Source organism: Coregonus clupeaformis, unplaced genomic scaffold (genome assembly GCF_020615455.1).
Source record: "Coregonus clupeaformis isolate EN_2021a unplaced genomic scaffold, ASM2061545v1 scaf0480, whole genome shotgun sequence".
NCBI lineage: Eukaryota > Metazoa > Chordata > Actinopteri > Salmoniformes > Salmonidae > Coregonus > Coregonus clupeaformis.
In genome coordinates, this window is record NW_025533935.1 from 238,303 (window position 1) to 304,748 (window position 66,446).

A 66,446-nucleotide genomic window follows, 5' to 3' on the forward strand; every position below is an offset into this window, starting at 1 on the left:
CTAAATTTGGCATCTTTTATTCTCCCATACTGCTCAGTCAAGCAATATTAAACTTGTCCAGCTGGTGGTGCTATTAACCAAACAATAAAAACAGCAGATATCTTGACTTGCCACTCAGTATATCAGTAATGTTCAGAATAGTACATTAATATCATTGGAGATTGATGGTCTTTTTAATCCACTATCCAGAGTCAGGAACAGATGAAGTTAGGTCTGCTACTGTTCAGTTATTAAATATGATTCATGGTGATGGGAAATAAAAAATACATCTAGTAGTAGTTTTCCTTTGCTATTTATTCCAAGGTGCCTTTAACTTGTAAATGGATTGTGTTGAAGCTGGCATGTGGTGTGGATGATAGAATAGAGTGAATAGAGGAGAGAAGAGAGGAGGAGAGGAGAACATAATATAGAAGACAGATAAGATAGAGAGAGAATTCATACCCAGGGGAGTTACTGACTCTGTCCCAAATGACACCCTGTTCCCTACGTAGTGCACTAGGCTACTTCTGACCAGATCAAAAGTAGTGCACTGCATAGGGAATAGGGTGGAGATTGGAGATTTGATCACTGGCATTAGAATATTAGAATATCATACTGTAATGTTAGTGGTTGCCTCATTAGAATGTTAGAATATCATACTGTAATGTCAGTGGTTGCTTCATTAGAATATCATACTGTAATGTTAGTGGTTGCCTCATTAGAATATCATATTGTAATGTTAGTGGTTGCCTCATTAGAATATCATACTGTAATGTTAGTGGTTGCCTCATTAGAATATCATAGTGTAATGTTAGTTGTTGCCTCATTAGAATATCATACTGTAATGTTAGTGGTTGCCTCATTCGAATATTAGAATATCAAACTGTAATGTTAGTGGTTGCCTCATTCAACAATTAGAATATCATACTGTAATGTTAGTGGTTGCCTCATTCGAATATTCGAATATCAAACTGTAATGTTAGTGGTTGCCTCATTCGAAAATTAGAATATCATACTGTAATGTTAGTGGTTGCCTAATTAGAATATCATACTTTAATGTAAGTGGTTGGCTCATTAGAATATGTAACTGTAATATTAGCGGTTGCTTCATTAGACTATCATACTGTAATGTTAGTGGTTTCCTCATTAGAATATCATACTGTAACGTTAGTGGTTGCCTCATTCGAATATTCGATATCAAATTGCAATGTTAGTAGTTGCCTCATTCGAATATTCTAATATCATAATGTTATGTTAGTGCAGTGCTTCTCAATTATTTTCTGTTACCCCCCAGGAAGAAGTAAACATTTTCGCGCCCCAACTCTCTGCCGCGACTGTAAATAGTATAATTTGTCTATAAAATTGTTATAAGTACACCTCTGCATAACATTGTATCCTTATTAACATTAAAGAAAACAAAGAAAGAAAAAAGAAAGAAATATAGATCAACTTACAACAAAGAATAACTTTATTAACATTGTTTTTTAGTCTGTAACAGAAAAGACTTAAAGTGCATCAATTTGCCTGAAATATAAAATAAATAATTCAAGCCTTATTTAAACTGTAATTTTTCTTGGACCATTTGATACTGAAAAATAAAACAAAATATGATCAATAAATAATAATAAATTCAAATTGATCAGCAACATTAACTCAGGAGTACAATATATGAAACACTTTGACCTATAAAACAAAAATGAATAAAACAATTTGTGCTGATTTTTTTAATCAAAATGAGGAAGTCAGGATTAATGGCTACAATGAGCACGTTTTGCAGTGTACAGCTTTTCGAAGCGGGCTTTGAAGCATGATACTGCAACTCTCAGCTCCTGCTCAATGTTTAGCTGGGACCTGTACTTGGTCTTCAGTGCAGCAACAGCAGAGAAGCCAGTCTCACAAAGATAAGATGTTGCAAAAGGAAGAAGAATGCCCATGGCCCTCTGCCCTAAGAGTGGATACTGCCTCTCTACACTCTGTCTGTGATGTGAACCTCAGTCTCAATGTGGAGTCAGACGTCATATCAATGAACTGGTCCTCCTCTGCAGAGCTGAAACCAGTTGGAGCTGGTGCATTGAAAGGATCTCTCACCCAGTCATATTGGGAACTGTTTTCAGGGAAGTACTTTTTAAAGAATCCCATCAGTGATTAAATATGCTCCTTAATATATGGAATCACTGAGGTGGCATCATAGTCAGTAGTGTCAACAAATTCATGCAGGTTCTCGAATGAATCAGTATTTCCTTCATCAAGTCGTCTGCCCCACATTGCAAGCTTTCGAGTGAAAGAGCTGATCTTGTCTGTGACCTGAGGGAGGTGTTTATCTTTCCATTGAAGCTGTAGATTTAGTTCATTTAGCTTTCCAAATATGTCACTCAGGTAGGCCAGTTTTGCCAGGAAGTTCTCATCACAACATTTTTCTGCGAGTTCATACTTGTGCTCCTGCTCCGAAAACATTCTTATCTGCTCTCTGAGCTCAAAAACTTGGGACAAGACTTTTCCTCGTGACAGCCACCTTGCTTCAATGTGAAACAGCACAGCTTGATGTTCAGCTCCCATCTCCTCACAGATAGCAGAGAAGACTCTTGTTTTTAGTGGTCTGGTCTTTATAAAATTGACTACACCTACAGTGGGGAAAAAAAGTATTTAGTCAGCCACCAATTGTGCAAGTTCTCCCACTTAAAAAGATGAGAGAGGCCTGTAATTTTCATCATAGGTACACGTCAACTATGACAGACAAATTGAGAAAAAAATATCCAGAAAATCACATTGTAGGATTTTTTTATGAATTTATTTGCAAATTATGGTGGAAAATAAGTATTTGGTCACCTACAAACAAGCAAGATTTCTGGCTCTCACAGACCTGTAACTTCTTCTTTAAGAGGCTCCTCTGTCCTCCACTCGTTACCTGTATTAATGGCACCTGTTTGAACTTGTTATCAGTATAAAAGACACCTGTCCACAACCTCAAACAGTCACACTCCAAACTCCACTATGGCCAAGACCAAAGAGCTGTCAAAGGACACCAGAAACAAAACTGTAGACCTGCACCAGGCTGGGAAGACTGAATCTGCAATAGGTAAGCAGCTTGGTTTGAAGAAATCAACTGTGGGAGCAATTATTAGGAAATGGAAGACATACAAGACCACTGATAATCTCCCTTGATCTGGGGGCTCCACGCAAGATCTCACCCCGTGGGGTCAAAATGATCACAAGAACGGTGAGCAAAAATCCCAGAACCACACGGGGGGACCTAGTGAATGACCTGCAGAGAGCTGGGACCAAAGTAACAAAGCCTACCATCAGTAACACACTACGCCGCCAGGGACTCAAATCCTGCAGTGCTAGACGTGTCCCCCTGCTTAAGCCAGTACATGTCCAGGCCCATCTGAAGTTTGCTAGAGTGCATTTGGATGATCCAGAAGAGGATTGGGAGAATGTCATATGGTCAGATGAAACCAAAATAGAACTTTTTAGTAAAAACTCAACTCGTCGTGTTTCGAGGACAAAGAATGCTGAGTTGCATCCAAAGAACACCATACCTACTGTGAAGCATGGGGGTGGAAACATCATGCTTTGGGGCTGTTTTTCTGCAAAGAGACCAGGACGACTGATCCGTGTAAAGGAAAGAATGAATGGGGCCATGTATCGTGAGATTTTGAGTGAAAACCTCCTTCCATCAGCAAGGGCATTGAAGATGAAATGTGGCTGGGTCTTTCAGCATGACAATGATCCCAAACACACCGCCCGGGCAACGAAGGAGTGGCTTCGTAAGAAGCATTTCAAGGTCCTGGAGTGGCCTAGCCAGTCTCCAGATCTCAACCCCATAGAAAATCTTTGGAGGGAGTTGAAAGTCTGTGTTGCCCAGCGACAGCCCCAAAACATCACTGCTCTAGAGGAGATCTGCATGGAGGAATGGGCCAAAATACCAGCAACAGTGTGTGAAAACCTTGTGAAGACTTACAGAAAAGGTTTAACCTGTGTCATTGCCAACAAAGGGTATATACCAAAGTATTGAGAAACTTTTGTTATTGACCAAATACTTATTTTCCACCATAATTTGCAAATAAATTCATTACAAATCCTACAATGTGATTTTCTGGATATTTTTTTCTCATTTTGTCTGTCATAGTTGACGTGTACCTATGATGAAAATTACAGGCCTCTCTCATCTTTTTAAGTGGGAGAACTTGCACAATTGGTGGCTGACTAAATACTTTTTTTCCCCACTGTACAATGTCAGTCATAACCTCACTTAATTCAGAGGAAAGGTGCCTTGATGCCAGTGCTTCTCTGTGTATAACACAGTGTGTCCACTCAGCATTAGGTGAGGCCTTCTTGATGAGTGCCCGAAGTTCTTTTCTCATCCCTGCCATGGTGTGTGCACCATCACTGCAAACACCAATGCAGTTCTCCCACTTTAGCCCATTCTCAGTCAGGAAGCAGTCCAGCATTTTGAATAGCTCTTCAGCTGTGGCTCTGTCTCTGACATATTTACAAAAAAGTAGATCCTCACACAGGGAGTTTGTCATGTCAAAATGTACATAAGCGATAAACAAACAGTCTTTGTTGCTGTCAGTTGCTTCATCGAACTGTAAGGCAAAACGTTTGTCTTTTAATTTATCTACCAGCTGTTCTTTAAGATCGTTAGCAATGTCATTTATACGTCTGGCGACAGTGTCATTGGACAGCGGGATAGTTTTTATTTTTGCAACACTTGCGTCATCCAGCATGACAGAGACCATGTCTAATGCTGCAGGCAGTATCAGCTCCTCTGCTATGGAGTGGGGTTTTTTGCACTGAGCAATTTGGTATGCCACCTTATATGATGCTAACAGTGCTCGCTGGTTTACTGAAGTAGCATTCACAAAGCGGGACGATTGTTGGCAATATTCGGCACGTTTTCGCTGAAAAAACTCAAGCGGCTTATCAGCGTGATTGGGGTGTAATGTCTTTAAGGGATGCCTTAATTTATTTGGCTTCATGCTGTCCGCTGCCAACATTTTTAGACACAGTAAACATACCGGTCTTTCCTCGTCTCCCACCGTAGTCACAGTGAAGCCAAGCGCTACATACGCTTCGTCATATTTCCTCGTCTTAGCTTTCGGGAGACTTACGTTTGTCTCATTATCTCCGTCTCTCTCCGCCTTTCTTTTCATCCCTGTTAAATATTTTTCAATGGTGTCTCTTAAGGGTTTGTTATCTGCACTTCATATCTCCTGCTCTGTGCTGTGTGCTCTTGTTCGGTGCAAAAAAACACTACTCCCTGCGGGAAAAAAAAGCATGTTCCCCGGGGTCACACGCGCCCCCCCTGGCATCGCTCCGAGCCCCCCCAGGGGGGCGCACCCCACTATTTGAGAAGGACTGTGTTAGTGTTTGCTCATTCGAAAATCATACTGTAATGTTAGTGGTTGCCTCGTTAGAATATTAGAAATCATACTGGAATGTTAGTGGTTGCTTCATTATAATATTATACTGTAATGTTAGTGGTTGCCTCTTTACAATATCATATTGTAATGTTAGTGGTTGCCTCATTATAATATTATACTGTAATGTTAGTGGTTACCTCATTAGAATATCATACTATAATGTTAGTGGTTGCCGCATTAGAATAGGATAATGTAATGTTAGTGGTTGTCTCATTAGAATATCATACTGTAATGTTAGTGGTTGGCTCATTAGAATATATAACTGTAATATTAGTGGTTGTCTCATTAGAATATCATACTTTAATGTTAGTGGTTGCCTCATTCGAATATTAGAATATCAAACTGTAATGTTAGTTGTTGCCTCTTTCGAATATTAGAATATCATACTGTAATGTTAGTGGTTGCCTCATTAGAATATTAGAATATCAAACTGTAATGTTAGGGGTTGCCTCATTCGAATATTAGAATATCAAACTGTAATGTTAGTGGTTATCTCGTTAGAATATTAGAATATCATACTGTAATGTTAGTGGTTGCCTCGTTAGAATATTAGAATATCATACTGTAATATTAGTGGTTGCCTCTTTAGAATATTAGAATATCATACTAATGTTAGTGGTTGCCTCATTAGCATATCATAATCAAATGTTAGTGGTTGCATCATTAGAATATCATACTGTAATGTTAGTGGTTGCCTCATTAGAATATTATACTGTAATGTTAGTGTTTGCCTCATTAGAATATCATACTGTAATGTTATTGGTTGCCTCATTAGAATATCATACTGTAATGTTAGTGGTTGCCTCATTCGAATATTAGAATATCAAACTGTAATGTTAGTTGTTGCCTCATTCTAATATTAGAATATCATACTGTGATGTTAGTGGTTGCCTCATTAGAATATCATACTGTAATGTTAGTGGTTGCCTCATTAGAATATTAAACTGTAATGTTAGTGGTTGCCTCATTAGAAAATCATACTGTTATGTTACTGGTTGGCTCATTAGAATATATAACTGTGATATTAGTGGTTGCCTCATTAGAATATCATACTGTAATGTTAGTGTTTGCCTCATTAGAATATCATACTATAATGTTAGTGGTTGCCTCATTAGAATATTAGAATATCAAACTGTAATGTTAGTGGTTACCTCGTTAGAATATTAGAATATCATACTGTAATGTTAGTGGTTGCCTCGTTAGAATATTAGAATATCATACTAATGTTAGTGGTTGCCTCGTTAGAATATTAGAATGTCATACTTTAGTATTAGTGGTTGCCTCATTAGCATATCATACTCAAATGTTAGTGTTTGCCTCATTAGAATATCATACTATAATGTTAGTGGTTGCCTCATTAGAATATTAGAATATCAAACTGTAATGTTAGTGGTTACCTCGTTAGAATATTAGAATATCATACTGTAATGTTAGTGGTTGCCTCGTTAGAATATTAGAATATCATACTAATGTTAGTGGTTGCCTCGTTAGAATATTAGAATGTCATACTTTAGTATTAGTGGTTGCCTCATTAGCATATCATACTCAAATGTTAGTGTTTGCCTCATTAGAATATAATAATGTAATGTTATTGGTTGCCTCATTAGAATATCATACTGTAATGTTAGTGGTTGCCTCATTAGAATATCATACTGTAATGTTAGTGGTTACGTCCCCCCTTTTCCTTCTGTTGTGTTTTCTCTCTGTGTTCCTTATTTAAAATCAATTAACAATTCATCCCCCAGAAAAAATAAAATAATAACCCTATTACGGTTTTGTTTTAATCACTTTGGTACTATTTTCACAAGCAGGTGGTACATTTTCACAACACTTAGTATAAAACTCCAAGCTGGTCACGCTTGTAAGGCAGCCAGTCTTTCATTCAAAACCTGTCATTGTGCATTCATTTGGATTGGAAACATCTCTCACCACACAACCATTGATTCAAAATATAAATGTATTGTCAAATGTAATGAGAGCATTGGTTTAATCACCAAAACAACTTAATGATATCTTATCAATTGAGTAGTTTTAACTACCAGTTAATCCAATAGCAATCACTGCAAGATAAGTGTTTCAAATAACCCGTAGAAGTGCTGAAAGTAATATGCTACAGTACTGTAAATGACAGTTTCCATAATATATATCCAATGTGTAATCAAAGGTGTGATCAATGAAGACATCCTCTTCAATAATTCATGCAAAAAAAAAAAAATGTTTTTTTCAGATATAATTGCAACATAGGTGTACAGTCGTGGTCAAAAGTTTTGAGAATGACACAAGTATTGGTCTTCACAAAGTTCGCTGCTTCAGTGTTATGAGATATTTTTGTCAGATGTTACCATGGTATACTGAAGTATAATTACAAGCATTCCATAAGTGTCAAAGGCTTTTATTGACAGTTACATTAAGTTTACGCAAAGAGTCAATATTTGCAGTGTTGACCCTTCTTTTCAAGACCTCTGCAATCTGCCCTGGCATGCTGTCAATTAACTTCTGGGCCACATCCTGACTGATGGCAGCCCATTCTTGCATAATCAATGCTTGGAGTTGGTCAGAATTTGTGGGTTTTTGTTTGTCTACCCGCCTCTTGAGGATCGACCACAAGTTCTCAATGGGATCAAGGTCTGGGGAGGTTCCTGGCCATGGACCCAAAATGTAGATGTTTTGTTCCCCTAGCCACTTAGTTATCACTTTTGCCTTATGGCAAGGTGCTCCATCATGCTGGAAAAGGCTGCGTGGTCCCATGGTGTTTACACTTGCGTATTATTGTCTGTACAGATTAACACGGTACCTTCACGCGTTTGGAAATTGCTCCCAAGGATGGACCAGACTTGTGGAGGTCTACAATATTTTTTCTGAGGTCTTGGCTGATTTATTTGGATTTTCCCATGATGTCAAGCAAAGAGGCACTGAGTTTGAAGATAGGCCTTGAAATACATCCACAGGTACAGCTCCAGTTGACTCAAATGATGTCAATTAGCCTATCAGAAGCTTCTAAAGCCATGACATAATTTTCTGGAATTTTCCAAGCTGTTTAAAGGCACAGTCAACTTAGTGTATGTAAACTTCTGACCCACTGGAATTGTGATACAGTGAATTATAAGTGAAATAATCTGTCTGTAAACAACTGTTGGAAAAATTACTTGTGTCATGCACAAAGTAGATCTCTTAACCGACTTGCCAAAACTATAGTTTGTTAACAAGAAATGTGTGGAGTGCTTGAAAAACAAGTTTTAATGACTCCAATCTAATTGTATGTAAACCTCCGACTTCAACTGTAGATACTAATCATTCTGGTGTAGTCTATAGCTGAGCTGGTTAAACTGTAGTAGGGTCTACATAGATACTAGTTATGCTGGTGTAGTCTATAGCTGAGCTGGTTAAACTGTAGTAGGGTCCACATAGATACTAGTCATGCTGGTGTAGTCTATAGCTAAACTGGTTAAACTGTAGTAGGGTCCACATAGATATTAGTCATGCTGGTGTAGTCTATAGCTGAGCTGGTTAAACTGTAGTAGGGTCCACATAGATACTAGTCATGCTGGTGTAGTCTATAGCTAAACTGGTTAAACTGTAGTAGGGTCCACATAGATACTAGTCATGCTGGTGATGTTGGCCCCAGATGTGATGATTCATTCTGCTCTGTTTTATGTACAATAATTTGACTGATTTGATCTTCAGAAGATGTTATGAATTACAATTCAATGCATTCATATATTTGTTTTAAGTGCAATGTTTTAATCTTGTATCATGATGTATGCTTTTGATGTATATTGCTTGGCATTCAGAACCATTGATATGTTTTCTCAATTGGTGCTCTGTCTCTATGTAATTTTCCTCAGTATCATTGAACAGCTTGTAGGCTCGGCCCGAATTGATGTGTTCTCTGTCACCTGGAGCTGCATGGAAATAGGTCCATGAACAAAGGACATTTCCCAAGGACTAGTCAGCCCACTACAAGCTGGTATCCCCTACTTTCTATGTATACTATATGGGCGGTTTCCCGGACACAGATTAAGCCTAGTCCTAGACTAAAAAGCATGTTCAATGGAGATGTCTGGGAATCTGACCCTAAATTTGGCATCTTTTATTCTCCCATACTGCTCAGTCAAGCAATATTAAACTTGTCCAGCTGGTGGTGCTATTAACCAAACAATAAAAACAGCAGATATCTTGACTTGCCACTCAGTATATCAGTAATGTTCAGAATAGTACATTAATATCATTGGAGATTGATGGTCTTTTTAATCCACTATCCAGAGTCAGGAACAGATGAAGTTAGGTCTGCTACTGTTCAGTTATTAAATATGATTCATGGTGATGGGAAATAAAAATACATCTAGTAGTAGTTTTCCTTTGCTATTTATTCCAAGGTGCCTTTAACTTGTAAATGGATTGTGTTGAAGCTGGCATGTGGTGTGGATGATAGAATAGAGTGAATAGAGGAGAGAAGAGAGGAGGAGAGGAGAACATAATATAGAAGACAGATAAGATAGAGAGAGAATTCATACCCAGGGGAGTTACTGACTCTGTCCCAAATGACACCCTGTTCCCTACGTAGTGCACTAGGCTACTTCTGACCAGATCAAAAGTAGTGCACTGCATAGGGAATAGGGTGGAGATTGGAGATTTGATCACTGGCATTAGAATATTAGAATATCATACTGTAATGTTAGTGGTTGCCTCATTAGAATGTTAGAATATCATACTGTAATGTCAGTGGTTGCTTCATTAGAATATCATACTGTAATGTTAGTGGTTGCCTCATTAGAATATCATATTGTAATGTTAGTGGTTGCCTCATTAGAATATCATACTGTAATGTTAGTGGTTGCCTCATTAGAATATCATAGTGTAATGTTAGTTGTTGCCTCATTAGAATATCATACTGTAATGTTAGTGGTTGCCTCATTCGAATATTAGAATATCAAACTGTAATGTTAGTGGTTGCCTCATTCAACAATTAGAATATCATACTGTAATGTTAGTGGTTGCCTCATTCGAATATTCGAATATCAAACTGTAATGTTAGTGGTTGCCTCATTCGAAAATTAGAATATCATACTGTAATGTTAGTGGTTGCCTAATTAGAATATCATACTTTAATGTAAGTGGTTGGCTCATTAGAATATGTAACTGTAATATTAGCGGTTGCTTCATTAGACTATCATACTGTAATGTTAGTGGTTTCCTCATTAGAATATCATACTGTAACGTTAGTGGTTGCCTCATTCGAATATTCGAATATCAAATTGCAATGTTAGTAGTTGCCTCATTCGAATATTCTAATATCATAATGTTATGTTAGTGCAGTGCTTCTCAATTATTTTCTGTTACCCCCCAGGAAGAAGTAAACATTTTGCGCCCCCCAACTCTCTGCCGCGACTGTAAATAGTATAATTTGTCTATAAAATTGTTATAAGTACACCTCTGCATAACATTGTATCCTTATTAACATTAAAGAAAACAAAAAAAGAAAAAAGAAAGAAATATAGATCAACTTACAACAAAGAATAACTTTATTAACATTGTTTTTTAGTCTGTAACAGAAAAGACTTAAAGTGCATCAATTTGCCTGAAATAAAAATAAATAATTCAAGCCTTATTTAAACTGTAATTTTTCTTGGACCATTTGATACTGAAAAATAAAACAAAATATGATCAATAAATAATAATAAATTCAAATTGATCAGCAACATTAACTCAGGAGTACAATATATGAAACACTTTGACCTATAAAACAAAAATGAATAAAACAATTTGTGCTGATTTTTTTTTAATCAAAATGAGGAAGTCAGGATTAATGGCTACAATGAGCACGTTTTGCAGTGTACAGCTTTTCGAAGCGGGCTTTGAAGCATGATACTGCAACTCTCAGCTCCTGCTCAATGTTTAGCTGGGACCTGTACTTGGTCTTCAGTGCAGCAACAGCAGAGAAGCCAGTCTCACAAAGATAAGATGTTGCAAAAGGAAGAAGAATGCCCATGGCCCTCTGCCCTAAGAGTGGATACTGCCTCTCTACACTCTGTCTGTGATGTGAACCTCAGTCTCAATGTGGAGTCAGACGTCATATCAATGAACTGGTCCTCCTCTGCAGAGCTGAAACCAGTTGGAGCTGGTGCATTGAAAGGATCTCTCACCCAGTCATATTGGGAACTGTTTTCAGGGAAGTACTTTTTAAAGAATCCCATCAGTGATTAAATATGCTCCTTAATATATGGAATCACTGAGGTGGCATCATAGTCAGTAGTGTCAACAAATTCATGCAGGTTCTCGAATGAATCAGTATTTCCTTCATCAAGTCGTCTGCCCCACATTGCAAGCTTTCGAGTGAAAGAGCTGATCTTGTCTGTGACCTGAGGGAGGTGTTTATCTTTCCATTGAAGCTGTAGATTTAGTTCATTTAGCTTTCCAAATATGTCACTCAGGTAGGCCAGTTTTGCCAGGAAGTTCTCATCACAACATTTTTCTGCGAGTTCATACTTGTGCTCCTGCTCCGAAAACATTCTTATCTGCTCTCTGAGCTCAAAAACTTGGGACAAGACTTTTCCTCGTGACAGCCACCTTGCTTCAATGTGAAACAGCACAGCTTGATGTTCAGCTCCCATCTCCTCACAGATAGCAGAGAAGACTCTTGTTTTTAGTGGTCTGGTCTTTATAAAATTGACTACACCTACAGTGGGGAAAAAAAGTATTTAGTCAGCCACCAATTGTGCAAGTTCTCCCACTTAAAAAGATGAGAGAGGCCTGTAATTTTCATCATAGGTACACGTCAACTATGACAGACAAATTGAGAAAAAAATATCCAGAAAATCACATTGTAGGATTTTTTATGAATTTATTTGCAAATTATGGTGGAAAATAAGTATTTGGTCACCTACAAACAAGCAAGATTTCTGGCTCTCACAGACCTGTAACTTCTTCTTTAAGAGGCTCCTCTGTCCTCCACTCGTTACCTGTATTAATGGCACCTGTTTGAACTTGTTATCAGTATAAAAGACACCTGTCCACAACCTCAAACAGTCACACTCCAAACTCCACTATGGCCAAGACCAAAGAGCTGTCAAAGGACACCAGAAACAAAACTGTAGACCTGCACCAGGCTGGGAAGACTGAATCTGCAATAGGTAAGCAGCTTGGTTTGAAGAAATCAACTGTGGGAGCAATTATTAGGAAATGGAAGACATACAAGACCACTGATAATCTCCCTTGATCTGGGGCTCCACGCAAGATCTCACCCCGTGGGGTCAAAATGATCACAAGAACGGTGAGCAAAAATCCCAGAACCACACGGGGGGACCTAGTGAATGACCTGCAGAGAGCTGGGACCAAAGTAACAAAGCCTACCATCAGTAACACACTACGCCGCCAGGGACTCAAATCCTGCAGTGCTAGACGTGTCCCCCCTGCTTAAGCCAGTACATGTCCAGGCCCATCTGAAGTTTGCTAGAGTGCATTTGGATGATCCAGAAGAGGATTGGGAGAATGTCATATGGTCAGATGAAACCAAAATAGAACTTTTTTGGTAAAAACTCAACTCGTCGTGTTTCGAGGACAAAGAATGCTGAGTTGCATCCAAAGAACACCATAGCTACTGTGAAGCATGGGGGTGGAAACATCATGCTTTGGGGCTGTTTTTCTGCAAAGAGACCAGGACGACTGATCCGTGTAAAGGAAAGAATGAATGGGGCCATGTATCGTGAGATTTTGAGTGAAAACCTCCTTCCATCAGCAAGGGCATTGAAGATGAAATGTGGCTGGGTCTTTCAGCATGACAATGATCCCAAACACACCGCCCGGGCAACGAAGGAGTGGCTTCGTAAGAAGCATTTCAAGGTCCTGGAGTGGCCTAGCCAGTCTCCAGATCTCAACCCCATAGAAAATCTTTGGAGGGGAGTTGAAAGTCTGTGTTGCCCAGCGACAGCCCCAAAACATCACTGCTCTAGAGGAGATCTGCATGGAGGAATGGGCCAAAATACCAGCAACAGTGTGTGAAAACCTTGTGAAGACTTACAGAAAAGGTTTAACCTGTGTCATTGCCAACAAAGGGTATATACCAAAGTATTGAGAAACTTTTGTTATTGACCAAATACTTATTTTCCACCATAATTTGCAAATAAATTCATTACAAATCCTACAATGTGATTTTCTGGATATTTTTTTCTCATTTTGTCTGTCATAGTTGACGTGTACCTATGATGAAAATTACAGGCCTCTCTCATCTTTTTAAGTGGGAGAACTTGCACAATTGGTGGCTGACTAAATACTTTTTTTCCCCACTGTACAATGTCAGTCATAACCTCACTTAATTCAGAGGAAAGGTGCCTTGATGCCAGTGCTTCTCTGTGTATAACACAGTGTGTCCACTCAGCATTAGGTGAGGCCTTCTTGATGAGTGCCCGAAGTTCTTTTCTCATCCCTGCCATGGTGTGTGCACCATCACTGCAAACACCAATGCAGTTCTCCCACTTTAGCCCATTCTCAGTCAGGAAGCAGTCCAGCATTTTGAATAGCTCTTCAGCTGTGGCTCTGTCTCTGACATATTTACAAAAAGTAGATCCTCACACAGGGAGTTTGTCATGTCAAAATGTACATAAGCGATAAACAAACAGTCTTTGTTGCTGTCAGTTGCTTCATCGAACTGTAAGGCAAAACGTTTGTCTTTTAATTTATCTACCAGCTGTTCTTTAAGATCGTTAGCAATGTCATTTATACGTCTGGCGACAGTGTCATTGGACAGCGGGATAGTTTTTATTTTTGCAACACTTGCGTCATCCAGCATGACAGAGACCATGTCTAATGCTGCAGGCAGTATCAGCTCCTCTGCTATGGAGTGGGGTTTTTTGCACTGAGCAATTTGGTATGCCACCTTATATGATGCTAACAGTGCTCGCTGGTTTACTGAAGTAGCATTCACAAAGCGGGACGATTGTTGGCAATATTCGGCACGTTTTCGCTGAAAAAACTCAAGCGGCTTATCAGCGTGATTGGGGTGTAATGTCTTTAAGGGATGCCTTAATTTATTTGGCTTCATGCTGTCCGCTGCCAACATTTTTAGACACAGTAAACATACCGGTCTTTCCTCGTCTCCCACCGTAGTCACAGTGAAGCCAAGCGCTACATACGCTTCGTCATATTTCCTCGTCTTAGCTTTCGGTAGACTTAGGTTTGTCTCATTATCTCCGTCTCTCTCCGCCTTTCTTTTCATCCCTGTTAAATATTTTTCAATGGTGTCTCTTAAGGGTTTGTTATCTGCACTTCATATCTCCTGCTCTGTGCTGTGTGCTCTTGTTCGGTGCAAAAAAACACTACTCCCTGCGGGAAAAAAAAGCATGTTCCCGGGGTCACACCCCCCTGGCACGTCGAGCCCCCAGGGGGCACCCCACTATTTGAGAAGGACTGTGTTAGTGTTTGCTCATTCGAAAATCATACTGTAATGTTAGTGGTTGCCTCGTTAGAATATTAGAAATCATACTGGAATGTTAGTGGTTGCTTCATTATAATATTATACTGTAATGTTAGTGGTTGCCTCTTTACAATATCATATTGTAATGTTAGTGGTTGCCTCATTATAATATTATACTGTAATGTTAGTGGTTACCTCATTAGAATATCATACTATAATGTTAGTGGTTGCCGCATTAGAATAGGATAATGTAATGTTAGTGGTTGTCTCATTAGAATATCATACTGTAATGTTAGTGGTTGGCTCATTAGAATATATAACTGTAATATTAGTGGTTGTCTCATTAGAATATCATACTTTAATGTTAGTGGTTGCCTCATTCGAATATTAGAATATCAAACTGTAATGTTAGTTGTTGCCTCTTTCGAATATTAGAATATCATACTGTAATGTTAGTGGTTGCCTCATTAGAATATTAGAATATCAAACTGTAATGTTAGGGGTTGCCTCATTCGAATATTAGAATATCAAACTGTAATGTTAGTGGTTACCTCGTTAGAATATTAGAATATCATACTGTAATGTTAGTGGTTGCCTCGTTAGAATATTAGAATATCATACTGTAATATTAGTGGTTGCCTCTTTAGAATATTAGAATATCATACTAATGTTAGTGGTTGCCTCATTAGCATATCATAATCAAATGTTAGTGGTTGCATCATTAGAATATCATACTGTAATGTTAGTGGTTGCCTCATTAGAATATTATACTGTAATGTTAGTGTTTGCCTCATTAGAATATCATACTGTAATGTTATTGGTTGCCTCATTAGAATATCATACTGTAATGTTAGTGGTTGCCTCATTCGAATATTAGAATATCAAACTGTAATGTTAGTTGTTGCCTCATTCTAATATTAGAATATCATACTGTGATGTTAGTGGTTGCCTCATTAGAATATCATACTGTAATGTTAGTGGTTGCCTCATTAGAATATTAAACTGTAATGTTAGTGGTTGCCTCATTAGAAAATCATACTGTTATGTTACTGGTTGGCTCATTAGAATATATAACTGTGATATTAGTGGTTGCCTCATTAGAATATCATACTGTAATGTTAGTGTTTGCCTCATTAGAATATCATACTATAATGTTAGTGGTTGCCTCATTAGAATATTAGAATATCAAACTGTAATGTTAGTGGTTACCTCGTTAGAATATTAGAATATCATACTGTAATGTTAGTGGTTGCCTCGATTAGAATATCATACTGTAATGTTACTGGTTGGCTCGTTAGAATATTAGAATGTCATACTTAGTATTAGTGGTTGCCTCATTAGAATATCATACTGTAATGTTAGTGTTTGCCTCATTAGAATATCATACTATAATGTTAGTGGTTGCCTCATTAGAATATTAGAATATCAAACTGTAATGTTAGTGGTTACCTCGTTAGAATATTAGAATATCATACTGTAATGTTAGTGGTTGCCTCGTTAGAATATTAGAATATCATACTAATGTTAGTGGTTGCCTCGTTAGAATATTAGAATGTCATACTTTAGTATTAGTGGTTGCCTCATTAGCATATCATACTCAAATGTTAGTGTTTGCCTCATTAGAATATAATAATGTAATGTTATTGGTTGCCTCATTAGAATATCATACTGTAATGTTAGTGGTTGCCTCATTAGAATATCATACTGTAATGTTAGTGGTTACGTCCCCCTTTTCCTTCTGTTGTGTTTTCTCTCTGTGTTCCTTATTTAAAATCAATTAACAATTCATCCCCCAGAAAAAATAAAATAATAACCCTATTACGGTTTTGTTTTAATCACTTTGGTACTATTTTCACAAGCAGGTGGTACATTTTCACAACACTTAGTATAAAACTCCAAGCTGGTCACGCTTGTAAGGCAGCCAGTCTTTCATTCAAAACCTGTCATTGTGCATTCATTTGGATTGGAAACATCTCTCACCACACAACCATTGATTCAAAATATAAATGTATTGTCAAATGTAATGAGAGCATTGGTTTAATCACCAAAACAACTTAATGATATCTTATCAATTGAGTAGTTTTAACTACCAGTTAATCCAATAGCAATCACTGCAAGATAAGTGTTTCAAATAACCCGTAGAAGTGCTGAAAGTAATATGCTACAGTACTGTAAATGACAGTTTCCATAATATATATCCAATGTGTAATCAAAGGTGTGATCAATGAAGACATCCTCTTCAATAATTCATGCAAAAAAAAAATAATGTTTTTTTCAGATATAATTGCAACATAGGTGTACAGTCGTGGTCAAAAGTTTTGAGAATGACACAAGTATTGGTCTTCACAAAGTTCGCTGCTTCAGTGTTATGAGATATTTTTGTCAGATGTTACCATGGTATACTGAAGTATAATTACAAGCATTCCATAAGTGTCAAAGGCTTTTATTGACAGTTACATTAAGTTTACGCAAAGAGTCAATATTTGCAGTGTTGACCCTTCTTTTTCAAGACCTCTGCAATCTGCCCTGGCATGCTGTCAATTAACTTCTGGGCCACATCCTGACTGATGGCAGCCCATTCTTGCATAATCAATGCTTGGAGTTGGTCAGAATTTGTGGGTTTTTGTTTGTCTACCCGCCTCTTGAGGATCGACCACAAGTTCTCAATGGGATCAAGGTCTGGGGAGGTTCCTGGCCATGGACCCAAAATGTAGATGTTTTGTTCCCCTAGCCACTTAGTTATCACTTTTGCCTTATGGCAAGGTGCTCCATCATGCTGGAAAAGGCATTGGTAGTCACCAAACTGTTCTTGGATGGTTGGGAGAAGTTGCTCTCGGAGGATGTGTTGGTACCATTCTTTATTCATGGCTGTGTTCTTAGGCAAAATTATGAGTGAGCCCACTCCCTTGGCTGAGAAGCAACCCCACACACGAATGGTCTCAGGATGCTTTACTGTTGGCATGACACAGGACTGATGGTAGCGCTCACCTTGTCTTCTCCGGACAAGGTGTTTTCCGTATGCCCCAAACAATCGGAAAGGGGATTCATCAGAGAAAATGACTTTACCCCAGTCCTCAGCAGTCCAGTCCCTGTACCTTTTGCAGAATATCAGTCTGTCCCTGATGTTTTTCCTGGAGAGAAGTGGCTTCTTTGCTGCCCTTCTTGACACCAGGCCAACCTCCAAAAGTCTTCGCTTCACTGTGCGTGCAGATGCACTCACACCTGCCTGCTGCCATTCCTGAGCAAGCTTTGCACTGGTGGTGCCCCGATCCCGCAGCTGAATCAACTTTAGGAGACGGTCCTGGCGCTTGCTGGACTTTCTTGGGCGCCCTGAAGCCTTCTTCACAACAATTGAACCTCTCTCCTTTAAGTTCTTGATGATCCGATAAATGGTTGATTTAGGTGCAATCTTACTAGCAGCAATATCCTTGACTGTGAAGCCCTTTTTGTGCAAAGCAATGATGACGGCACGTGTTTCCTTGCAGGTAACCATGGTTAACAGAGGAAAAACAATGATTTCAAGCACCACCCTCCTTTTAAAGTTTCCAGTCTGTTATTCTAACTCAATCAGCATGACAGAGTGATCTCCAGCATTGTCCTCGTCAACACTCTCATCTGTGTTAATGAGTGAATCACTGACATGATGGCAGCTGGTCCTTTTGTGGCAGGGCTGAAATGCAGTGGAAATGTTTTTTGGGATTAAGTTCATTTTCATGGCAAAGAGGGACTTTGCAATTAATTGCAATTCATCTGATCACTATTCATGACATTCTGGAGTATATGCAAATTGCCATCATCAAAACTGAGGCAGTAGACTTTGTGAAAATTAGTATTTGTGTCATTCTCAAAACTTTGGACCACGTGTGTACTGTCTAATCAGATGTAAGACATTAAATTAATGAATAAAACAATGTTTTGCACACATTAATTTGCATCACGCCTATCTTGAGCATTTGGCCATACATTTTCATCCACATCACAGTGAACATCCTCATTGTTCATGCACAGCTGGAAAAACCTTTTGGCGTGGTAGGATCCAAGTAATGGCCTACGTCCTACCACACCATCTTCAGAGATAGCTGCGCACTTGGAAATGTTTCCCCCACGTTGTCCAGGCACTTGGACGGACACCCAAGTTTTGGCCAGGTTGAAGCCCGCTTCATCAACAAAGATATACTAGTGATGGTTCACAGCAGCATCAAGCACCATCACCCTCTAAAAATATATTTTGGTTAGTTATTTTTACAGTATAGTTCCAATATGATATTGTGAAGTAGCATGTTCATTAATTGTAACAGTAATACAGTATATAGTGCTGTACCTGAACATACTCGGCCCACAGTTGTTTCTCTCAGAAGGCACCAGGTAAATGTGTTTCATAGATACCTGGAGCCTCTTCAAAAGGCAGGTGATTGTTGGTAGGCTGATGGATGCCACATTGGCAAAGGTGTCATCATTCTCCTCAATGGCCTGCTTTATTTCAGACAGATGTATGTCATTCCTGGCCCTCACCATTTCCACCACTGCCCACTCCTGCTGGTCGGTCAGCACACGAACACCACCATGGGGTGTTCTGTAAATTCTGAGGGTAGAACAGAGTATACTGTCAATAGATCATACTGTAAGAATACTGGAACATGTTTTGTGAATTTACATGCATTACAATATGTAATTTACTGTAAATGTAATGGTAAAGCATAGTGCATATCCTGCGGACTTACCAGTTTTCTTAGCGAAATGTTCTCATGATTGAACTGACAGTTGATATTTTCAGATTGGGGTGAACTAATCTGGCAGCCTCTGCCATGGTAAGGCCTCTGTTTACCACATGGTCAACGACGATGGCCCGGACTTCATTAGACACAACAGTTCCCTGCCATCTGCCTCCCTCTCTCTGATGTCCACCTCTTTAATGGGGGCCATGTCCACCTCTTTGACCTCTCTGACCTCTTTAATGGGGCCCATGTCCACCTCTTTGACCTCTCTGACCTCTTTAATGGGGCCCATGCCCTCCTCTCTGACGGGCCCCTTGTCCACGAGCTCTTTGATTTCATCCTCTCCCTTGCTGTCTATCCTGCTCCATGTTGAAAGAAATTGCAAGTGTTCATAAACACCCTTTTATATGGTGACCAATTGTGGTTCCCACTATGTGGAATCAATTAGCAATAATGAGTAGTCATTATGTATGGTTATCATGTATCATACATGTCATCTAGATGTTTATACTTTACAAATACATTTTATTTATGTAGTTCTCGAAATCCTTATATAGTAGACAAACCAGTTTAATATCTATAGTTTTACCAAACGGTTAAGTGATTAACCATTAAGCACAGTTGGATTAAGTGATGGTCAAATGTATTTAAACAAATGAGAAGAGAATCATATGAAAAGTATTGTGAGCATTGCATTGTAAAAGGCATTTACTTTATATGAAAGGTATTTCTAGATGAAACACTGATTAGGTTTGGGGAAAAAGTTACTGTGTGATTGTGTGTGTTGTACTTAGTCAATTGAAAATGTGCTTCAAGTTTTTAAGAAATAAATAACATTATTTTTGATGATCTGTGATGGGTTTTGTACTAAGAGTTGTGAAATTTTACCACACATAGTAACAAGACAACACTGGGGAACAGGTTGTGTGGAGTCCAGTAACAGTGGAAATTGACCCCCTCCTCTCTCTGTGAGTTATCAGTGCTCAGTACAGGCAGAAGTTGGTAAGTATGAGACAATCTTTACTGAACTGATCGGGTCCATTGAGAGAATAATCACTGAGGTGAAAAGGTTGACTAGAGGCCAGGAGAAGACTGCAGTGAGACGGGCTGAAGGACTCCTGGAGCAACTGGAGCAGGAGATAGCTGAGCTGAGGAAGAGAAGCACTGAGCTGGAGCAGCTCTCACACACAGAGGATCACATCCATTTCCTCCAGGTGACATCAAAATCAAATGTATTGGTCACATAAACATTGTTAGCAGATGTTATTGCGAGTGTAGCGAAATGCTTGTGCTTCTAGTTCCGACAGTGCAGCAATATCTAGCAAGTAATATCTAACAGTTCCACAATAAATACCCAATACACACAAATCTCAGTAAAGGAGTGCAATAAGAATATATAAATATATGGATGAGCAATGTCATTATCAGAGTGGCATAGGCTAAGATAAAATAGATAGTATAGAATACAGTATATACAGTTGAAGGCGGAAGTTTACATACACTTAGGTTGGAGTCATTAAGACTCATTTTTTCAACCACCACAAATTTCTTGTTAAACTATAATTTTGGCAAGTCGGTTAGGACATCTACTTTGTGCATGATACAAGTCATTTTTCCAACAATTTTTTTACAGACCGATTATTTAACTTATAATTCACTGTATCACAATTCCAGTGGGTCAGAAGTTTACATACACTAAGTTGACATTGCCTTTAAACAGCTTGGAAAATTCCAGAAAAAGATGTCATGGCTTTAGAAGCTTCTGATAGGCTAATTGACATCATTTGAGTCAATTGGAGGTGTACTTGTGGATGTATTTCAAGGCCTACCTTCAAACTCAATGCCTCTTTGCTTGACATCATGGGAAAATCAAAAGAAATCAGCCAAGACCTCAGAAAACTAAATTGTAGACCTCCACAAGTCTGGTTCATCCTTGGGAGCAATTTCCAAACTCCTGAAGGTACCACGTTCATCTGTACAAACAATAATACGCAAGTATAAACACCATGGGACCACTCAGCCGTCATACCGCTCAGGAAGGAGACGCGTTCTGTCTCCTAGAGATGAACGTACTTTGGTGTGAAAAGTGCAAATAAATCCCAGAACAACAGCAAAGGACCTTGTGAAGATGCTGGAGGAAACAGGATCAAAAGTATCTATATCCACATTAAAACGAGTCCTATATCGACATAACCTGAAAGGCCTCTCAGCAAGGAAGAAGCCACTGTTCCAAAACCGCCATAAAAAAGCCAGACTGCGGTTTGCAACTGCACATGGGAACAAAGATCGTACTTTTTGGAGAAATGTCCTCTGGTCTGATGAAACAAAAATAGAACTGTTTGGCCATAATGACCATCGTTATGTTTGGAGGAAAAAGGGGAAAGCTCCCTGCCATCCAAGACCTCTATACCAGGCGGTGTCAGAGGAAGGCCTCAAAATTGTCAAAGACTCCAGCCACCCTAGTCATAGACTGTTCTCTCTGCTACCGCACGGCAAGCGGTACCGGAGTGCCAAGTCTAGGTCCAAAGACTTCTCAACAGCTTCTACCCAGCAAGCCATAAGACTCTGAACAGCTAATCATGGCTACCCGGACTATTTGCACTGCCCCCACCCCATCCTTTTTACGCTGCTGCTACTCTGTTAAGTATTTATGCATAGTCACTTTAACTCTACCCACATGTACATATTACCTCAACTACCTCAACTAGCCGGTGCCCCCGCACATTGACTCTGCACCGTTACCCCCTGTATATATAGCCTCCCTACTGTCACTTTATTTTACTTCTGCTCTTTGTTTTTCTCAACACTTTTTTTTGTTGTTGTTTTATTCTTACTTTTTTGTTTAAAATAAAATGTTGGTTAGGGGTGGAATATAGCACTTTAATGTTAGGACTTGTCGTTTTTGGATGTGGGCAAAATTTATCATGTTGTGGGGGTGCTTTGCTGCAGGAGGGACTGGTGCACTTCACAAAATAGATGGGATCATGAGGAAGAAAAATTATGTGGATATATTGAAGCAACATCTCAAGACAGTCAGGAAGTTAAAGCTTGGTCGCAAATCGGTCTTCCAAATGGACAATGACCCCAAGCATACTTCCAAAGTTGTGGAAAAATGGCTTAAGGACAACAAAGTCAAGGTATTGGAGTGGCCATCACAAAGCCCTGACCTCAATCCTATAGAAAATGTGTGGGCAGAACTGAAAAAGCATGTGCCAGCAAGGTGGCCTACAAACCTGACTCAGTTACACCAGCTCTGTCAGGAGGAATGGGCCAAAATTCACCCAATTTATTGTGGGAAGCTTGTTGAAGGCTACCCGAAACGTTTGACCCAAGTTAAACAATTTAAAGGCAATGCTACCAAATCCTAATTGAGTGTATGTAAACTTCTGACCCACTGGGAATGTGATGAAAGAAATAAAAACTGAAATAAATCATTTTCTCTACAATTATTCTGACATTTCAATTCTTAAAATAAAGTGGTTATCCTAACTGACCTAAAACAGGGCATTTTTACAAGGATAAAATGTCAGGAATTGTGAAAAACTGAGTTTAAATGTATTTGGCTAAGGTGTATGTAAACTTCCGACTTCAACTTTACGTGTGAGATGGGTAATGCAAGATATGTAAACATTATTAAAGTGGCATTATTAAAGTGGCCTGTGTTTTTCAAGTCTGTATGCAGGCAGCAGCCTCTCTGTGCAAGTGATGGCTGTTTAACAGTCTGATGGCCTTGAGATAGAAGCTGTTTTTCAGTCTCTTGCTCCCAGCTTTGATGCACCTGTACTGACTTTGCCTTCTGGATGATAGCGGGGTGAACAGGCAGTGGCTTGGGTGGTAGTTGTCCTTGATTATCTTTTTGGCCTTTCTGTGACATCGGGTGCTGTAGGTGTCCTGGAGGGCAGGTAGTTTGCGCCCGGTGATGCGTTGTGCAGACCGCACCACCCTCTGGTATATCACTTGGTCTATCAACAGTAGAATATGTCTCTCAAAGTGTCATATCTGGCCTTTCTCCCCATGTTAGTGGAATGTGTTTGAGCTTTGGAAGTCTTCATTTGTTCAACAGTTCTCTCATCTCTCCCTATAGGGTCTTAAGTCTCTCTATGACTCTCCTGAGCCTGTGTCCTCTCCCATCCTGCCTGCCAACTCACACCTCTCCTTTGACGGCATGACATTTTATCCTCCTGAACTGAAAGATCAAATCAAATCAAATCAAATTTTATTGGTCACATGCGCCGAATACAACAGGTGCAGACATTACAGTGAAACGCTTACTTACAGCCCTTAACCAACAGTGCATTTATTTTAAACAAAAAAAGTAAGAATAAAACAACAACAAAAAAAGTGTTGAGAAAAAAAGAGCAGAAGTAAAATAAAGTGACAGTAGGGAGGCTATATATACAGTAAAATAAAGTGACAGTAGGGAGGCTATATATACAGGGGGTACCGTTGCAGAGTCAATGTGCGGGGGCACCCGGCTAGTTGAGGTAGTTGAGGTAATATGTACATGTGGGTAGAGTTAAAGTGACTATGCATAAATACTTAACAGAGTAGCAGCAGCGTAAAAAGGATGGGGTGGGGGGCAGTGCAAATAGTCCGGGTAGCCATGATTAGCTGTTCAGGAGTCTTATGGCTTGGGGGTAGAAGCTGTTGAGAAGTCTTTTGGACCTAGACTTGGCACTCCGGTACCGCTTGCCGTGCGGTAGCAGAGAGAACAGTCTATGACTAGGGTGGCTGGAGTCTTTGACAAATTTGAGGGCCTTCCTCTGACACCGCCTGGTATAGAGGTCCTGGATGGCAGGGAGCTTTGCCCAAGTGATGTACTGGGCCGTACGCACTACCCTCTGTAGTGCCTTGCGGTCAGAGGCCAAGCAGTTGCCATACCAGGCGGTGATGCAACCAGTCAGGATGCTCTCGATGGTGCAGCTGTAGAATTTTTTTGAGGATCTGAGGACCCATGCCAAATCTTTTTAGTCTCCTGAGGGGGAATAGGCTTTGTCGTGCCCTCTTCACGACTGTCTTGGTGTGTTTGGACCATGATAGTTCGTTGGTGATGTGGACACCAAGGAACTTGAAGCTCTCAACCTGTTCCACTACAGCCCGTCGATGAGAATGGGGGCGTGCTCAGTCCTCTTTTTTTTCCTGTAGTCCACAATCATCTCCTTTGTCTTGGTCACGTTGAGGGAGAGGTTGTTGTCCTGGCACCACACGGCCAGATCTCTGACCTCCTCCCTATAGGCTGTCTCATCGTTGTCGGTGATCAGGCCTACCACTGTTGTGTCGTCGGCAAACTTAATGATGGTGTTGGAGTCGTGCCTGGCCATGCAGTCATGGGTGAACAGAGAGTACAGGAGGGGACTGAGCACGCACCCCCTGAGGGGCCCCCGTGTTGAGGATCAGTGTGGCAGATGTGTTGTTACCTACCCTTACCACCTGGGGGCGGCCCGTCAGGAAGTCCAGGATCCAGTTGCAGAGGGAGGTGTTTAGTCCCAGGATCCTTAGCTTAGTGATGAGCTTAGAGGGCACTATGGTGTTGAATGCTGAGCTGTAGTCAATGAATAGCATTCTCACGTAGGTGTTCCTCTTGTCCAGGTGGGAAAGGGCAGTGTGGAGTGCGATAGAGATTGCATCATCTGTGGATCTGTTGGGGGCGGTATGCAAATTGGAGTGGGTCTAGGGTTTCTGGGATTATGCTGTTGATGTGAGCCATGACCAGTCTTTCAAAGCACTTCATGGCTACAGACGTCAGTGCTACGGGTCGGTAGTCATTTAGGCAGGTTATCTTAGAGTTCTTGGGCACGGGGACTATGGTGGTCTGCTTGAAACATGTTGGTATTACAGACTCAGTCAGGGACATGTTGAAAATGTCAGTGAAGACACTTGCCAGTTGGTCAGCACATGCTCGGAGTACACGTCCTGGTAATCCGTCTGGCCCTGCGGCCTTGTGAATGTTGACCTGCTTAAAAGTCTTACTCACATCGGCTACGGAGAGCGTGATCACATAGTCGTCCGGAACAGCTGGTGCTCTCATGCATGCTTCAGTGTTGCTTGCCTCGAAGCGAGCATAGAAGTGGTTTAGCTCGTCTGGTAGGCTTGTGTCACTGGGCAGCTCGCGGCTGTGCTTCCCTTTGTAGTCTGTAATAGTTTTCAAGCCCTGCCACATCCGACGAGCGTCAGAGCAACTGGACAAAATGTGAAGGAGATAGGAATGATGTCTAAAAATGCTAGGGAGTGCACACATATGAGCTCAAGATATGCTGTTTTTTAACCTCTATTAAAATATGTGCCATATTTCTCATGGAATGTAATCAACTTATTTGAGGTATATTGCTGAGCAGTTGTCTATTTTTGCTTATTGTGTAATGTGTTTTAGTCTCAAAACACTAACACGTTCTTCTCTTAATATTCATTTACATTGAATTTTAAATTGTGACAGAATTCCAAATGTCTCCTGAGCTGAAGACCGAAGAGTTGTCCCTCTGTCAGTGATATTCAAACATCCTCTCAAAGACAACAAACATGTTCTTTCTTTTCCTTATTGGGTTTTGTTGTTCATCAGTCAGACGTCCTCCAGCTGACATTGGATCTGAATACAGCTTATCCAGAACTCAGCCTGTCTGATGGAAACTGGAAGGTGACAGCCACTGATAAAGCTCAGCCCTATCCTGACTACTGGAGACAGGTGCTGTGTAGAGAGGGCCTGTCTGGAGTCTGCTACTGGGAGGTAGAGTGGAGCGGTGGATGGGTTTAAATAGTAGTGTCATATAAAGGGATCATCAGGAAAGGAAAGGTCCCAGAGTCTACATTTCTAGGTAACAGTCAGTCCTGGACTTTGGAGTGCTATCCCCCCATTGTAGGGTTTGGCACAATGGTAATAAAACAGAAATATCTGTCCCCTGGTCCTCCAGAGTAGGAGTGAACCAGGACCACAGGGCAGGAACTCTGTCCTTCTACAGCGTCTCTGACACAATGACCCTCCTCCATAGAGTCCAGACCACATTCACTCAGCCGCTCTATCCTGGGTTTGGGATTGGTACAAAATCATATCTCAATAATTACCAGTAGATAAAGATGATTTCAACCATTTCAGACATATTGATGGAGAGCTTCTGGGTTATTAACATTCTTCCAGTAGGCCTATGATCTGGTTCAATTCCCCTTCTTTAACATTCTTGTAAAGAAAAAATACATCTTTAGACATAGCACATTGTTTGTAGCCTGGTCCCAGATCTGTTAGTGCTCTTGCTAAACAGATGGCATGATAGCACATACAGACTGACACTCAGGCTTCAGACTTTTACTGTCTACCTGATCACCTCTTGGCTGTTGCAATCCTCTGTAAATGTGTCTCTTTTTCTCTTGAGGTAAACTGTAGTACTGGCAAACCAGTCAAATCAGAAACTGGGATCATTGTTGATCCATTTATGATCAGATGAGAATATTTAAATCACCCATGTACATGTATGAATCCAAACAATTCTGTATTCTGAATCAATGTGATCTTTCAAAAAAAAAAATCATAATGACATTGGAATTGCTCTGTTATTGAATTGATTGACACAATCAATCAGCTATTTCCAGTCATCTATGTACCAGTATATCCACAGGGGGAGGAAGTGCAGGGAGATGCCTCTGATATGACTGGGTGTCAGGTGGAAGGAGATCACAGAGCCTGGAACAGAGAAGAGAGGAAGACTGGGAAGAGAAAAAAGCATTCATTTGGTTCAAACGTCTCTTGTCTGTCTCTAATACACCAGTAGGGGGCATCCTAACCCTAGCTTCCAGAGTTCAGAATACTATCCTCCATGTTGGCAGTTGGTTCCAACACTCCACATTCTAACTTCATTCCAACTACATATGGTGTCCATTGACATTGTAAATCTCCAACCCAGTTTGTCTCTGTGTACGAACAGTGTAGCAGCAATAGGTGTGTCAGAAATACGTGCTGGCTCTCTGTCACTCCCAGGCGGGGGTGACGAGGGCCTCAGCCAGCCCCAGTAGGATGTACTGGGGAGCCAGCTGGAAGCAGGCCATGGAGGACATCTGGAGCACCTTCCCTGACAGGGCCTGCTCCGTCAGAGGATAGCCCTTCCTGTGGACCTCAGACAGGCCCGCTACCAGGACAGACTGGGGAGCACACGCATGACCCAGCACTGAGAGAGGAGAGGAGGGGAGAGGGAGAGAAACAGAGAGAGAGAGGGAGAGAGAGAGACATTAACATTGACTGGCTCATTGATGTGGATGGTATTTGTGCATGTGTGTGTCTGTGTGTATCTGTGCCGTGTGTGTGTCTGTGTGTGTATGTGTCTGTGTGTGTGTGTGTGTGTGCTTACTGATTACTCTGGCGGGGGAGAAGGGTGTTTTTCTCCATGGACAGGTAGCAGGAGGTGACACACTCCATGAGAGGGGCCAGCAGCAGCAGAGGTAGGATGCTGATGACGTTCATGGCACCGATGGGCAGGAGGAAGCTGTTCAGGTGCAGGTTAGAGTTCATGGTCTGAATGTAGTAACCTGATGGAATCTGTGGGAGAGGTCAGGGTAACAACAGATTCTAGGACAACTTTATGGAGCATAAATAAACATAATAGATTTGCCTGTTTTATCTCCTTTGAAGCATGTCAGTGTAGAGCCCTGATGTTCTCCATTACATTGACCTGCCTGAGTGATGCAGGCTCGGTACAGTATCTGCAAGACGTACAGGGGAAAGAGCCTGGCCAGGACCTTGACGTTCTCCACATGCGTCTCACTGTAGCGCCCCCCGTTGTTCTCCTTGGCGCGGACCTGAAGATGAGGTTGAGGTTGTGTTACCTTTCTTGGACCTGAAGATGAGGTTGTTGTGGACCATGCAGTCAGTAGCCAGGTTGTTGGCTACTGACTGCTGGATGTAGGTGATACCCAGAAACACTACCGTCCACTTCAGGTTCACCAGCCAGTAGAACCTGAGAGGACAACATAACAACCAGGGTTGAGGTGAAACTTTTTGGAATTAAATGCAGGCCCTGTGATCTCCACATGAATCTAGGTAGCCATAACCAAATCAGTTAGTCACTGAGAGACGATAAATCAACACAGAGATGGGCAAAATATACTGTACATCAAAAATGGATCTTGTTAAAAATACCAGATACTCTAAAGACTAATGTATCAAACTAAAATACAAAATACTTTTGTAGTTGTATGTAGATAAAATACAAATACATACAGGTAAATACATTTGCTAGTACACACCTTCACTACAACAACATTCTTTGTGACGGAAGAAAACAGCTTTTTACTTACTATGACTGAGATATGAGATTGTTTATCTACCTTAGAAGAATGTACTGATGGTAAGTCTCTGTGTCATGTTCGTTTAAGGACGGGTCAAACCAAGGCGCAGCGTGAAATGCGTACATGTTTATTAAAATGATAAACACACGACAAAACAACGAAACGTGAAGTCCTAAGGCTAAACACAAAACAAGCCTCCACACGGAACAAGATCCCACAACTAACTAGTGCCAATAGGCTGCCTAAGTATGATCCCCAATCAGAGACAACGATCGACAGCTGTCTCTGATTGGGAATCACACCCGGCCAAACATAGATATACAACACCTAGACTGAAACATAGAAAACACAACATAGAATATTTACACCCTGACTCAACATATAAGAGTCCCCTTAGTCAGGACGTGACACTCTGGATATGCTGTGATATGAGATTGTATATCTATCTTAGTTGAATGTACTGATGGTAAGTCTCTGGATATACTGTGATATGAGATTGTTCATCTACCTTAGTTGAATGTACTGATGGTAAGTCTTGTTGGACATTTTTGGTTAACTACTCTGTCTCACTTAAGGGCAGACAACATAACAAACCAACTATATGAATTATGCATGTTGTAGAATGAAACACCTATATGCCATATATGCCTATGGGTTAAGAACCAATTAAAGGGTTAAAACAGAGCCACAATGAAATGGCTCTATAGGTATTTTTCTATTACATATATTATAATATGCTTAAACATGGTAGAGACATTTCTTTAGTGCAAATGCTGTGTTTCTGAGAAAGGATGGTTCCCTCTAGCTCCCTGCAGCTGGTCTGGGTGTGTAGTCAAGGACATGGGATGGAGATAAACTTCAGGAACAGATAGACCTGTATAGACCTGTATTGTTTCTCGTTGCTTCTGAGTAACCCGTCACACGGTTAAAACAAAGAACCTCAGAGTGCCACATTTTTTCAGTTCGTACTGTCTTTTACTATCATCCAAGGGTGCAGCTGTGTGGAGATAGGAGTAGCAATGGAACTAACGTTATCACTTGTTTGTGCACTATGACCTGACACACATAGCCTGACCCGATAGACATAGCCACATACAGTCACAAGAAGAAACCATAGTGGCTCAAGGTCCAGGGAGGATGGCTGTTAGGAATGTCTTAAATGTATATGGTTGAGAATGGGTTAGGGACCTGACATGTTTAAACCATATTTAAGTATTAATTGATATATTTTACAATGTGTTATGGGTTAGATGGGATGTTTTATGTGCATATGTATTTGTGGCTGGAGACTGTGTGCGCAGAGGGGGCCTATCTCTGAAACTGGTGAACTGGGACAGGCTGCAGGAGTGTGTGCACTCCCTAACCTCAAGGCTTCTCCTGACTGACAAGAGATGGCTCTGTTATTTCTTGCATGAGAAAGCTTGGTCCGGCCACTATTGTCTTCAAATCTGAATACACAGGAGGAGGAGGAGTCAGAATTCACCACTATCAAAATATTGTGTTGAGAAATCAATATCAGTGGAGGACTGTACGGGTAGGCGTTGTTCTGTGGCTACCGCTTTAATACGGTGTTAGGGGACTGAACGGGCAGGATAACTATTTCTATGGCAACCACTCTAATTACCATACTGAAGGTCTGAACAGGCAGAATATATAGGATTTATGTGGCTACCGCTTTAATACGGTGCTAGGGGACTGAACGGGCAGGAGAACTACTTCTGTGGCTACCGCTCTAATTACCATACTGAAGGTCTGAACAGGCAGAATATATAGAGGGGAGGCTACGCTACATAGGGAAAGCGCTAGCTGGAGTAGTAGTTCTGCTCATCCTATGGTGGTGATGCAATAATTAGACAGGGCCAATCAGGTAAAGAAGTAGGTCATCCTGAGTAGGTGATATAATAATTGGAAGTAGCGCTGGTCATCCGGAGTAGATAAACAGTTGTGAAATAGCCACCAGGGCTGCAATCAATAAGAGAAAGCGTTAGATAGAGTAGGTCTGCTCATCTCGTGCGGGTGAATGGTTTGTTTGAGCGGCTGTGGTTCATTCAGTTGTGATTTAAGTTGGATGTTTCATCTGTCTCGTTCAGGTTGCTCATTTGATCAGCGTGATCAATCTGTTTGATTCTATTGTTTTGTCTGACTCGTTTTGTACAAAACTGGTTGAGTTTGCGAAATCGACTCTTTCATCTTGGTCAACTGGTCTGACTCAATTCGTGCATTCAATTCATCGGGGTCACTCTGTTGGTCATCTGGTGTATTTGTTCAATTTGTCTGATTCATTTGTTCATCCTGCTGGTCATGCTGTCTGATTCATTTCGGCGCGGGCACCTGCTCGTCTGTCTGGGTGATCAGAAAAAAAAACAAGAAATCCCGCAAATAATTGCCTTTTCTGTGTAAATCAGAAGAGGGACTATATTTGAGGTCACTTGAAGCTTCTGTCTCTGTGTCACGATCGTTGAGAGACGGGTCAGACCAAGGTGCAGCGTGGTATGCGAACATGTTTATTTTACAGCATAAACATACAAAAAACAACACAACAACGTGACGTGAAAGTCCTATGGGCTATACAACAACCAGCCTAACAGGAACAAGATCCCACAACTAAGGTAGGCAAACAGGCTACTTAAGTTTTATCCCCAATCAGAGACAATGAGCGACAGCTGTCTCTGATTGGGAATCACATCCGGCCAAACATAGAAACACAACCTAGATCCTAAACATAGAGATACATCACATAGATTTCCACACCCTGACTCAACATACAAGAGTTCCATACGTCATGGCGTCACCCCCCCCAAAGGTGCGGACTCCGACCGCACAAACCTGACCTAACCGGGGAGGGTCCGGGTGGGCTTTCAGCCTCGGAGGTGGATCCGGCTCCAGTCGTGACGACCTCTCCCTCTCTGCCTCCCCGTTGCGCCCCTGGTCTGGACCTCGGCGCGATGCTTCCCCTCTCCTTTCTCCCACAATGCACCAAGCCCTGTCTGGACCCTGGTGTGGAAGACCCCGAACCTGGAGAGGGGCTGACGTCTGGGCCTGGATCGGCAATCCTCCCGCGATGCACCAAGCCCTGTCTGGACCCTGGTGTGGGAGGCCCCGATCCTGGAGAGGGGCTGACCTCTGGGTCTGAAGTGGAGCCACTGACCGGAGCTGAACTGGACCCCGGTGGAGCAGACTGCTCTGGCTCCAGAGTGGAACCGCTGACCGGAGCTGGACTAGAAACCGGTGGAGCGGACTTCTCTGGCTCCGGAATGGATCCGGTGACCGGAGCTGGACTGGACAATGGTGGAGCGGACTGCTCTGGCTCCGGAGTGAAGCAGCTGACAGGTGCTGGACCAGGCACCGGTGGAACGGGCACGGGCCGTGCCGGACTGGGAACACGCAACACTGGCCTGGGAACACGCACCACTGGCTTGGTGCGGGGAGCAGGTACGGGGCGTACCGGGCTGGCGACACGCACCACTGGCTTGGTGCATGGAGCAAGAACGGGCCGGGCCGGACTGGGAACACGCACCACTGGCCTGGTGCGGGGAGCAGGTACAGGGCGTACCGGGCTGGTGACACGCACCACTAGCTTGGTGCGAGACACAGGCACGAGGTGTACTGGACTGGGAACTGTCGTTAGAGATCTCCGACTGTACCAGTCTTTTACTCTCCGCGCCCAGTCCTCCTCCAGTGAGGACTCCTCCTTGAGCCCCCACGAGTGCAGTGGTCGGGGCTGTTCTCTATCGATCCCCGACCACCCTTTTCGCCCCCCAACATTTTCTTGGGGCTGTCTCTCGGGCTTCCTCCTCGGCCGGTGCCTTCTGTGTTCCTCTCCTGCCTGGGCCTCCTCCTTCGCCCAGGGTCCTTTACCTGCCAAAATCTCCTCCCATGTCCAAAAACTCTTCCCCACCTGTGTCCAGGGTGTCTGCTGCTCCTGGGCACGCTGCTTGGTCCTCGTTTGGTGGGATCTTCTGTCACGATCGTTGAGAGACAGGTCAGACCAAAGTGCAGCGTGGTATGCGAACATGTTTATTTTATAGAATAAACATACAAAAAACAACGTGACGTGAAAGTCCTATGGGCTATACAACAACCAGCCTAACAGGAACAAGATCCCACAACTAAGGTAGGCAAACAGGCTACTTAAGTATGATCCCCAATCAGAGACAACGAGCGACAGCTGTCTCTGATTGGGAATCACACCCGGCCAAACATAGAAACACAACCTAGATCCTAAACATAGAGATACATCACATAGATTTCCACACCCTGACTCAACATACAAGAGTTCCATACGTCAGGGCGTGACACTCTGGTGGGGAGAGGGCGTGCTCAATCTCGCATTAGGAAGAGAAGAACAAATGGATATGAGTGTGGAAGATTCACGTTACCAGGAGGGATATGATAAATCCTGTTGGAGGAACAGGTCACGTGTACCGGTGTGGTTGTATGACATCTACACATTGTATTTCGGCCATTATATTTGGAAAATTTAGAGGTGATGTAGGATTATGGTAAAACTGATTATAGTAAAATGATAAATGTGATAGGGTTAACATTCCAAATTTGGGCCCTGTTATAGAATAAAATATTCCTGCAGGATATACAAATAGTGATTAAGCGTGTTTGAGAACAACATTGTGTGAATGTGATATAAGAATGATATCAATGTGAAAAATAAGTTGCAATCTGAAGTTTGAATAATAAGATATAGAAGTGTATGATAATTTGATATAAGTTTGGACATTAAGCTTTGATATAATGTTATCTTGGGGTTCCATACAACACTGCCCATCATAGAATATCGCGGGATGGTATTGAGAGCGGGATGTTAGTTTAGGGAGTAGTGACCAGTCTATAAGATTCTGGGAGGATCATATGACTGAGGGGCAGGGTCCGGGTAGCTAAAGTTGTTGTTCCACTGGGAGTAGATTATGATAAGCTGATTGATAGTAAAGGAATTTCATTATGTTGCAAGGGAAAACATAATCCATTTGATAAAACTTGTTAGATCTGTTTCCAAATCAATGAATGTAGATTTGACTCTTTGACTGCTAATTTATTCCCTTTGAGCATGTGAGATCTTTGCAAAGAAACACTTGGACGACCTGTAAGGCTATTTTCTGGGAATTGTGTTATGTGCCAGATGTTAAGACTACAAACCATTGTAATTGGGATATTTGCGGGATTTACTTGTCATTTCAATAGGCATAAATTCTGCATTACAGACTAAAATCTGGGTTTCTGATTATAATTGAACTATGGCCATGGGTTGCTTAGATTGATAGATCAGCCAGTGTTTATTTTGTGATGTAGACTGGACAATTTAGCAGGTTGCTTGGTTCAAATTGAAAGACTCACTTATTCAACATGAATAGCGGGACGATTTCGAGGTAGTCATTTTTTTGCGTTGCCTAATGGTTTGCTAGCTTAAGCTACTGTGAATGGGGTTGTAATTTAAGACACTGAATTAAATATGGATATTAATTGAATGTATGCTTGTCAACTACAGCAAGTGTTTGTTTTGTTACCTGTAGCCTTATCTGAAAGGACAGTTACCTAAATCTACTGACTTCTAATAATAGGGGACTGGCAATTGGGATAGAGCTGTGGCCATGATCTTAATTGATAACAAAGGAAAGTAAGTTAATAGGGAAGTGAGAATTTCAAATTGGAATTGTTTAGGTAGACTGGAATGAAAATAATGCCTTCTAATAATGTGAATGCAAATACAGTGGGGAAAAAAAGTATTTAGTCAGCCACCAATTGTGCAAGTTCTCCCACTTAAAAATATGAGAAAGGCCTGTAATTTTGGTACACGTCAACTATGACAGACAAAATGAGAAAAAAAATCCAGAAAATCACATTGTAGGATTTTTAATGAATTTATTTGCAAATTATGGTGGAAAATAAGTATTTGGTCAATAACAAAAGTTTCTCAATACTTTGGTATATACCCTTTGTTGGCAATGACACAGGTCAAACGTTTTCTGTAAGTCTTCACAAGGTTTTCACACACTGTTGCTGGTATTTTGGCCCATTCCTCCATGCAGATCTCCTCTAGAGCAGTGATGTTTTGGGGCTGTCGCTGGGCAACACAGACTTTCAACTCCCTCCAAAGATTTTCTATGGGGTTGAGATCTGGAGACTGGCTAGGCCACTCCAGGACCTTGAAATGCTTCTTACGAAGCCACTCCTTCATTGCCCGGGCGGTGTGTTTGGGATCATTGTCATGCTGAAAGACCCAGCCACGTTTCATCTTCAATGCCCTTGCTGATGGAAGGAGGTTTTCACTCAAAATCTCACGATACATGGCCCCATTAATTCTTTCCTTTACACGGATCAGTCGTCCTGGTCCCTTTGCAGAAAAAACAGCCCCAAAGCATGATGTTTCCACCCCCATGCTTCACAGTAGGTATGGTGTTCTTTGGATGCAACTCAGCATTCTTTGTCCTCCAAACACGACGAGTTGAGTTTTTACCAAAAAGTTATATTTTGGTTTCATCTGACCATATGACATTCTCCCAATCCTCTTCTGGATCATCCAAATGCACTCTAGCAAACTTCAGACGGGCCTGGACATGTACTGGCTTAAGCAGGGGGACACGTCTGGCACTGCAGGATTTGAGTCCCTGGCGGCGTAGTGTGTTACTGATGGTAGGCTTTGTTACTTTGGTCCCAGCTCTCTGCAGGTCATTCACTAGGTCCCCCCTTGTGGTTCTGGGATTTTTGCTCACCGTTCTTGTGATCATTTTGACCCCACGGGGTGAGATCTTGCGTGGAGCCCCAGATCGAGGGAGATTATCAGTGGTCTTGTATGTCTTCCATTTCCTAATAATTGCTCCCACAGTTGATTTCTTCAAACCAAGCTGCTTACCTATTGCAGATTCAGTCTTTCCAGCCTGGTGCAGGTCTACAATTTTGTTTCTGGTGTCCTTTGACAGCTCTTTGGTCTTGGCCATAGTGGAGTTTGGAGTGTGACTGTTTGAGGTTGTGGACAGGTGTATTTTATACTGATAACAAGTTCAAACAGGTGCCATTAATACAGGTAACGAGTGGAGGACAGAGGAGCCTCTTAAAGAAGAAGTTACAGGTCTGTGAGAGCCAGAAATCTTGCTTGTTTGTAGGTGACCAAATACTTATTTTCCACCATAATTTGCAAATAAATTCATTAAAAATCCTACAATGTGATTTTCTGGATTTTCTTTTCTCAATTTGTCTGTCATAGTTGACGTGTACCTATGATGAAAATTACAGGCCTCTCTCATCTTTTTAAGTGGGAGAACTTGCACAATTGGTGGCTGACTAAATACTTTTTTTCCCCACTGTATGTTATTAGTTATTGGTGGTTTGTGAATAGACTTTACTAATGCCATGTTTTAGTCCGCGGGTGAAAGAGAGTCGTGCTCGCTGGACTATATCAGGCTGTAAGGGACATTTGAAGCAGAGGTCTGAATAGTTGAATCAGAAACATCCTTTGACAATTTCTAATTATTATTACTCAATTCTATAGTTTGCGTAACACCAGTGATTTATGCAAACAGTTAATGAATTCTAAAATGATAATCTGTTTCCGTTACGTGGAACAGTGGATTGCAGGTAATTCTTACTATTACGCTGTTGGGATAGCACCAACTGTTTGTAGGTTCTAGATGTGTTAAACAACACATTTATATTTTGACTAAATTAATGCAATGGGCTACAATGATAACATTATCGGAAGGGGGCACAATCTAATGCGAAACAGCTATTACCTATGTCATTGATCCCGTAACGACACCAGGATAATAGAACCACAATTAGAAGTGTCTATAGTATTGAGAGAAGTTCAGTGGGTTATTCCAAAACGAGCAACAGTAATAAGGGAACAATTAGGGACAAGAAAAACAGGAAGGAAAATATTGTTGACCTTTCACCCTAACATAGACACTGAACCAAACATAAGGCTAACATCAGGTAGACCAAGAACACAGGGAATAGAGATGGCAGGAACACCAGTAGAAATAATAAAGAGAAGGTTCCCAGAGAATAAAGAAGAGATTGGAAAAATATCTGATAAATAAAAACCAGAAAAATAGCAACAAAATGGCCAAAGGAAGGGACGTTTGATGTGGCAGTGTGTGAGGAAATGGATACCATAATAAAGAACTATAAAACAGGAGAGAAAGGGGAGGAAAGAAAGAAGAAGAGAGAAAGAGAGACACATTTTAAAAATGTTTTGGGAGGAAGGAAACAGTTGGAGGGAGAGCCAAAGCTAGAAGGATAATAATGGAAAAAGAGAAAGAACCAAAAAAGGCTGGTTTACCTACACCACCACCATACACACAAGGGGGGCAGTATCCTCAGGTCACAGGACTAGTCTCAATAACAGGGAATGTAGAGCTAGAAGTAGAAGGGAAGCAGCAGGCTTCCACCCCAAAAAGAGAAAAAGGATCACACTTAGACATAGACTGTTATGAGGGACTGAGGGGCATATTAACCAAACTGGAAAATGATGGGATAAATGAACAAGATTATGATGGGCAAAGTGAATGGGAGAATGCAAGTGATGAGGAAGGTGAAGAACTCAGACAGTGTGTTGACTCTGATCAAGAACAGGGTGAGACAGAGGGACTATTATCACCACAAGGAGCCACGGGAGGCAAAGCTATAGTAACAGAATTAGGTAAGGCACTGCAAGCCCATCTGGAAAAATCAAATTTAAGGAACAGAAGGACAATAAAAAATCCAGAAAAGCATGGAACCCAGTATCCCATTTTGGTAAAGGGGACACAGTTTCACTATGTGCCCTGGGGATCAAAGGACCTGGAAGGCCTAGTGACTGGACTGCCAAACATACAGGAAAATTGATTAGAACATTTGAAAAATAAACAATGGGAAGCTACTGGCGGTGGGAGATTTGAAGGCATTGCTGGCCAGGGTGGTGGGAGTGGCCAAAATGGAGGACCTGTTGCAGGCGGGTGGTCTCATACAGGCGATGCGATGGAGTGGCCTTTGACAATTACAGGCCAGGACTATGGCACACTCTGAGAATAGAGTATCCGGCCAAAATAGACCCTAAGCACTGAGAGGGGAACCATTGGGGGATAAACAAAACCATGCAAGTTACTTGGAGGACCAGCTGAAGAGGTGGTGACAAGAAACAGAAAAAGACCCAGAGGGGGATCCACTGATGACAACACTGTTCAGGACCTCACTGATGGAGGCAATGTCAACGCCTGTCAGAAGCAGACCGGAAGATGTGATAGGACCAACGTCAAGGTCACGCAAGGAGTTCAGCGACCATATTATCCACGCAATGGAGAAATACAGGAGGGAAGAACGGAAAGTGGCAAAGCAGGGGAGAGACATTCTGAGAAAACTGGGACAGATGCAGCTGGAAGAGCTGACAAGAAAGGACAAAAAGAAAACACAAGCTCCAGTGATTACTCCAGCACTGCCAGAAGAGGGCGCCATGGCACCTGTTCTCCAGGGAGGTCCACAACTACAGCCTCAACCACAAGGCCAAAGAGCTCCTGCCATACCAGTAGTGAATGTGTACACACAACAATCCCCTGGACAGTGGCAAAACAAAAATAATGGAAACCAACCCAGGAATCAAGGGCACTAATCACAGCAGCAGACATACCAAAATGGTGGACCAGGAAGACCACCAGGTGTCTGCTGGGGGGTGTCATCAATCAGGACATGTAAGAAGGAATTGTCCTACCAATCCATGGCTGCCTGGGCAACCATAACAGGGTAATTGACAAGGAAATGGCCCTAGTTCGGATGCGTGGCAGCAGTTACAGACACAGGCTCCACATGGCCCAGTGAACCCGTGGGGAGGACCAAATCAGGGATACTAGGGATGCCCAGAGAATCCTAGATTGGAGGGTCAGCTAGTGGCAGTAACTATGCCGGCTGATGAAGAACCGATGCTGCAGGTTCAGGTGAATAATAGAGAATAATAGAGCCACACCAAAGATGATAGATACTGGAGCAACTTACTCATGTGTAAGTCCAAATTATGCCTCTCACCTCCCCATGTCAGGCAAATATGCAAAGACAGTAGGATTTTCGAGACAAACGCAGCTAATACCTATGACAGTTCCAGTAAAACTAGAAGCAGGAGGAAAAGTTACCTGCACATATATTTTAGTGTCAGAACACACTCCAGTTAATCTATTAGGGAGAGATGAACTGTGTAGAATGGGCATCCAAATTAAATGCACATCAGAGGGACTAATAATAGATCAGGAAGGTGTACGTCCACAGATGATGGACAAAATAGCAAATGTAAACTGGATAGGGAACATAGAATCACCAGAACAAAAGGTACTAAAGAAGTGGGGAAAATGTATCAGGGCTCAAGCTCCAGAAATGAAGTTACCAAAACTAGGCTATCATCGTACACTGCAATATGACCCATATCAAAATCATTTGCTAGAACAACTATGGTTGAGGAAGGCATGGGGTAAACCAGCCTCCATGAGATCGCAATATTTTATAATAGGGAAACAAGGGGCAGCAATGGAAGCACAAGATGCTCCAGGATCTGATATCATACAGACCTGGTTTGAAATACCAGGAACAGAACCTCACATAACACTTTTAGTGGCTGAGGGATATCAGGCAAAATACCTAGGACTAATGATGAAGAAGGCTAAAAATACACAGTGGGTAGAAACAGAGAATCCATTAATTTTCCAGTCTGTTGACAAAAACCTCATTAAAGTCCTATGCTTTGCAGAACTGATGGGGGAACCACAGGAAGTGGAAATAACTGAGGAAAGACAGATGCCAGTAGAAACAAAACAAGAAAAGCTAAGGAAACAAATGAAAGTATGATCACAGAAGACTTATGGGCAAAACATGATACAGATGTGGGTTGGGTAAAATCAGCTAATCCAATTTGCATTAAAGTGAAGGCAGACACAAGACCCCCATGGAAACAGCAATACCCAATGAAACCTGAAGCAGAGGCAGGAATTCAAGCTACGATAGAGGGACTGATAGAATCAGGAGTATTGGTTAAAACTCAGAGTGACTGTAACACGACACTGCTACCAGTACTAAAGGCAGACAAACAGAAGTAGAGACTGGTCCATGACCTGAGAGCAGTGAATGAAGTAGTTTAAGACTACCAAGCAGAGGTGCCCAATCCACACACACTGTTAACAAACATTCCACCAGATGCAAAATGGTTCTCAGTGATAGACTTATGTGGAGCATTTTTTTGTGTACCTTTAGCAGAAGAAAGTAGACACTTGTTTGTGTTTACTTACAAAGGACAGCAATTGACATACATGATGTCTGATTAAGATTTACTATAGTAAAAGTTAACGAAATGTACACTTTCTTTTCCAGGAGAATGGGTGTTTCATTATCTCTCTTTAGAATGTTTCCCGAGTCTGTGGGCTGGGGGGAGTAGTTATTAAAATTCGGCAATCTTATAATTAGGCCGTAACAGGGAGCAGCCAAATTAAATAAGGCCTGGCCATTTGTTTGTTTTTGCCCTACGTTTCACCACACACAACAGCACACACAACCCACCTATTATGAATATTTGTTAGCTGTGTAGGTTTTATTTTTGATTTAGTGGATTTTTCACAGGTTAGAAATAAAGGGCACATAATTTATATTTTCTGAGTTGTCTATTGCCAGAGTTTTGGTTGCACACATGTAAATTATCCTGATAAGAAATGTACTGAAAAAAAAACAATGTAAACCTGGTACATCAAATGTTTGAAATGTTTGAAATATCGTTAAATAATATCTGAGGTAAAGGGGAGGAAAAGGGAAAGAGACACTCACTTAAATGGGGTTGAATGACCTCTGACCTCTGTTCTGACTTTCTGGTGAGGCCTGATCACCCTCACTAGAAAGCCTAGAGACATTGTGTGAGATTTAAATGTAGTATGTAAACACTAATGATTAGGAAGAAGTTTATAATTTAGCAATAGGCCTAGGTGTGATTCGGACCATGACAAGGACAGAGAGAGAGAGAGCTAGCCCTGAATGAGGGACACCTGTCGCCAGTCAATTTTACTATTCCTTGAATTACCTTATGCGATACAATTAAGTTAAGATGTTATCAAGGGTTGTCGTCCTAATTTGATTTGTTATTTTGATTTAACAGGTAGTGTTGTTTTGTTTTTTGGGCGCATTAATCGCGATGTGAGCCATGTGTCCAAAGGGCAAATTACCGGTCCTCTGGGGTCTTTTGGTAAATATCTAAATGATATTAAGAATATGAGCAGTAGTAATGAATGGGTTTGATCATTGTGGAAGAGGGGAGGGAGTAAGGAAACTTAGAAAACAGGGTTTCTGGTCTCCATATATGCAAGCAACAGCAGATTTAAGATTGGCAGAATGTGAAACGTGCGAAAAACAATATCAGAAATGGAATAACAGCACCAATTGGACATATTCCAGTACCAGAAGGACCTTTTAGACACCTGGTAATAGACTATGTGGATATGATAAAACCAGTGAATGGGAAAAGGTATATGCTAGGGGTAATTGGCAGATTTAGCAGATGGGTAGAAGCAGTTCCATCTAAAACTCTAGGGGCAGCAACAGTAGCGAAATTCTTAGCGAGAGAAGTGATACCATGATTTGTGATTCTGACAGAAATCAGTTCAGACAATGATTCGGCATTTATGCAGAACACTGCGAAACTAGTAATGCAGCAGCTGCGCATAAAGCAAAGATTAGGATATGTGAGAGTACAAAGTTGAATTGGGTGGATGCCTTACCTCTGGCACTAAGGAGCTATTGCATGCAAGCTAACAGAATAACGCATCTAACACCGGATGAAATGCTTACGGTCGACCCATGCCAGTGCCGGTGCTTAGGGGACCATATGAGGGTCCGCCTCTAGAGCAATTGGAAAGGGAATTAGAAGGGTATATCAGGCAACTAACTGTTATACATTAAGTTATATACCAACAGGAGAGAAGCAGAGTTCTGGAACCAGAGGCGAATCCACCACGACCAGTGGTCCCGGGGCAGAAGGTCTACGTCAGGGTCTACAGAAGGAAGTGGAACGAACAGAGACGTGAGGGACCCGACACCGTCACCCAGGCTACACCAACTGTCGTAAGGGTCGAGGGGAGCTCAGCCTGGTATCATCTAAACCATTGCACCAGAGTACCGCATGGAAACCAACGATCGAGAGATGAGGAAGCTGAGGATGCCGAGACCTTAGTGAAGGAAGAAGGTCTCGAGCCAAATGGACCCAACGCCGGCCCGGAGTTGTGGCCCAGAAGTAGATGGTCATTATCGGAAGAGAGCCCTGCTGGGCCCTCACAACAATGAGGACCACTTGACTGCCCTTATGGCAACCCAGAATGTCTGTATGGGGTAGTGGCAGGAGGAGGATGGGCTTGTCATGACTACAAGGACAGGCAACAGCTGAAGAAAACTGGACTTGGAGATATCAATCTCCCAGACTTATATCCTGCTCCATATTACTTTAGTGGTGATAAAGAGTCTAAGCATTAATTAAGGAAAGTAGGTGAAGCAACATTAAAATGGATTTTGTTATTGGAACTAAGGGTCCCATATAGGACGCCTGGGGAAAACCTGGAATCCTAAAAAGATAGAATAGGCCTCTCTCATGTTTTCTCTATGTAGTATATGCATGTAACATAGGGTTTCCGGTTAGAAGTGTACATGGACATGTCTCTTAATCCCCTAAACAGGTTCTGCTTGGATTCAGAAAATGGTTGTTGGTGAGGTGTCCGAAATGGAGAGCTAGCATTACTAGACCTTGTAAAACATAAGGGACGATATTATGAAGAATAATATTATAAGGGATTTAGAATTTCAGGCATTACTTATACAACTGCAAGATAACTGCCTTAAATAGATATTATGGTTAAAACAAAGCTGCATTATTTTTTATGTGTTAGGATACTAGCACTCATATGTTAACATGTTAAGTAGCAACACTTACTGTTGAAGTCGGAAGTTTACATACACCTTAGCCAAACACATTTAAACTCTGTTTTTCACAATTCCTGACATTTAATCCTAGTAGAAATTCCCTGTCTTAGGTCAGTTAGGATCACCACTTTATTTTAAGAATGTGAAATGTCAGAATAATAGTACAGAGAATGATTTCTTTCAGCTTTTATTTCTTTCATCACATTCCTAGTGGGTCAGAAGTTTACATACACTCAATTAGTATTTGGTAGCATTGCCTTTAAATTGTTTAACTTGGGTCAAACGTTTTGGGTAGCCTTCCACAAGCTTCCCACAATAAGTTGGGTGAATTTTGGCCCATTCCTCCTGACAGAGCTGGTGTAACTGAGTCAGGTTTTTAGGCCTCCTTGCTCGCACACACGTTTTCAGTTCTGCCCACAGATTTTCTATAGGATTGAGGTCAGGGCTTTATGATGGCCACTCCAATACCTTGACTTTGTTGTCCTTAAGCCATTTTGGCACAACTTTGGAAGTATACTTGGGGTCATTGTCCATTTGGAAGACCCATTTGCGACCAAGCTTTAACTTCCTGACTGATGTCTTGAGATGTTGCTTCAATATATCCACATAATTTTCCTTCCTCATGATGCCATCTATTTTGTGAAGTGCACCAGTCCCTCCTGCAGCAAAGCACCCCCACAGCATGATGCTGCCACCCCCGTGCTTCACGGTTGGAATGGTGTTCTTCGGCTTGCAAGGCCCTCTTTTCCTCCAAACATAACGATGGTCATTATGGCCAAACAGTTCTATTTTTGTTTCATCAGACCAGAGGACATTTCTCCAAAAAGTACGATCTTTGTCCCCATGTGCAGTTGCAAACCATAGTCTGGCTTTTTTATGGAGGTTTTGGAGCAGTGGCTTCTTCCTTGCTGAGCGGCCTTTCAGGTTATGTCGATATAGGACTCGTTTTACTGTGGATATAGATACTTTTGTACCTGTTTCCTCCAGCATCTTCACAAGGTCCTTTGCTGTTGTTCTGGGATTGATTAGCACTTTTCGCACCAAAGTACGTTCATCTCTACGAGACAGAACGCGTGTCCTTCCTGAGCGGTATGATGGCTGCGTGGTCCCATGGTGTTTATACTTGCATACTATTGTTTGTATAGATGAACGTGGTACCTTCAGGCGTTTGGAAATTGCTCCCAAGGATGAACCAGACTTGTGGAGGCTGATTTCTTTTGATTTTCCCATGATGTCAAACAAAGAGGCACTGAGTTTGAAGGTAGGCCTTGAAATACATCCACAGGTACACCTCCAATTGACTCAAATGATGTCAATTAGCCTATCAGAAGCTTCTAAAGCCATAACATCATTTTCTGGAATTTTCCAAGCTGTTTAATGGCACAGTCAACTTAGTGTATGTAAACTTCTGACCCACTGGAATTGTGATACAGTGAATTATAAGTGAAATAATCTGTCTGTAAACAATTGTTGGAAAAATTACTTGTGTCATGCAGAAAGTAGATGTCCTAACCAACTTGCCAAAACTATAGTTTGTTAACAACAAATTTGTGGAGTGGTTGAAAAACGAGTTTTATGACTCCAACCTAAGTGTATGTAAACTTCCGACTTCAACTGTATATAGTTTATTTCAAGTAGAAACATTTATATTGTCTCTGTTTGAATAAGTAATGTTTAAAAAATATAACCTAAATGCAAGAATTGTGCCTTATATTATAAACATGTATATTTTTATGTTAGTCACTGCATATCAATGCATTCATATATTTGTCATTATATACATTTGCGGTGTTTGTGTGTAATGATGTGGGACTTATTTAAGTCCCAAAGGGGGGATATGTTGAAAATGTTTGGTTAACTACTCTGTCTCACTTAAGGGCAAACAACATGAGAAAGCTTGGTCCGGCCCCTATTGTCTTCAATTCTGAATACACAGGAGGAGGAGAAGTTAGAATTCGCCACTATCATAAATAAAGAGAATGGGCAGAGTGGTCAAAAGATGGAGATTTGGAGACAGTGGTGGGGGAACCAACGAGGGAGGGATTAAGCTAAAATGTATATAAAATGACTATATAAACTGAGAGCTGGGAGGTGGAAAATCAGATGTTCTGCAGACCACCTCGGCTTTATCTAAATTGCAATAAAGTCTATCTTCATTCTACAAAAACTCTGGAAACACTTTGGTTTTTATTAAGAATTTGTACAATTCTCCACGACAGTCTCTGGAAATACTGTGATATGTGGTTGTTTATCTACCTTAGTTGAATACACTGATGGTAAGTCTCTGGATATACTGTGATATGAGGTTGTTTATCTACCTTAGTTGAATGTACAAATTGAAAGTCTCTCTGGATATGAGTCTCTGCTAAATGACTAAAATGACAATCAAAAAATTAACAATTGCAAAGCACAATGGGTATTATTATTGGCCTTCTTTTGGGTGCTGAGGGAATTATTATAATACCCAGCATGGTTTTCAAGCATTCCTTTTTTTACATCTTTGTCATTTAGTAGTCACTTTATCAAACCATAGTGCCTTCAAACTTCTGATACCAATGCAGGATGAAAGGGGAACACAAAATGTCCAACCCCTATAAAGAATGGTATAGAAAAATACAACAAAATGTTTTTTTTTTTTTTTTTACAAATTACAGGTCTCAAAAGTATCTTGTTACAAATACATAGGATTTTAGTTCAGGCCAGTGAAATACAAATGACAAAATACTCAAAAGTCATTGAAATATGTATTTCAAATACGTATGACAGAGATACTGCCCATCTCTGTCTCCACATTATCTTCTGTAACATGTTGAAGGGAATGCCTGCTGTTGGAAGCGTACTCCACCCTAAAGCCACTCTCCAATTAGGGCCACATCCTAGTTAAGCAGTACACCTTGCTGCAGTCAACTCTCTATGCCCGTTTGGTGAGCCACCATGCGGCTGGTGGGTCTCCAACCCAGCCACTATCTCAAAGACTATGGACCTTTTGATGAAGTCTTTTGATGTAGTTTTGATTGGTATGGTGGCCAAAGACATTTCAGTTATAGTTTTGACTTAAAGGGATACTTCAGGATTTTGGCAATGAAGCCCTATATTTACTTCCCCAGTCAGATGAACTTGTGGATAACATTTGTGGTGACAGAAATTGACTTAGGTCAAATGTAATTAAGTAAGATGACATACAGTTAGTCTTAAAGGTACTAAACTTAGTTATTGTGTGAAGAAGATATAATGAAGATAACATTCTGCCAGTAAAACTTCATTAGAACAGTGTGTCACACAAGTTCCTCTTTCTGGTCCTCTGTCTAAACCAAATGTTCTAGGAGGAGTGCCAAAAGAGCTTCTGGGTGAGGGGCAGCATCCTGTTGTTGAGATAGAAGTTACAACAGCTCAGTAGTAGGGTTGAAAACTGAGATGTGTCAGTTCTCAGACCACTTTTCCGAGAACTGAAACAACACCCTGATCTCTTTAAATTGAGTTTGAAAATGATTACCCAGTCATTATGCTCTGAGGAGGGCTAGGTATTTTATTTTGCCTTTTCAATGCCTTTTGAAAGTGATTTGTGAAACATTTATTTTTAATAAAACTCCAGGACATTTTCCTGTTTAAACCGGTCCTTTGCCTCCAGTGTCCTGGTCCTAAAAAAAAACCTGCAGACAGAGTATTCTACTACCACGGATGGGTAGAAATTACTACATTTAATTACAAAATACAGATACAAAATACCATCAAGATCAATGTATCAAAATAAACTACTAAATACTTGTATTTGTAATGTATTTAATTAAATGTAATGTATTCATTTTAAATACAAAAATACATCTGCAAGTAACCGATCCAAACAACAACAATTTTCTCAGAAATAGTGACAAAACCTTTTTTCTTGCTATGACAGTGATACTGTATTTTGTTATCTACCTTAGTTGAGCAAGTCACTCTGGATAAGCTAAATTACTAAAATGTAAATGTATATGTGAAAATGAACATAAGAAATTAACTGCAAAGCACACTGGGTATTATTTTTAGCCTTGTTTCGGGGCGGAGCTCTTTAGAATAATACTCAGCATGCTTTGCAATTATTCATTTTCACATTTACATTTTAGTCATTTAGCAGGGCGAATTTCAATTAGTGCCTTCATCTTAAGACAGCTAGGTGAGACAGCAATATATTACAATCGTATCAAGTACATTTTCCTTCAAAAAAGTATCTATCAACATTTTCCCAAATACATTTATATGTAATTCATTTAGCAGATGTTATTATCACACCATAGTGCTATCAGACTTCTGATACCATTGCAGGGTGAAAAGGGGGGCCACAAGATGTGAACCGCTATAAAAAATGGCATAGAAAACGATTTAGTATTCTGAAAGTACAAAATAAAAAATGCATTGGAGTGTAGTTAAGCCCAGTGTAATTCAAATGACAAAATATTCAGAAGTAATTAAAATATGTATTTCAAACATAAATACTAACCATCTCTGCCTACTACCCAACACTCTGTCATACTTCCTTATCAAAGAAACCACACCCCCTCTACATACAGAGTACACAGTCAAGTAGGAAGCCACTTCCTGTCCTCTGGTGTAGAGGTCCATGAAACAGAAAGTCATCTTTGACACTGAACAGAAAGTCATCTTTGACACTGCCATTGCTTAACCTACGGGAGAGAGCACCAAAATGGCAGAGAATCAGGAACTGTTCTGTTGCTCCATCTGTCTGGATCTACTGAAGGATCCGGTGACTACTGCCTGTGGACACAGCTACTGTATGGGCTGTATTAAAAAAAACTGGGATCAGGATCGTCTGAAAGGTGCCTACAGCTGTCCACAGTGCAGACAGACCTTCAGTCCAAGGCCTGTTCTGAAGAGAAACATCGTGCTGGCTGAAGTGGTGGAGAAACTGAAGAAGACAGGACTCCAGGCTGCTCCCCCTCCTGATCTGTGCTATGCTGGACCTGGAGATGTGGTGTGTGATTTCTGCACTGGGACCAGAAAGCAGAAAGCCCTCATGTCCTGTCTGGCATGTCTGGCCTCTTACTGTGAGACTCACATCCAATCTCACTATGAATCTCCTGCTTTCAAGAAGCACAAGCTGGTCAAAGCCACCGCACAACTACAGGAGAAGATCTGCTCTCATCATGACAAACTACTGGAGGTTTACTGTCGTACCGATCAGCAGTGTATCTGTATGCTGTGTACAATGGATGAACATAAAGGCCATGATACAGTGTCAGCTGCAGCAGAGAGGACTGAGAAACAGGTAAGACCAGAACAACTTGTTGGTGACTGTCTGATAAACAAAGAATGAAAGATACAGTAGGAACTAAGGCTGTTTGAATATGAGATCATTCAAATGAAATCAATCCACGGCAGAAGAAATATGAACACAAACCTTGAGCATATAGATATGTTAACCCAGATTCTCCAAATGTATCACCATTTTCTAAAGTCAAACACCATTATCATTCGTTATCAAACACCATTGTAATTTGTTATCAAAAACCATTATAATGTATCAAACATCATTATTATTCGTTATCAAACACCCAATCAGCTCCCCTGTTTTGTGCACTGTTAAAACTATAATCATTCACATAACAACTTAATAATATAATTTCACACAGACACTTCCTCAACATTTTAATCCCTATCTACTATGGGCCCTATGTCACATTACTATACTATTGATCTACTGGACAAATAAAGCTTGATAGCTCATTGAAGAGTGATTATCCACAGAGGCAGCTGGGGATGAGTCAGCAGAAGGTCCAGCAGAGATTCCAGGAGAGAGAGAAGGAGCTCCAACAGGCTGTGGAGTCTCTCAAGGTGAGTATTGTTGACCAGAGGAGACACACCATTTCACATCTCTCCTCCAGTCAGAGAGAGAGAGAGGGAGAGAGGCCCCTATCCAATCCCACTGACCCCACTGTTGGGAACAGGCTGTCTGGTCCCCTTTCAGAGAATATACTGCTTAATGTAACCGGCGGGATATGAACCCGGGTCTACTGAGGGAGAAAACAACATCTTGACCGTTACACCAAGAGGACATTCCCTATTGGGCTGAGGGCCGACACTTATTTTGAAGTCGAAGGCGGGGCTACCTCATCACATAACCATGAGTAACCATGACCGACTCATGTCCCCTATACATTAACATGGAGCTCTCTCTCTCGCTCTCAATTCAATTGAATTCAAAGGGCTTTACTGGCATGGGAAACATATGTTTACATTGCCACAGCAAGTGAAATAGATAATAAACAAAAGTGAAATAAACAATCAGAAATGAACAGTAAACATTACACTCACAAAAGTTTCAAAGGAATAGAGACATTTCAAATGTTATAACTCAAGTGCAAACAGAGTGAGCCGTGCGCCAGACTGAGTTCTGGAGGTGAAATGGAAATGAATGAGGGAGAGTTAAGTGAGGTAGAAGGTGTGGTGAAGAGCTCAGAACCAGAGCCTGGCATCAATGGACATGATAAAGAAGAATTTGGTGCAGTAGGAATTACATTTTTGGAGAAAGTGGATCCATACCTATTGGCAGATCCATTAGTGGTTTCAGGGTTGGTAGGAAAGGAGTTGGGTGCAGTTGAATCAGTGAAGGTAACCTGTAGTGGACTTGTGATATTTGTTTGTGTTTCTTCTGACCAGATGGAGTGGGCGCTCTGTGTCACGCAACTAGGTCAAGATCGGTTTCTTGCTTTGCTCTTAGGAACAGGGCACCATTGAAAGGAGTGATTTCTGGGGTAGCGTTAAGTGTAGAGGTAGAGCAATTCAAGTTGAATATTCCTGGTGTTTGGTGGGACGCAGACCCGGTGGTGAACGTGGTGAAACAGAGGAGTCAGTCCTTTTGAGTTATGAGTCTTTACCAGAGAAAGTCATGTTATGATATATCAGTTATCTTGATTCGAGCTTTTGTGCCAAATCCATAAATTCAGGTGCAACGTTTATGGTCGTTTCGCAGCAGTTTGTGGGAGGGGAATTCCAAGATGTTTTATGTGTGCGGAAGAGAATGGGATAAAGGATTGTGTAGTTTCGGTGGATAAAGTTGTGTGTCAACTGTTGGGATGCCCATGTTGCTGGGGATCGGAAGTGTCCGGTGCGAGGGAGGCAGGTTGAGGTGGCTAGAGTCAGAGTAGTGCAGAAGGTGTCGTATGCTGAGACAGTGAAGAAAGTAGAGGAGGATGGGTCAAGGGTGAGAGATCCTGAGAGGATCCCTGTGAGTAGTAGATCTGTGCCAGCACAGAGGGATAGGCCAACGAGTGATATATGCTTTAGTAATGTTGGCTTCTTAGCGTTCATAGCAATGGTTATCAACTGTACCGCACAAATGGAACGTAAATCACAGAACATTGATGTTGTGGTGGCAGCTGCAGAGAAGTATTTGGGCATACAAGATTTGACTTCAGAAGAGTTACAGGGTGTGTTGAGTGGTGGTGTCCCGTCCTCCCAGGCCGTTGGCATGGTGCAGGAGCAGATAGGGTCAAAGTAGTGGAATGGGGTAATGGGTATTTAATGTGTAGGGTTAGTTGGAAGGTTTTTAAAAAAAAGTATTATAGTTTCCCCTTTTCCTATTTTGTATCACATAGTAAAATGTATTTATATTATAGTCCAGTAGGGGCGGTAATGCAACATATTGGATACCAACCGCCGTTAAACTCCAAAGAAGAAGAAATGTTATATTACGCTATGTACAGTGTTGTAACGATGACTCTTGTCATGTTTATTCTGGCATGGTGGCTTTATGGGCTTCTCTACTGTTTTCTGATTGTGGTGATTTCCCTCCCACCTCTTATGGAGATTTCACGGTTAGACTTCCTTAACATGAACGGCGGCAGAGACTGGGGGAATATGTCAAACAAAAACATTTAAACTTGATTTTTTTGCAAGAGACACACAGTGATGTGATTAATGAAGTGTATTGGGGGGTCTGGTGGAAGGGGGTGCAGGTGCTGAGCCATAGCACAAATCTTAGTGCAGGGGTAGCAAAAGAGGTGTGTAAGGGTAGGTTGTTAGTGGTTAGAGCCAAAATCAATGACCTTGTCTTTGCTTTCCAAAATGTGTCTGCACCTAGTACAGGGCTCAGTTCTCTGTTTCACCAGGGCCCAGGCAGGTGTCCTATTGGAAATTCCATGTAAAGCTCTTCCAAGATGTCACTTTTTGCTCAAGCTTCCAAGGCTTTTGGGAGAGGTGGGGACAGCAGAAGGGGGAGTTTGAGTCTCTCTGTCAGTGATGGGATGTAGGGAAAGCCCAGAGCTTTAACATGTTGCGAGAGATGGATGCTCCCAGCTCTTTCTTTTTGGGGTTGGAAAAACAGAGTGGGGAAACCAAGAAAATCCCTTGTTTTACGTTTGTCTGATGGGCGTGTAACTTCTGTTGTGAGGAGATGAGGGAGCCTGATGGGTGGGTAACTTCTGTTGTGGGGGAGATGAGGGAACCAGATGGGTGGGTAACTTCTGTTGTGGGGGAGATGAGGGAGCCTGATGGGTGGGTAACTTCTGTTGTGGGGAGATGAGGGAGCCTGATGGGTGGGTAACTTCTGTTGTGGGGAGATGAGGGAGCCTGATGGGTGGGTAACATCTGTTGTGGGGGAGATGAGGGAGCCTGATGGGTGGGTAACATCTGTTGTGGGGGAGATGAGGGAGCCTGATTGGTGGGTAAATTCTGTTGTGGGGGAGATGAGGGAGCCTGATGGGTGGGTAACTTCTGTTGTGGGGAGATGAGGGAACCTGATGGGTGGGTAACTTCTGTTGTGGGGGAGATGAGGGAGTCTGATGGGCGGGTAACTTCTGTTGTGGGGAGATGAGGGAGCCTGATGGGTGGGTAACTTCTGTTGTGGGGAGATGAGGGAGCCTGATAGGTGGGTAACTTCTGTTGTGGGGGAGATGAGGTAGCCTGATGGGTGGGTAACTTCTGTTGTGGGGGGATGAGGAGGGAGCCTGATGGGTGGGTAACTTCTGTTGTGGGGGAGATGAGGGAGTCTGATGGGCGGGTAACTTCTGTTGTGGGGGGGATGAGGAGCCTGATGGGTGGGTAACAGTTGTGGGGAGATGAGGGAGCCTGATAGGTGGGTAACTTCTGTTGTGGGGGAGATGAGGTAGCCTGATGGGTGGGTAACTTCTGTTGTGGGGGTGAGGAGGGAGCCTGATGGGTGGGTAACTTCTGTTGTGGGGAGATGAGGGAGCCTGATGGGTGGGTAACTTCTGTTGTGGGGAGATGAGGGAGCCTGATGGGTGGGTAACTTCTGTTGTGGGGGAGATGAGGCTGTGGAGTTGTACTCTGATTTATAGAGGGTAGAACTCTGTGGTCCTCTGTAGCTCAATTGGTAGAGCATGGTGCTTGTAACGCCAGGGTAGTGGGTTCGATCCCCGGGACCACCCATATGTAAAAATGTATGCACATGACTGTAAGTCGCTTTGGATAAAAGCGTCTGCTAAATGGCATATTATTATTATTATCCTGGGTTTTCTCAGGTTCTGCTCACAGACCTTTCCAAACTCTCTCTGTCACAGAGAAATCAAATAGACATTTCCCTGGCCTTACACAAACTCTCAGCTGCTGTCTCTCAGACGGTCTGCCTGTGGATTTTTATAAAATGTTCTGGGGAATTATTTTACAGGACGTGTGTTGTGTGAGTGCGTCGGGATGGGGGAGCTGTCGCTAAGCTGAAAAAACTGGAGGCCTGTGGCATTGCTCTGTTTGGACAATAAGGTCTTTACCAAGGTCCTCGTTAACAGACTCAAGTCCCACCTGGACTCTATTGTACACAAGGACCAAACGTACTGTGTACCAGGACGCTCAAACACAGACAATCTGTTCATAATCAGGAGAAAGCCTTTGATAGGGTGGACCATGAATATCTGTTCAATGTGTTGTTTTGGTTGTGGGGAGAATTTTGTGGCCTGTGTTCAAATGTTGTACGCTGGGGCTTCATGTATGGTCAAGGTGGGGGGAGGGCTCAGTAGGCCAGTCTGGGTAGGGAGGGGCATTCATCAGGGATGCCCTCTGTCAGGGCAGCTATACACTCTTGTTATTGAGCCCTTTCTGGGCCTGCTACGCAGGAGGCTACAGGGAGTGTGGGAGCCAGGCATAGGGTTGGGGACAGGCATAGCAGTGTCAGAATACGCTGATGACGTCTGTGTTGGTTAGGGATGAGCAGAACCTACAGGCCCTGGAGAATAGTTTGAGGGTGTACGAGGGGGAGTCTTCTGCTTAGGTAAACTGGGGCAAGAGTGAGGCTCTGTAATGTGGGGCATGGAGGGACAGTGCACCTCTGCAGCTTCCAGGGGGGTTGCAGTGGGGCTGTGAGTGGCTCAAGATGCTTGGGGTGTATCTGGGCTCGGAGGGGTGGGTTAGGAAGAACTGGGAAGGAGTGTCACAAGCGGTGGTGTCGAGGCTGACGAAGTGGAGGTGGCTCATCTCCCAAGTGTCATACAGAGGGACGGTGCTGATCATCAACAACTTGGTGGCATCCTCTCTGTGGCATAAATTGGCCATTCTCAACCCCCCCCCGGCGTTCTGCTTGTGGACCTGCAGCGCAAGTTAGTAAACATTTTCTGGTCAGGGTGGCAGCGTTCTGACTCAAAGCACCACAGAGGCTACTGTACCGTACGGAGGTGGGCTGGAGGGAACCAGCATGTGCTCTGTTGAGGAAGGCTGGTGGTTTGGGGCTGGATCAGTGGCTCCTCATCATGCGGCCGGAGAGACTCAATACAGCAGGGGTCTCTGATTTCTATGCTGCAGTACTGAGGGCCTGGCAGCTGCTGAGGCCCACAGGAGAGGGGGGTGTGGTGCCTGGGCCGTGGGTATGGGAGGAGCCCATCTTCCACAACACACTGATCCTGTTGAGGTCCACTCATTCAGCCATCCTGCAGGGACCTTTAATGTCAGCAGGCATTAGGAGACTAGCAGACCTGTGGCTGTCGGAGGGTGGAAAACCCCCCAAGAGTCAGCACAGCAGGCGGGACAAACGTCTCTTAGGCTGCTGGAGAGAGTCATGGAGGAGGTCCAGGAGGCTCTGCCTGACCCAGTGAGGAGGGGGCTGGAGCAGCCTGAGGAGGGGCCACCACCGTTTCCACCACTGCAAGTGACAGCAGAGACTGGGGACTGGCAGGAGAGTCCGGAGGACTTACTGACTTTTAACACTCTGAGCCTGGGGGAGTTTGAGGAGGTGGGGGGTAAGGTGCTGTATACCCTCAGTGTCAAGTTTAGACACATCAGGAGCTTAGCGGGAGTGAAGGGGCATCAGTGGCAGGGGGTTGTGGGGGCTGAGAGCATGGCAGGGTATAGGTGGAGGGTGCTCTATAAACTCCCAGTATTGGAAAGGTCAGGGGTCCTCCAGTGGAGGGTATTACATGGAGCCCTGGACACCAATAGCTGGTTGGCTCGGGTTGACCTGGGAGTTGGGGAGGGGTGTCCGTTTTCTGCAATGACAGACTGTTCATCATGTTTTTTCTGTGTTGCCAGGGTAATGCCATTACTGTTGACGCCTTAGGGTTGAGTTTGAGTTGTACAAAATGATCAACAGTGTGGAGATGTTTCAGGAGGTATGGGGGCTCAGGGGAGCTGTCTGTACGGCTGGAGAGGAGGGGTTGGATGTACGGTTGGAATGTGGTGCTGGATGGTGTATTGTACTGTGGTGTTGGGTACTGTATAATGTGATTGTGTGGAGGTTGTGGTGTCACGCAATGTGCTTTAAGGGGTGGGGGTGTTAGTGTAATGAGGATGGCTCATTAAAGTAAGACAAGTCAGTCTCCCTCTCTCTCTCTCTCTCTTAACAGCGCTCTGCACAGGCAGCAGTGGAGGACAGTGATAAGATCTTTACTGAGCTGATCCGCTCCATTGAGAGAAGGCGCTCTGAGGTGAAGGAGCTGATCAGATCCCAAGAGAAGGCTCAAGTGAGTCAAGCTGAAGGACTCCTGGAGCAACTGGAGCAGGAGATAGCTGAGCTGAGGAAGAGAAGCACTGAGCTGGAGCAGCTCTCACACACAGAGGATCACATCCATTTCCTCCAGGTAAAAAAACTGTCCTGTTACATGTGATATGAAATTAAAACTCTCAATCATTTGGTTCTGTTCTCTCTCTCTCTCTCTCTCTCTCTCTCTCTCTCTCTCTCTCTCTCTCTCTCTCTCTCTCTCTCTCTCTCTCTCTCTCTCTCTCTCTCTCTCTCTCTCTCTCTCTCTCCTCTCTCTCTCTCTCTCTCTCTCTCTCTCTCTCTCTCTCTTCTCTCCCCTCTCTCCTCTCTCCTCAGAGTTATCAGTCTCTCTCCAGTACCAGTGTATCTTCAGACTTACCCAGCATCGTTGTCCGTCCTCTTCAGTACTTTGGAGATGTGAGTAAGACTGTGTCTGAACTGAGAGAGAAACTAGAAGACGTCCTTAAAGGAGAATGGACCAAGATCTCCACTACAGGTGTGTTGAAAATAATAACAACATCAACTTTAGACCATTGAAATTTCCCTACTAGTCATATACATGTGGAATATGGTATGATGATAACATTCCCTCTCTCTGTGAATGTGTTTGTGTGTCTGTAGTGAATATAGTGGATGTGTTACTGCCTCCAGAGCCCAAGACCAGAGAACAGTTCTTAAAATGTGAGTCTCTTTATTCTGAAGTAACTAACAGTCTCTTTTTACTGACACTCCTAACAATCCCTCTAGAAATATATAGCAATAGTAGATCTAATCAAAGACTGGGTATCTATCTGACTCCTCATATTTCTCTGATTTGATCTCTGCTGTGCTCTAATCAAAGACAGGGTAGATACAGTATCTGACTTAACTTATTGTTCTAACTCCCCTCATTGGTCTCTGCTCTGCTCTTCTCCCAGATTCCTGTCAGCTCACACTGGACCCAAACACAGCACACAAACTCCTCTCTCTGTCTAAAGGGAACAGAAAGGTGACCTGTACAGGCCAAGTCCAACCATATCCTGTTCATCCAGACAGATTCACTAACTACTGTCAGGTTCTGTGTAGAGAGGGTCTGTCTGGACGCTGTTACTGGGAGGTGGAGTGGAGTGGGTGGTGTGTTACAGCAGTCTCATATAAAGACATCAGCAGAACAGGGACAGGTAATAGATTTGGAGAGAATGACAAGTCCTGGTGTTTAGAGTGTTATAGTGTTGGTAATTGGTTCAGACACAATAATGTTGGGACTGAAGTATCAGGCCCTCAGTCCTCCAGAGTAGGAGTGTACCTGGATCACAAGGCAGGTACTGTGTCCTTCTACAGTGTCTCTGACACAATGACCCTCCTCCACAGAGTCCAGACCACATTCACTCAGCCCCTCTATCCTGGGGTTTCTCTCAATGGTACTGCTGAGCTGGTTAAACTGTAGTAGGGTCCACATAGATACTAGTCATGCTGGTGTAGTCTATAGCTGAGCTGGTTAAACTGTAGTAGGGTCCACATAGATACTAGTCATGCTGGTGTAGTCTATAGCTGAGCTGGTTAAACTGTAGTAGGGTCCACATAGATACTAGTCACGCTGGTGTAGTCTATAGCTGAGCTGGTTAAACTGTAGTAGGGTCCACATAGATACTAGTCATGCTGGTGGTGATGGTCCCCAGATGTGATGATTCATTCTGCTCTGTTTTATGTACAATTATTTGACTGATTTAATCTTCAGAAGATGTTATGAATTACAATTCAATTCATTCATATTTGTGCAATGTTTTAATCTTGTACATTCACATTAATCATATTGATGTGTTCTCTGTCACCTGGAGCTGCATGGAAAATGGTCCAGGAACAAACAGGCAATTCCCAAGGACTAGTCAGCCCACTACAAGCTGGAATAACTTACTTTCTACTTAAACTATATGGGCAGGTTTCCCGGACACAGATGAAGCCTAGTCCTAGACTAAAAAGCATGTTCAATGGAGATGTCCGGGAAACCGGCCCTAAGTTTGCAATCTTTTATTCTCCCATACTGCTCAGTCAAGCAACATTAAACCTGTCCAGCAGGTGGTGCTATTAACCAAACAATATAAACCATTAGATATCTTGACTTGCCACTCAGTATATCAGTAATGTTCAGAATTGTACTTTAATATCATTGGAGATTGATGGTCTTTTTAATCCACTATCTAGAGTCAGGAACAGATGAAGTTAGGTCTGCTACTGTTCAGTTATTAAATATGATTTATGGTGATGGGAAATAAAAAATACATATAGTAGTAGTTTTCCTTTGCTATTTATTCCAAGGTGTGTCTTTAACTTGTAAATGGATTGTGTTGAAGCTGGCATGTGGTGTGGATGATAGAATAGAGTGAATAGAGGAGAGAAGAGAGGAGGAGAGGAGAACATAATATAGAAGACAGATAAGATAGAGAGATAATTCATACCCAGGGGAGTTACTGACTCTGTCCCTAATGACACCCTGTTCCCTACGTAGTGCACTAGGATACTTCTGACCAGATCTAAAGTAGTGCACTACATAGGGAATAGGGTGGAGATTGGAGATTTGCTCACTGTCATTAGAATGAAGATTTCCATACAGGAGTTACTGTCTCTGTCCCAAATTTCTCCCTGTTCCCTGCATAGTGCACTAGGCTTCTTCTGACCAGATCTAAAGTAGTCTTCTAGATTTTACATGTTTTCTCCCTGTCATTAGAAAATGACAATATGGTAATGTCTTTAGTGGTTTCCTCCCACTTTGTTTTTATTGGTTGTGTGTTATGTGTGTTGTTGTGTTAGGTTTTCCCCCTGTGTTCCTAATTGAAAATCCATTAACAATGAATCAGAAACAAATTATGTTCCATTTGTGTTTAGACAACTTCATGGCTGACATCCCCCAGTTCTGTTAAGACCCATTGAACTGGGTCACATTCTAAATGGTCACTTGTATTGATAGTCCATACTGGGCCTAACTGTGGTTAACCATACTTGAGGGTTTCTTTCTGCACACATATTCCCTCATCTCCAGAACTTTACCTGATGTCCCTCTCTCTCTCTCTCTCTCTCTCTCTCTCTCTCTCTCTCTCTCTCTCTCTCTCTCTCTCTCTCTCTCTCTCTCTCTCTCTCTCTCTCTCTCTCTCTCTCTCTCTCTCTCTCTCTCTCTCTCTCTCTCTCTCTCTCTCTCTCTCTCTCTCTCTCTCTCTCTCTCTCTCTCTCTCTCTCTCTCTCTCTCTCTCCCCCTCAAACCGTATAGAAAGCAGACAACCTCAATATGGTTTCATTCCTGTAGTTATCAGGACACATGGGGTGTGTAACTATTATCTCCTTTCTAAGTTTGAACTTGTCCACTTCCCTTCATGGATTTGAAAGGAAATGACTGGTGTATGTAAACTCCCTCTACCCCATGCCAACACCAATCCAATGCTGTACAATTAATTCTGTACTCCTGAGTGGCGCAGTGGTCTAAGGCACTGCATCGCAGTGCTAACTGTGCCGCTAGAGATCCTGGTTCGAATCCAGGCTCTGTCGCAGCCGGCCGCGACCGGGAGACTCATGGGCGGTGCACAATTGGCCCAGGGTAGGGGAGGGAATGGCCGGCAGGGATGTAGCTCAGTTGATAGAGCATGGCGTTTGCAACGCCAGGGTTGTGGGTTCGATTCCCACGGGGGGCCAGTATTAAAAAAATTAATAAAAAAATGTATTCACTATCTGTAAGTCGCTCTGGATAAGAGCGTCTGCTAAATGACTTAAATGTAAATGTAAATGTAATTCCATAGCTTAACATGGGAAATGCTCACTTCCTCCCATAAGAGTCATTGAAGCGTTGGATGAGATAGGACCCTGCCTTCACCAGGGGATATTTGTTGGACCCGTCACAACAGGTGAGGAGGGCCTCATCCTCCAGCTGCACAAAGAAAGCCAGGGACTGCTGTGTGCTCCGGTCTCCAGCAGGGGGCAGCAAAACCCTATAGACCTGAAAGGGAAAGTGAGGAGTAAAAATCTAAGGTGAATTTACATTGATGTTTCCATAGAGACCTGAGTCGTATTCACTAGGCACCAAACTGAAGATAATTAGCTGAAACACTGAGGGACTAACTGAACGAGAAAAGTTTTTGATGTTTGTACTTTTAGGACTTTTCTATTGGTTCCATTACAACAGGCAAACTCAATCAAGCACTGCTTATTAAGTATTCAAATTTATTTTAAATAGTAATTGAATGCAGGTCTGTTTCCACATGCAATAAGCCTGTAACATCTTGTATGATCTTATGAATTAACAGTGTATCAAATGGAAGGGCAAGTCTCACCACTGTGAGGAAAACATCACTGGTCCACCTCTGCATCAGGTCAGCTATGTTGATCAGTACTGTCCCAGGGATGCTGGGAGCAGAGATGAACTCCCCTGACCTGGTACCCACCTATGGAGTTGTCATTTTAATATCAGTTTAACCCCATTACTGCTATAACACACATAAGCCATGTTAATAGAATGAAATGGATCCAGGTTCCATTTATTCTACAATAGATTTACTGCCTGTGGAACACTTCTCAAAAGTGGTCTTAAATCAAGATGACTGCAGGTCTCAATCTTTTTTGGGGGGATTTTACACTGCTGCTACTTGCTGTTTATCTATGCATAGTCACTTTACAAATGACCTCAACTAACCTGTACCCCCACACATTGACTGGCAGAGCTACTCCACCTCAAGAATGACCCCCTGTATATTGCCTCATTATTGTTATATCATTTTAATGTGTTACTTTTTGATTTGATTTGTTTTTTAAATGTAGTTTATTTCGTAAATATTTTCTTAACTCTATTTCTTGAACAGCATTGTTGGTTAAGGGTTTGTAAGGAAGCATTTCACGGTAAGGTCTACACACCTGTTGTAATCGGCGCATGTGACAAATTTAATTACATTTTATTTTATTTGAAAATGGCACCATCTAGAAAGATGGCATTTAGAGGTATGGAGAAACAAGATTCACACAACAGAGCTGACCACAACTGGACTGTACTGGCTGGGATATTTTCTTTACACATTGTCCTTTCAAAGATGGTTCCAGAACTTGGCTTGACTCAGCTCTGTAGCGTTAGCCAGCCCAGTTTGGCCCTGCTTGACTCAGCTCTGTAGTGTTAGCCAGCCCAGTTTGGCCCTGCTTGACTCAGCTCTGTAGTGTTAGCCAGCCCAGTTTGGCCCTGCTTGGCTTGACTCAGCTCTATAGTGTTAGCCAGCCCAGTTTGGCCCTGCTTGACTCAGCTCTGTAGTGTTAGCCAGCCCAGTTTGGCCCTGCTTGGCTTGACTGTTCTCTATAGTGAGAAACAGGCACCAGTGTGTTGGAGGGGATCAGTCTGATCAAGGAGAGGCGCATAATCACTGATCTGGACCACTTAGTGAGTCAATATTTGAGATGCAAGTGGATTTGTAGATTAGTGAGTCTGTGCAGTTGACCGCAATGGATTTGATCTAAAACATGCACAATGTCATGAAGACCACTGCTACTCCATAGAATGAAACCATCCCCTATGAGGACTAATGACCAATTCTGAAACTCACCACACTATGCTGTACTGACAGCATCATCATCACACTAGCATTAATGTTCACACTCTGGGGCTCATTTGTCCACATTTAAACTGGTCTTGGTTTCCTTACAGGTTGGACACATGGGTCTAGAGGTCTCTAGTGGTTGAGTCTTGGTCTGGGTCTCACTGGTTCTGTTCCAATCAGTCTTGTCTCCATCTATGGTATATTCAGTACCAATACACCAATGTCATACACTCCAGACCTGGGTTCCAGTGCTTAATTTGAGCCGGATCTGGCACCTCTCAGTTTTGACCTCATTTGTTCCAGCACCTATTTGCCCGGCTCCGGTACCTCACGCATTATTTATACAATTTGTTTACTGTTTGCACTGTAAACATTTAAAAAAGCGATCAGAGTTAAATCAAGTTGCCTCCTGGTTATTTCTCCAGCCTCCCAGAAAAACCATCATGTAAAAGCGCAGTGATCCTTCTGTGGAGTCATCCTAATCCTTCCCCACTGATTTCAGACCTGCTCTCTTATTTGTACATATGTCCATCCACCGACGAAGTGCACGGGGGGGTAGTGCCCCGGAGCAGGTGCAATTTGGATGGAGGCTCAGTTCAAGACCAAACAAACGTATAACCCCTGGCTTGTCAAGCAACATTCAAAGCTTATAATTGTAATAGCCAGTTATAATTGTAATGGCTTAGCAGATAATAACAAAAGAAGAACAATATTTACATGGCTCAAAGAGAAGGAATATAATATCTATTGTTTACAGGAAACTCATTCAACAATTCTAAATGAAGTTGGGTGGAAAAAGGACTAGGGGGTGCGAAGTGAGGGTGTTATTACTGCATACAGGGCAGTCACCAGGGAAGTGAGGGTGTTATCACTGCATACAGGGCAGTCACCAGGGAAGTGAGGGTGTTATTACTGCACACAGGGCAGTCACCAGGGAAGTGATGGTGTTATTACTGCACACAGGGCAGTCACCAGGGAAGTGAGGGTGTTATTACTGCACACAGGGCAGTCACCAGGGAAGTGATGGTGTTATTACTGCATACAGGGCAGTCACCAGGGAAGTGAGGGTGTTATTACTGCACACAGGGCAGTCACCAGGGAAGTGAGGGTGTTATTACTGCACACAGGGCAGTCACCAGGGAAGTGAGGGTGTTATTACTGCATACAGGGCAGTCACCAGGGAAGTGAGGGTGTTATTACTGCACACAGGGCAGTCACCAGGGAAGTGAGGGTGTTATTACTGCACACAGGGCAGTCACCAGGGAAGTGAGGGTGTTCAGTGCCATGGCAGAGCAGCCAGGCCGACACACAACTCAGCCAGTGAGGGATTCAGGAGAACTCTTTCCAAGGAGTCAAACTGAATGGTGGAAGACCCAGCGACAGAGTCCTTAATCAGAGGGAGTTTTTCAAAAGCTTGACGAGGAACATGGAGGCTAGAAGGTTCTCTCAAGGAGGACAGGCGGTGGACAATACAGGATACAGCCAGTTCATAGAGGAGCTGAAGGTGCTTTATGCTCAATACTGGCTGGAGGATGCAGGAGCACTGTATGGAGAAACAGTGATAGAATCTCTCTGCCAGAGGATTGGCATTGACAGTCCACGTACGGTCATACGGGCCTACAGGCAGTACAGGGACACTGATGGTAATGATAAAGGAGACTTTCCAGATGGACTTAAAGAGCTGTTGATGGTGGTCAGCACCATCCCCATCTCCAGATGGACTTAAAGATATGTTGATGGAGGTCAGCACCATCCCCAGATGGACTTAAAGAGATGTTGATGGTGGTCAGCACCATCCCCATCTCCAGTGCAGAAGGCCAGCAGGGATTTTCTCAAATGAATCTGATTTGCACCTCAACCCGCACCTCTCTGCATACCTCCACCATATCAGGGCTACTCTTTCTGAACCTTGTTGGCCCACCCCCTGACCAAAGTCAACCCAGTCCCCTATGTGAGGTCATGGATTGCTAAAGGACCCAGATGTGTCACAGACACCAGGAGCAAAACAAGAAATAGGGAGGAGAAGACGAACCAGGAAATGGCCGTGTTGTGGGAGGTTCTGGAAAACTTTACAAACTTGTTCTGTACTGTGAAGTTAATCTGAATATGCGCTTCATATTATCAGATAGGCAGGAGGCCTATATACTATAATATGTGTTCTGCTGTAGCCTACATTGATTTATTTTATTTGAAGTATATTCTGATATCAAATCAAATGTTTGTCCTCCAGTGATGTCTTGAAAGGTAAATGAAATGTGAGTATTGTAAGCCCCACCTCTGAGTATATGAAATGTGAGTCTTGTAAGCCTGAAGGTACGGAGGTGCCGTTCCCCTCACAGCTCCGTAGGCAAGCACCATGGTCTTGTAGCAGATGCGAGCTTCAACTGGAAGCCGGTGGAGTGTGCGGAGGAGCGGGGTGACGTGAGAGAACTTGGGAAGTTTGAACACCAGACGGGCTGCGGCATTCTGGATGAGTTGTAGGGGTTTAATGGCACAGGCAGGGAGCCCAGCCAACAGCGAGTTGCAGTAATCCAGACGGGAGATGACAAATGCCTGGATTAGGACCTGTGCCGCTTCCTGTGTAAGGCAGGGTCGTACTCTCCGAACGTTGTAGAGCATGAACCTACAGGATCGGGTCACCGCCTTGATGTTAGCGGAGAACGACAGGGTGTTGTCCAGGGTCACGCCAAGGCTCTTCGCACTCTGGGAGGAGGACACAACGGAGTTGTCAACCGTGATGGCGAGATCATGGAACGGGCAGTCCTTCCCCGGGAGGAAGAGCAGCTCCGTCTTGCCAAGGTTCAGCTTGAGGTGGTGATCCGTCATCCATACTGATATGTCTGCCAGACATGCAGAGATGTGATTCGCCACCTGGTTATCAGAAGGGGGAAAGGAGAAGATTAGTTGTGTGTCGTCTGCGTAGCAATGATAGGAGAGGCCATGTGAGGATATGACAGAGCCAAGTGACTTGGTGTATAGCGAGAATAGGAGAGGGCCTAGAACTGAGCCCTGGGGGACACCAGTGGTGAGAGCACGTGGTGCGGAGACAGCTTCTCGCCACGCCACTTGGTAGGAGTGACCGGTCAGGTAGGACGCAATCCAAGAGTGAGCCGCGCCGGAGATGCCCAGCTCGGAGAGGGTGGAGAGGAGGATCTGATGGTTCATAGTATCAAAGGCAGCAGACAGGTCTAGAAGGACAAGAGCAGAGGAGAGAGAGTTAGCTTTAGCAGTGCGGAGAGCCTCCGTGACACAGAGAAGAGCAGTCTCAGTTGAATGACCAGTCTTGAAACCTGACTGGTTTGGATCAAGAAGGTCATTCTGAGAGAGATAGCAAGAGAGTTGGCTAAAGACGGCACGCTCAATAGTTTTGGAGAGAAAAGAAAGAAGGGATACTGGTCTGTAGTTGTTGACATCAGAGAGATCGAGTGTTGGTTTTTTGAGAAGGGGTGCAACTCTCGCTCTCTCGCTCTCTCTCTTGAAGACGGAAGGGACATAGCCAGCAGTCAAGGATGAGTTGATCAGCGAGGTGAGGTAAGGGAGAAGGTCACCGGAGATGGTCTGGAGAAGAGAGGAGGGGATAGGGTCAAGCGGCCGGCCGTCACAAGTCGCAAGATTTTATCTGGAGAGAGGGGAGAAAGAAGTCAAAGCATAGGGTAGGGCAGTGTGAGCAGGACCAACAGTGTCATTTCACTTAACAAACGAGGATCGGATGTCGTCAACCTTCTTTTCAAAATGGTTGACGAACTCATCCACAGAGAGGGGGGAGGGGGGGAGGGGGAGGAATCACCGAATACAGAGTTTATTCCTTTGTTGACACACAAATGCGCTCCAATAGCGATCAACGAAACAGGCACAGGGCAAACTAACATCCCTGGCAAATACACTGTAACGGAATCCAATAATACATAGGCACAGGGAAATCTACCCTGGCAACACAATGTTATGAGTAGCTCCACCGAGCTACACTACTCTCACAATTAACAATCCCCCACAAGGACAAGGGGGTAGAGGGAACACTTATACACTGACTAATTAGGGGATAGGAACCAGGTGTGTGTGATTGACAAGACAAGACAATTGTGATGATGATTGGGGCAGCAGTGGTTAGTAAGCCGGTGACGACGAACGCCGAAGCCTGCCCGAACAAGGAGGAGAGGCAGCATCGGCCGAAGTCGTGACAATGACATTCACTTTCTATGATCTCTCTCCCTCTCTGCTCTGATAAACTGAGTTGAAATGTATTTGGCTAAGGTGTATGTAAACTTCCGACTTCAAATGTAACTAGAATGAGATTCACTTTCTATGATCTCTCTCCCTCTCTGCTCTGATAGACAGGAGCCTGAACTCTCATCTCTCAAGCGTTGCACTTCATCATTTATTTAGACTCTATGCTGTAGGCCACCAAAATACTTAATCAACTTCCAAATATTGTTTTACAAAAGAGAGAGAGAGATAGGCTTTTGGCACGAGTGCATCGGCCATCACCAGTGAGGGAGCTGTGCATCATTGGGTGAGTCAGTGAAACTGGAAAGCATTTTTAGGACTATAACTTCCTCCTCATATTGTAGCCTATAATATGTGTCTCCACACACCTAGGCCTCGGCTATTGATGGATTCAAGACAAGGTCGTTTTTTTGATCTGTGATTCTCAGGTTGTCAGTGTAGCCTGCCATTTCCATCATTTGTGTGGTATTAACAAATACTCTACGAAAGTCTCGTCATGTAAAATGACATAGAATTGCATGAAATGCGTTTATAGGTTTCCCGAGTGGCACAGTGGTCTAAGGCACCGCATCGCAGTGCTAGCTGTGCCACTAGAGATCCTGGTTCGAATCCAGGCTCTGTCGTAGCCGGCCGCGACCGGGAGACCCATGGGGCGCCGCGCAATTGGCCCAGCGTTGTCCAGAGTAGGGGAGGGAATGGCCGGCAGGGATGTAGCTCAGTTGGTAGAGCGTGGCGTTTGCAACGCCAGGGTTGTGGGTTCGATTCCCACGGGGGGCCAGTATGAAAAATAAAAAATAATGTATGCACTCACTAACTGTAAGTCGCTCTGGGTAAGAGCGTCTGCTAAATGACTAAAATGTAAAATAAAAGGCCAACATTTTCTAGGCCATTATGCTACTAAAAATGTCCCCAATGTGTACAACTTCTGTAAGTGCCTCTACTCTACTGCTCTATGCCACTACGCAAATGTGATGATATGAATGCAATGCTTTATTATAAAGGATATATATATTTTTATGCATTCCAGTATCTCAGATCCCCCAGGGAATCTGAGAAGACATAGACATATCATTACATACAGTATAGAACACCATATAGAAGACATAGACATATCATTACATACAGTATAGAACACCATATAAAGACATAGACATATCATTACATACAGTATAGAACACCATCTAGAAGACATAGACATATCATTACATACAGTATAGAACACCATATAGAAGACATAGACATATCATTACATACAGTATAGAACACTATCTAGAAGACATATACATATCATTACATACAGTATAGAACACCATCTAGAAGACATAGACATATCATTACATACAGTATAGAACACCATATAGAAGACATAGACATATCATTACATACAGTATAGAACACTATCTAGAAGACATATACATATCATTACATACAGTATAGAACACCATCTAGAATACATAGACATATCATTACATACAGTATAGAACACCATATAGAAGACATAGACGTATCATTACATACAGTATAGAACACCATCTAGAAGACATAGACATATCATTACATACAGTATAGAACACCATCTAGAAGACATAGACATATCATTACATACAGTATAGAACACCATATAGAAGACATAGACATATCATTACATACAGTATATCATAGATGACATGTATAAATCCTTACTTTATATTTCCTGTAACACTTTCCATTACAGTAGCCTTATTACTGGCTAGGGTTACTGCTGCTAGTACAGTGTAAGAATGAGGCATCACAGTACTTTTACACCACTGTACTAACAGGAATAATTACACACCAATAAACACACTGTAATGTAAAGTGTTACATCACTTTCAATGATCAGTCAATACATACAGTATTCATTTCAGCTACAGTACATTGTATCCATTTCAAGTCCCCCCTCCCCCATTGTAGCTAATTATCTATAACACATTGTACAGTTTTACAACCACATATTAGTTATTATGGACGCTTATAGTTAGTGTCATAGCACATAAGTTTAAGGCATTTCACAATTCATTAAAAGCATTA

At 42.5% G+C, this 66,446-nt stretch overlaps 1 protein-coding gene across 1 annotated transcript; it reads left to right on the top strand.

Moving 5' to 3' along the window:
• The first annotated feature begins 47,323 nt into the window (after nt 1-47,323).
• Nucleotides 47,324-56,059, top strand: LOC121540116 (tripartite motif-containing protein 16-like). The gene is made up of 6 exons (XM_041848735.2): nt 47,324-47,979; nt 48,459-48,545; nt 54,500-54,733; nt 54,970-55,129; nt 55,255-55,314; nt 55,551-56,059. The coding sequence occupies exons 1-6, from the start codon at nt 47,398-47,400 to the stop codon at nt 56,057-56,059; spliced, it is 1,632 nt and encodes a 543-aa protein (XP_041704669.2). The 5' UTR covers nt 47,324-47,397.
• Nucleotides 56,060-66,446: the final 10,387 nt, after the last annotated feature.

What these genes read in the sequence shown, in the direction of transcription:
- LOC121540116 (XM_041848735.2), top strand. Translation starts at nt 47,398, where the DNA reads ATGGCAGAGAATCAGGAACTGTTCTGTTGCTCCATCTGTCTGGATCTA. An exon ending in AGGCTGTGGAGTCTCTCAAG is followed by an intron (nt 48,546 to 54,499) that starts GTGAGTATTGTT and finishes CTCTCTTAACAG; the next exon opens with CGCTCTGCACAGGCAGCAGT. An exon ending in ATCACATCCATTTCCTCCAG is followed by an intron (nt 54,734 to 54,969) that starts GTAAAAAAACTG and finishes CTCTCTCCTCAG; the next exon opens with AGTTATCAGTCTCTCTCCAG.